The following is a 72,089-nucleotide window of genomic DNA, read 5'->3' as shown; positions in this document are numbered from 1 at the left end:
TCGCCCACCCACGTTTCTGCAGCAAATGTTTGCACGGGTATGGATGGATGGGAATGGGATAAGTCGATTGTTTTGATTTGCTTTCTTTGATTTTATTTTATTTTTTCGGCGATGGAACATGTCGAGTTCTGTTTCTGCGCTTTCGCTCGATTTGATTTGATTGATATGGTGAAGGTGGGAAAAGAAAACTTGCCTACCCGCCGGGGGCAATCAATGATCCGTGCACGTTGTGTTCAAATCAGGAACGATTCGTGATTGGCTCGAAAAGTTCGGACCAGATGGTGTTGGAAATAGAGTTGATGGAGTTTATAAAGCTTGGACCGATAATAGTGCCAAAGGTAATTGCGAAAAAAATGCTTTGAAGAGTAACTTTTCTGACAAAATTTTGGAACATTATTGATTGGTTTTTCTTTTTCGCTTTCCTTCGGTCGGTCTTTCACAGAAATTTTGCTTGGATGTTGGAGAGAAAAGGGTATAGCACATTTTTGTACACAGTAAATGTATTTATTATGCTAAAATGAATAATTAATCCACCAAAAATAGTAAAATATAAGCATTTCTCTCCTGTTGCATACCTTCCGGCGTTTAACATGACGAGGCAAGGAAACAAGGTAAAATATAGTAACTACTCTCATCATGTATACCTTTAGGCGTTTAACGTGGCTAGGCACAAAGGCAAGAAACCTCTTCAGCTCTGTTGCAATGCAATACCTTTAATAGCCATCTAAACAAATCGAAACAGATATATCTACACCGTTAGCACAAATTGAATTATTTCCGCTATTACGTTTGGCAATTTTCCATAATGCGTTACGATTAAAGTGATCACTAAACAAGCTATAAAAGTGATTCAACAATCCCGTACGGTTCATAACATTTATGTTTGAGCGTCTCACTTCTGTCGCGTTGCCGAGGGTTAAGCGAAATCGGAAAACAACAGTGGAACAAACCATACGATATCGCTTTTTTATCATTTTGTACCATTGAAAATGGCACCATTTCGTGAATGTGTACCGTTCGCTTCGTAGGAAGCGTTCGATCAGGACGATATTTCAAATCGCCATTTTCACCACAAACCAACCAAAATTTATGAAACAAAGCCAGCCAACCCACAATGGTGTCTGAAGTGTTTGGAGTGTCCTTTGCGAGCTTCGAACTTCCGTTCACCCATTGGAGAGAAACGGGCTGTCGGGCAATGTCATGGCCCAAGTTTAGATTGAAGCTGGAATAGCCCAAGGCCATAAATTTATCTCTTTACTTCGACAGTCTGACGGTTTTGGTTTGGCGTTGGATGCTTTATCGGCAACGATCCAATCGACAGTGACTGTGCCTGTTGGAAGGTCGTGTTTCTCTTCGCCCTATCCAGTAGGTTGACCGCAAGCCACCTCTGCCGTTGTTCGCATACAGATGTTCGATTGTCAACAAATTTATTTAGAATTTATGTTTCTCCGAGGTTACACACATGCTGCCCATTGGCTCGTATTGGTTCCAGGGGATGGAATTGAATTCCACGAACGAGTTGTGAAGGGTGTAATGGGAGGAAGGATTCGTGACGTCTGTTCTGTTCGTCACACGCTTTTACATCCACGCTTAGCTTGGAAACGATGGTTGACAGCCAGTTGTACACCATCCAATTTCTATTTTTTTAACTGAACTGAATAGAAAACAGTCACAGTTGGCAACACGTTCCATCATGATATGGCAGTGAGCTATGGCTCAACGTGAGCATGGTGTAAAATCTATCGCATTGGATTTTATTGAACCAATTGAAATGAAAACACTGTTTTTAGGCGATGTCGCTGAATGCAGTTTGCTGTTGACGGATCAAACGACGATGAGTTTTTTCCATAATTCTTTAGAATAGATGTCTTTATAACAGCTCGGTGATATATGTTGATATTAGTAGTAACCTTATAGATGAAACGAGGTTTCAAAGGTTAAAAAATCTTGAACATGTGTTATTTCAGTGTTACTATTCAAATATTCAGATTTAATTTCAATGTAATGTTACATGTACAATCAAATTGAATGACATTTATTTGAGTACGCAAAAAAATATGCAAAAGCATATGCGGCTTTAAAATATATTTTAACGCCTGGTATTACACTAAATTTGTATGATTTTTTTTTATAGAAAAGGCATGGAAGTAGCAAGCTTTAATGTGTACCTGTGATGTGTGGTTTATCTATTGTAGTTGAACAAAGAATAATCGATACAAGCATTCACATTCAATTTACGTTGTGGTAGCTAGACATTTTACACTATGGTTTGCAATGAGTGGTTCTAGTTAGTGGTGCAATGATGTGATAAATTTTTAATGGAAACATTAAATCAACACGTGTTGTGTATGAGAGAATTGAATTAATCCACCCAATTATGCAACCTTTAAACTGCTTCAATTCAAGTGCGTTATGATATGTTTTTAAAATATATGTTACGATGTAGATTTATTTCGTGTGCCTATCTTCATTACTGGAAACTAGGCATGTGTAAAATGAACGAGAATCGCACCGTTCGAACAGTTCGGTAAAGTGCACGAACGAACGAGGTTCTTAACAAAAAGAATGACCAGGACTTTTGGAAGAAACTGACTACACCGAACGCGTTCGAACGTTCCGTTCAGTGTTCGACGGCACACATAAATGTGGTAATGAAACGTGCAAAATCATATTGCTTTCTCGCTCTTTCTCGCACCGTGCGAACGGGTCGTCACAGATCAAAATGTACCCTGTTGGTGTTGAAATCGTACCCATACAACTCAATTCTTCGAACGCCGTCGAATTTGTCTAGCAGTGTTCGATACGTGTGCTGTTGGTGCGGAAATCGTATCTATACGACTGAATTCATCGAACGCGTTCGAACTGGTGTTCGATCTGTGTTCTGTTGGTGTGTAAATCGTACCTACACAACTGAATTCATCGAACGCGTTCGATCTGATCCGTTAGTGTTCGATCTGTGTTCTGTTGGTATGTAAATCGTACCTACACAACTGAATTCATCGAACGCGTTCGAACTGGTGTTCGATCTGTGTTCTGTTGGTGTATAAATCGTAACTACACAACTGAATACATCGAACGCGTTCGATCGGATCCGTTAGTGTTCGATCTGTGTTCTGTTGGTGTATAAATCGTACCTACACAACTGAATACATCGAACGCGTTCGAACTGGCTCATTTGTGTTCGATCTGTGTTCTGTTGGTATGGAAATTATACCTATACAATTCAATAGATCGAGCCCGTTCAAACGGATTAGTCATTGTTCGCGAATGAACCGAACTGAATTGATTGCGCTCATCATGTTGATCCATATTTAAGTAGTTTTTTTAAAAATAGAATCCTTCAGTGTGTATAAGGCATGGTGTACAATATATGCAGGAGACATTTTTGCTAGTATAAGTTTTTTACATGCTAGTTTTTGGTCGGTTTTGCGATGGATTGTGTTGACCAGACAGCCAAGTGTTTAATGTTTTTAAATTATTGGTTTCAACCGCAGAATGAGTACTTCTTTGGCTACAGTATGCGTCTATGGTGGGTAAATGAAAAAGATAACGAGCGTTTTTTGTGAATAAAAACCCCATGAAACAAAGAACGAAAGAATCATCGTTCGCGTTCGGTTCTTTTTGGTGAGCGAACTAGTTCGTTCGCGTTCAGTGAAAAGGATCGTTTTACCCATGCCTACTGGAAACATCTGGATATCTGTAAAAGTTTAAAGCATGTTTATAGACATAGTTATTACAGTTCCAATTGAAACTTTAAGTCTCTTTGTAGCACACTCCACCAATCACATTCATTCTAGCGCCTTAAACGATACCAGATCGCATCTAAAAACTTTATTCCAACCTTTAAACTACAAGTACAAGCAACTTAAACGTGGAAAATAAAAACAAGAAAGAAAAGCATAAATTTTCAATAAAAATGTTGATGATTTATTAGCCTGTGCCAAAGTTGCGCCAGTCAAACTAAAGAGATTGGAAATATGATGAATCGGGCACGGGTGTTTGTCGGGTTTTGGGGCTGAAGTTTGGTTAGAGCTAAAAGAAATGCGCGCTACAAATTCTCTCTCAAGCTCCTGTCTACTAGCCTGAAGACGAACCATTCCCTGCAAGGTTTGCAAGAAGTTTGTATCGTTCTCGTCTAGCCCGTCCAAACCCGGGTTGGAAGATGCGCGTTTATTTGAAGCAAAAAGAAAACAGCACCATAAAACATACCGCGAATGAGGGATGATAACGGGGTTCGGGTTCGCGGACGATTGCCTCGGATGTTGGTGTCTGGCTGAGATATTCAGATTTGCACAACCAATAAGCGGGCTGCTGGTGGTGAAACGGAAGAAGCCGGAACCGATTGGAATCCACCGATCCAAAGATCGTTAGCAACTCCTCCATCACGCGAATGGGGTAAAGATATGGACAAAGAAGCGGATGTCGGAGCAAAAGCATCCTAGTTCTAACCTAACGGTCGCCCTCGCGAACACAACCCGCGATGGTAAAGCGACTGCCGACCTGGAAGTCATATCTTCCAGTCGAATAAAATTGATTGGATTCATAACTTTGTAGTTGGCTGCCAGCAATGTTCCTCTGGAATGGAAAGCAAGCTACTCGAAGAAGTGCAGAGATGCTTGTACCAGAGGCACACACTGTTATCCTTCAGTAAAAAGTTTGTTCGTTTCTTTCCTCTTACTGCTGCTGTGCATGACCTCGGCACAAAGGGAACAGCAGCTCACCTATTGCAACATTTTGCATGCGGAAACATTTTAGTGACGGGTAGAATCCGCGTTTTCTTATTTTACTCTTGCTGCAACATGTTTCCAACCGATTGCCTCAGTCATGTTGGGATGTTATTTTGTAGTGAGCCGGTAACGTCTCATCGTTGAGGTTATGGTTATGACATTTAAAACTGACACCATTCCCGATGCAGTACTTGCTGCCTGTAGATGGTATATTTAAGAATTATCTGAAATTTAGGTAATAAGCTTTACGAACATGTCCTAATATATTTTCATTAATTGCATTTCATCATAGTGAAAGAATGCTTTGTTTTGCAAATGCGAGTAAAATGCTCTCATCAACACTATACGCCTAAATGTATGTAAACCTAGACTTATTGCAAAATGACGTAGCTACAGTTGTACGCCTAAATGTATACAATATGTTCAGTATCTTTAATCTAAGTGAGAATGCCTCTGTAACAACACTTAATCTTACTTATCTTTATTCGTTTTATCGTTTCAAGTTGGTGTGTTGTTAACTTGTAACATGTCATAATCTTATCTATAATAGTTTGTATGATTTAAGAGTTAAACGATACGATAGCATGTTAAGCCTCGATTAGATTGATCAGTGCTAGCTTATTCAGATAAGATATGTTGATTGATGAAAAAATTAGATTAACTTACATATTTATCTTAAAAGATATGTGAGATAAATTATTGTATGAAGATGACCTTGACGTTACTGGGTTTAAATTAATTAAAAACGTTTAGTTATCGCAACATTGAATTTAACCTTGCACATGCTTACCATTAAACTAATATTGAAGTTAATATTGAAAAATCCACCCAAAATTTATCCTTTAAAATTTAAATCATTCCTATTCATGCACTGCCGTACACTGGCTCTTCACGTTCCATCCATGTCCAGCCCATGTGCGTCCTGTGCACATTCAAGTCATCCGGACGGATGAATGGTGTAACGTCCTGCTGTCAAAGTGTGTCCCGCCAGAACGGAAGGATGCATGTCCTATCCTCTACCCATAAAGGGCAAGCGTTTGAGACCGATTAGAGATAGAAGCCAAAAAAACGCCCGACGCTTCCATCACAATACAGGCTGCTTGCATGCCTAAATGGAACGAATATTTTAAAACGGTTTGCTCGGAACGATGCGTAATAATGGCGAAGGGGACACACGTGACACGAATGTTTTGGCAAAATGCCAGCCAAAAGGGAAGATTACTGCAAAGCGCACGGCACATAAGCTCCGTAGGCTTTGTTCTGCTGACCAGAATCTTTCGCTGCGCCCGTAGGTCAGTTTGATCCATCATCACTCATCAGGGTGCCGTGTAGCCGTAGCCTCGTCGTTCAACGGTTCTGTCCAAAGCGATGCTGGAAACGTTTTCCAACGAACGGTGCCTCATACAATGGGGCGCCATCACGATCGTATGGGTGATCCGTGATGGAACTGTCCCGCATCACATAGCTCGTACACCGCTGGGGAACGAACAAAACGTCGCTGTTGGTAGTCATCCCGGTTCGCAGGACAATGCTGGACACCCGGCATTTGACGTTACTGTGCGATGCAGTTTCACGCGAGCTTTTAGCATTTCCAAAAGAATGGGCTCCTGAGTAAGGCCATAATGCACATTTGTGCTGAGTTTATGTTATTAATTTACGATACGACGTCTCGGTGACAGCGTGGTTGCGGACTTGAATGCATTGGTGACAGCCTCGAATGGGTAAGCGCTATAACAGAAACTGGCGCAATTGTTTTTGAGAATTATGTCTCATGCAACCCTGATGAATGAGAAAGGGCCGAAATCCATTTTGGTATTAATTTCTCTAGCTTATCTCTTTTGACTTCCTTCTGTGTACTGGAGATATTTCACAGAAAGATAAACACGAGCAAACACGCAAAGGACAATTTTTCTTATATAAAGTCGATACATTACTATCTTGCATAGGTTTTTTTGGATGGCTGCCAAGAAAAGAAGGTTTTTTATTTGAATACTAAAATGATCGGCTCTTTGATGACCAACTTTACTATTTTTTCTATCATCTAACTCTAACCATCATCAAACTAGAAGTAATTAAAAAAAAATATTTTCCAATAAACAATTGAACAGTCTTTTGATTAATCTTCTTCTTCTTCTTCTTTGGCTCAATTTTGATTAATAAAAATCAAATATTAGCTAGTTATATTTAGTAACTGTATGACTTTTTAACTATAGATTTGATAAACCTAAATGTTAAACAATTTTACTTAAATAACCATGTATTACAAAATAAACTTACTTTATGTGAAATACTTGTTTTATTATGGAAATTTCCTATGGAATGTTGATAAAAAAGATAAAAAACAGAGGAAAAACAAGTTCAACAATCTAAACAATCAATAATCTAAAAAATCTGCAATCGAAATACAAACAATTTTTAATCGAAATAAATTATAGTTTTAATGCGTAAACTCTCATGCATCCACGTCACTCCCCAAACATGTTTGAATCAATTTATCGCATTCCATACCTACACCCATTTAATCTCCCAAACCAGAAACAAAGCGTAAATCGGCATCTCAGTCTTAAAACTCACCTACCATAATCTCGAGGCAAGAGACACATTACCGCACCCAAATGCTTCAGCTCGTCCCAAAACCACGTGGGAATTATAATTGACACCTCCGCACACGCAAATGTCACGCAAATAGTGTGTGCCGACGTAACAGTGCATCGTGCTTCACCGCGAACGCATATGCGGTTATGCGTCATTTAAAATTCAATTGATTTCAATTAACATCAAAAACTAAACCACCAACACATGGAGGGAGGGGGGAAGGGAAAAGGGGGAAGGGAAAGGGGGAAAGGGAAAGGGAGGAAGACCAAGATCCCGTCATTAGGGCAGCTTGCGTGAATAGTCTTTGATGGATAGTTTGGCTTCGAGCGACAAAAGTTGGTTTCCGCACCAGCTACAAACGTGCGGGAAGGTACGGCCGTCGTTAGTTGAGACTATGAGGCCATTAATTAATACAGCCAGCCAGGGATGGGATCGGTGTGGCACAGTTTAGACAACCAGAACGGTGAAAAAGCCCTGCTCCCCTCCTCCCTTCACTCAAGATCTGTTTTATTAGATGAGACAGGGAAAGGTTAAACTCGCCTGCATACATCAATCTCTTATTGGCTGCAGTGTGATGCAACACACTTGCGGCACACATGCATCCCCTTTATTGCATTACCAACAAAACGTTGCAAATTTGAGAAGCGCAATAGTTCGCCGCACATTCAAACTCACAACCGATTTATAATTCAAACCAGCCGGGGCCGTTTATGCTTTACATCATCAGGCATCCAGCATCCGATTGCTTTCATCACCACCGTCAGCAAAAACTGTGTCACTCGTGCACGGCACAGTTCATTATCATACCGCTGCATTTGCGCAAAATGTGATCAAACGTGTACGTTTGGCGCTGCATCCGGCGCCGGCATCAATGAAAGACTTCGCTCGTGACAGTAGAAGCGCCACAGTTGAATATGGATGTAGCGCTGGGAGCAATTTCGCGCGACTCACAAACTAAATTCATTTGAAACCGTCTGCCCGACACCTTGAGACTGGGATTTTGGGGGACAAAACAGGGCCTTGGCGTACGAGGTGAATTGTTCGTTCGTCGATTGAATTTGTTAGCGCCTGAAAGGTAGGCAACGTGACAAAACTCTTGCCCGCATGGGGCCCGTAATGCTACTTTCCCGCGTTTTGAGGTTCGGGATTGAAATAAATTGCTTTTCACAAGGGGTCAATAGGTTTGAAGCGTACTGTGGGTACTGGCGGCGGCATGTGCATAACTTATCTGGACGCCCATTAAACTCGCCCGTGCCGCAGCATTCAGCAGTGTCGGTGCGAATGAATTAAAAGTAAAGTTAATTAAAGCATATTAAAAATCATGACCACCGAAAAGTTCGACCCAACACCATCAGCGGGCAATACATGACGGGTGGCGATGATGATGATGCGGCGTGTGGGAAACTCGGAAATAAATTTAATGCATATGAATAAGCAACGAAATAAAATTTATTAAAATTGTATAACGAAGTTTCAGCGCGTTCGGCGGTGTTGCCACTTGCCGATGCTATTTCCACACCGTACCCGTTTTATTCTTCCACCGCGGTACCGTCGATTGGATCGCAATCTCCTGCAACACTTCTGCTGCACCAGGTGTTGCACCACTTTCTTCGCCCAAAGCAGGTGCGCACTTGTGTCGGTGGAAATTGTACACATGAAAGGAGCTCTCCACTCACACTCGATTCTGTTGGGTTTGTGTATGGTTGTGTATGGTTTTGGCTCAGTCGTGTTCATCATAATCGAAACATCAAGTGCTGGCGTTATCTACGCTGTTTTGTACGCTTTCTGTGCGCTTTCGGTGCAAAGGGGACGAAACGGCATTAAAGGGTGAAATGCTCATTCTTGAAATCCTCATTTTGCCATCAACAGACAAGTAAAGTATTTTGCTCGACAAGTGAAGGAGACAAAATTGTGCGAATCAAAATTTTTGGTTTTAGATTTCCGGGGGCTTTTTTGTAAAGAATTTATCTCAAATTTAAAATTAATTAATACAACTCTCTTAGCATGACCATGCAACCCCATTCTCCTCCACGGTTGTTAAGTTGTTTCTTCTGGCAACTGGAAAAAGGCGGATGTAGGCTCCGCGTTTGTGTCGGTGGTGAGTTTATTTTAATGCAATTGTACAATGCATCCTGTTTCGTTGTTAGAGAACCATGGAAGGAGCTGCTACGAGCAGCTAGCAAGTTTGTTGCAGTAAAAAATATAGGCACAAAGTAGGCTACGGCTTCTGCTACAGCGCAACCGCTGAATATGATGAGCTTAGCAGCGGAAGAAAGCTGTCGAGCGTGGGAAGCAGCGCTTGTACTGGGGCGTATTTGAAACCAACACGATTAATGATCATGCTGCTTGTCATTAGCTTTCACGTGAGCTCTTCTTGTTATGAGCAAATCTTTTTTTCTGAGCTTCCGCAACGCCTGCAGCTTATACTTGGGAATTTAATTTCAGGCGTTTTCAGAAACTTTCATTTCAGTTAATTATTTTAATAAGATTTATTATTAATAATACAATTATAACCTCAATCAGTTCCAAATTATTCACAGCTTTTTCAACTACCAGCAACAGAAAATGAATCCCCGTTTCATTATAACCAGTGCCAGGGGCTTCTACTTCGGCTGCAAACCCTCCACAAAGAATCGTACAGTTCTGTTGAATGAGCCACCAATTGAAAGACCATAAATTAATTAAGCGGTCATGCTTTACTTTGCCCCTCCAGCAAACGAAAATGTTGCTCCCTTACGATGTTAAACGACTTTTTGGGGGCTTTCGCTGATTTTGAATCACTGGATCTAACTCAATTTACAGCACCAACTGGGAGGAAACAAACACAAAATGATTGGGCCGACCTTCTCACCTTGCGCTGGTTATAAACACTGCCTGCTCGCTAGTTGACCGGAAGAGAGAAGCCACAGCTCATAGCTGCCCTGGAATAAGCCGGATTAGCGACGAAATGGTAAATCCCTTCCCGTTGCGCTTCAAAATATCTTACGCCTGGCCATGGATCAGTGACAACTTTGCTGACACCGGGGGAAAAAAAGCACAAGCAAAGTAAATTTATCCCAATACAACAACAAAATTGCACCTCGAGGCCGACGTGACGTCAAATTAAAACTTCCACAGGGGAAAGCAACAATTGTGTTTGGTGCGTGCGGCTAAGCTTAACGCCAGGTTTGCATCCACCGCGACTAAACGAATCGGCGCCCGGTCGGCGATTAAAACGGTCGGACGCTGTTAATCAATTTTAATCAAAATCCAACGATTAACAATCTAACGCTCACTAATCTGGGCGCTCGGCGGAGCCGCCAATGAGCCGTCAGAAGTGCCGCCGCTACCGGAACGGTTTCTGTTGCGCGGGATCGAGCGTTGTTTTTTGTTTTGCCTTTGTTTTGACAGTACGATTCGTTTGGCGCTTCTTCCTTAACTGATAGCAAAACTTATCAAAATTGAAGTGTAAATAAATAGAACTGTGGGTAATGTTTGTTCGAACTGGAGCGTAGAACATGGAAAATATTTGCAGCGCAAAAGGTTCTATTGTAAAAACAAACAAGTTTTGCATTAGTATGATGTAATCAGAAGCTTTTGAAAGTTATTCAAACGTGGCAAGCGTTTGTGGCATTGAATTTAGATGAGATGAATTAATTAATTTCGTTAATTTAGTTATTACAGTTTTTTATTTTGTGTACTTAATTATTTGTTAATTAATTTGTTTTACTTATGTGGGTTAGTCCTAATGTATCTGCAAATACTTTTAACTATAGAGATGGCAACCAAATTTACACACGTTAAGTTGGTAACCAGGATACTTGTGTATTCCATACTGATTTATTGGTCAGTTCCCTGTATAACATAAAAAAGAATATTTCAACCAATTGTCTACATTTTCGCTATGTTCAGCATAATTATTGTTTGTATATTTTTATTTAATATGCATAAAAAATAATACTGTCTTACAGTTAATTATACGCTTTTAATTAATTTTCCTTTTTCTTGGAAACCCAAAGTAGAACTTTTTCTTTAAAGTATCAACCTAAAGTAGAACGTCGATTAACCGGTGGCGTATTAACCGGTGGGCGGCTTATTCGTGCGAATGAGTTTGAAAACTGTTCAACCGTGAATTGTTATTTATAAATTGAAAAAAATATATCGGAGTATCCGGTTACTTGCTTAAAGGTTAAATAAATAGTTTATGCTGCGTAATATCAGGTGTTATGAATTGAAAATACAATGTAAATACAATGTTGTATATACTTGAACTGTATAGCTTTTAATAGAGTATTTTTATGTTCATGTTGGCTGGACGATTCATGTTTACTGCCTGCTAAACTGCTCGACAGAAGAGGAAAAATTCATGAAACACAACTCTACTTAAAAAAAATAAAAAACAAACACATAAAACAAACACAACAGTTTGAGAGCTCCTGCCTACAAATAGTTTAACTACTTATACATTTTCTATTATTCCTTTTGTAATACAAATTGTCCACCTTTTACTTAAAAATACTAGTCACGCATTTTTGCAGCCCAGGAACGAGTTCTGCCTCTATGAAACATCCGAAACCCGTTTGACTCCGGAAACTATCACACCTACCAAGACAACTCGAATACGGATAATTAAAGCCCTAGCCCTATCCACACACCCACCGCACAAATCACACGATGAGCGAAATTTCACTATGAGATGCGTCGTTTTTGTTCCAACATATTCGCTGCCACCTCCGCTCTGCAAAAGCGTGACAATTTTAGACAGCCATCAAGGGGACGCTTACCGCACGCTTACCACACACTTTTCCGTGCTAAGAACAAAAACAAAACATGTTCCATGAGCTTGGCATCCAGTTTCACTGTGAAGGGGAAGCACCATTTCCACGAGTATGGCACGAAGAGTAAGGATGCTGGCACGGATGCGGACGACGACACGCAGCACGAGGGCGAAATGCGCGGTCATGTTGAAATAGGTTCGGCACGACACGAGCGTGCCACCATAACAATCCATCCGAACCGGTTCCCGAGACTACGCAGCGTTGCACGCGCTTACCACTGATACCGAAGGGCTTGCTCCGAAGCATTGTCGTTCGGTTCCGGCGAGCATTGAACGGCGTGCAGGGTTCAGTCGTTTTCAGAGCTCTCGTGCGAGCGGCCGTTGAGCTGGAAAACCATCCCAGAGTGGTCGTTTTGTGTTATCGCGTTCGCCACCGTTGTCCAAAACGTAGAGAAAACGTTCTCGATCCTTGTTGGCGGGAAAGTGTTCCACGTGCGCCACGTGTACGTTGTGTGGGCGAGGAGTTTGAACGGTTGCAATCGTTTGGAAGTAAAAAGGTATAGTGTTTCTTTGAATAGTGTCGGAGATTCGGAAGTCAAGTTTATACTTTCCAACGAAACGAAATTCAAAGCCTCGCACAAAAAAATCATCGCAGCGATCGTGAAGGAAAGGTAATATCATATGAGCGTCGTTTAAGGTGCTTCTGGTAGTGCTAATTTATCCACGGTTCAAGTGCGCCTAGTTCAAAGTAAGCAAGTCAGTAGAAAGCAGAGCAATATCCTTAATTGGTCGTTTCCACCATTAGCCCGCAATAAATCCCTGCAACAACCAGTGCCGAACGTAATTAGGTGAACGCTTTCGGGCAAGTGCTTGTGCTTGCAAAAGTCCCGAGGCAAGCAGGAAACATCCAATTCAGTGTAGATTCCCGTTTCGCATGTGAGGACATTATCCGCCAGCCCCGACTACGATTAGTATCCATAACGAACTGACGACCCCCCTATCGATGGTGCAAGATATCGTTCTCTCTCCCACGACACAAAAGGAATTGTTCACCCGCTAGTGCGCAGAAAGACCGGTAGGAAGTGATTATCATTTGCAACCAGTGTGGTTGTTGAATGAGTTTCTTGTTGGGTCCACATGTACTCGACTGTGACGCTACTTAAGGTTCACCTTGGGGAGCAATTCTTTGACGCGTCGGTAGACCGGTACTTCGTGGAAAGAAATTAGTCCAGTGGCTCTCCGTTTAGTTCGATCGATCACTGTGCAACCTTGATCGCTCGGCTGGCAAAGGGACCGGTTCGCCCGTTACAGGTACGTAAACGCGTGTGCATCGAGTAATGCCACACCGTTCCCTCGATGGCCTTGTACGAGGGTGACAGCGATCACTGACACTTGGTAGAATGCAGCTGCCCAAGTTGTTGCTTTTGTGGTCTTTCTTTCACTCGTGCACGTATGATCGAGTATGGTTCGATTGCAGAAGCAATAACGCAAATAGCTGCTTGATTGGTTTAACGCGGGCAAAGCGTCATGTTCGAGGTGCATCGAACTATTTATGGAACTGCAACATCTTTTTACTCGTTGCACTTGTGTCTTGCGAACGGTTAGCTTTGGATATGTGTGCCAGCAAATAGAACTTCATTGGATTGGATGTAGGTTGAATTACAATTTAAAGCTATCTGGCGATCATTGATCAATGTGATCATGATAGGTTGTAAGATGAATTTTTAATATTTTTACAGTATAATGTTTTTAATCAATAAATATTTATTAGAATCAAACAAAGAATCTATTTTAGCTTTATATTTTTATACCAGAAATACATAATTGTATTTAATTTTGAAGAAGATTTCATTTCTTTTATCTTTTTGAAGAAGATATCTTTTTTTTCGTTTAAAGATCTTACAAATACATTGATCATTGATCATTGATTTCTTTTTTTGAGGATCTTCTATATAAAATAATATTGATATAAACGTTTCAACCAGTATCGAAGATAATATTACAAATAAAATGTTGCAATTTATTGATTTTGTTTTGCTCTGTCGGTCAAAATATTTTAAATGCTCACGATTTTCTTGAATGGCAATTTGCGATACTCTTTAATTAATCGCCTTAATTTGGTTAATTACTAAAATAATCTCATGTGCCATCCCACATCAGCTCTTTCTACCTGGCGACACACTTTAAATAATGACCAAAAGTGTAGCTGGCAATCATACTCGCTCGTGCTCGTGAGAACGCTTCGAGCATTTTAGACTTTTTAGAAGAGAAGCGTGGCATCAATCGGAAAATTGATGCCGCTTTGCTTGGAGCCCTCCAACCGGTAACAAAGAGTTGAAAAGTGTACTTGCTAAAGTTTGGTGACTTTGCCTGGTTCAAGTGGAACATGACGATGCAACCAAGGGAGAAGAGGTGGCCTGGTGTTGATCAATTAACTAGAGATTTTGGTGCCACTCGGTGTTTGAAAACTTCCAATGATAACTTACGTACCGTATTGAGTCGATTTAGTTCTTGCTGCAGACGTGCCTTCATCGAAACACTCCGGATCGTTTGCTCTCAGCGCAGACAAATCACACCGTTCCGTTTGCCTTTAATTAAACCACCACCGTTCAGTGGCCAAAATGGCCAACGGAGCCCCGGAAAATACGATTTGCATTCGCGAAAGACCATCGTGTGCTGGTGGCGTGTTTTTTCGCCTACACTTTTGGTCCGATTGTTTACCTTCCAATTGCGATATAACGGAACCCCGGCTTTTGGCGCTCTATTGACACACAAACAGCTGCCCGAAGCATTGAGAAGTTCGCGTATTCACTGCCGGATGTCAGCCCAAGAGAGGATGAGATTTAATTGAATCAGTCATTCTGCCCATGGCGATGTTCATCTTTTTCTCCGATCCGTGAGCTGAGAGATGCACAGTTCCTCACTGTGCCATCTATTATGGAGTTGATAAAACCATCGCGCTCACACTACACCAGACACACTGATGCTATAAAAGCAAAATGAATTATCTAAAAAACGCTGACCTAGGTGATTTGCACTTCCTAGAGAGCGATGCAACCGGATGCATCGCCTGTCAACTCTCTGAGCACCGAAGGGACAAGATATGACACCATCAAGCTGGACGGGGTAAGGGACTAGCCAGCATTTTCAATGGCGTTTGCTTAGCCGAAGTAGTGAAACAAATAAAAAGAAAAAGGAAGTCAAAATCCGGGTACAAAAAAGAATGAGAGCATGAGAGACTGTGAGCATGCTTTTTCAATCTCCATATGCAATCAAGCTAGTGCATAACACAAACTGTTGTGCCTCGGTCTCCTTCACCATTTCTTTTTTGGTGAATCCGTGTGAAACGCTCTTTCCTCTATTTTTTTTGCAATTTAGTCTGCATTACATTCAACTTTATGGCTCACAGCGTCAATTGCAATGTAAAAAGATGGTAAACCTTGAGAAGCGTTCGAAAAGCTGGTTGGTATTTGTAACGGTTTTACACACTCCGATCGAGAATGATAGGATCAGGGTTGAAGATTACCGAACCAAGCAGCCACACTTATGCTTGGCAGAAGGCAGGCTTCTCATATCAAGAAGCGCATCAGTTGCACATCAGTGAAAAGTGCAACGGAAACACACACGTCCAACACGTTCGTTGAATTTGGATTTGGAGCGATATTTTACAGCTGGCCACTTGTGTTCCAGTTGCTTTCAATGGACTGGTCGGTTGGCTTTGGATTCGCTCAACCGAAAACCAGCCGGTAGTTGGTAAGGACAAGACAAGCAGAAGAGAGAAAAAGAGCAAAATCATATCGAGAAAATCCGATTCAATTGGGCGAGAGATCAGCGCAACCGTATTTGGTAGAACATCGTTGTGCATAGCTTATTGTAAGCTCCGCAACATGGCGCTTCCACAAGTAGTGTAACCATGTCGATGCAACCTATACCATGCATATTGTTTCAGTGCTGTAAAGAGTATATCATAGCGTTCGCTTGCGTTTTCTATTTTGAATATTCTCCTTATGTCTAAACCTGGGACTTAAAATTTTCATAAAAATATAACAATGATTGATCTTAAAAAAGTCTCGAGAATTGTCGGTACAATCAATGTAATATCGATATGATATTATCACTGCTTTGTTTGTTACAACGAATTGTCATTTTAAGCAGCATGTAATTATTCGAAAATAGTTAATTCTAATTCAAATCAGGGATTATAATGACACGTAAGGGGCTTTATGTAAAGCACCATGAAATACAGTCAATTTAACAAGAAACTTATACACACGCTATGATAACACGGTTCAATCAATTGTTGCTCGAACCAATAGAAAAGAGCCTACAGCCTACCCTACATGATAATTTGTTTCACCATCGCCATCCTTGTACCAATCGCACCAGTTCTCGGAAATGATGCTTTCCCATCCACATAACATTACTCCACGCTAATAATAATTACTGTCTGTGTGTTGTTGTTGCTGCGGCTGATGTTGCTACTGATGTTGTTCGTATGTTTGTCTGCTTATGGAAAGCTTCGAAAAGAGCAGGAAAAGTACAATGCATCAAAATCCCCGCTTCCGTCTGCTTGATAAGATACACAATTACAAAACGAACAGCGTAGGTGCCTCGTTTACGAATTCATTTATCAGAATGAATATTAATTGCTTCATTCGCCGACGCACCTTCGCTCCAAACCAAATCCTTCCCATCGAGCAGTGAAACCCCCTTTTTCATGGGCAATTTGTGAAGCCAAGCACAATAAGGGAAAGATATGTTGTTGCATCATGTTGTTTCACTGTTTTTTCGACAGAAGATAAATACAGTTTAAACATTCGGTTTTGGTTGGTCAGCAGGTCAGAAAGTCGTGATAGAATGGGACGAATGAAAAATGGCAATGAAAAACATGGACACTTTTCCGGTGGCAGAGGTCATTTTACAACATTTTTAACCTTGGGCTGTTGTGTGACTGTCCCAATTACTGTTCACAGGATCAGCCAATTGATACCGGTGGTAGAGGCAGCGTCGGTGGATCGATGCAAAATGTTTGATTAAACAGTTTTCCATTTATCGTGGCTGATTCCTCCATTACACACAAATGAGTGATACGAATTTCCATCTGATTTCAATGTTCCATCTGTTGCTGATTGAAATTAAAATAAGGAACAACCATGTTTTTTTTATAAAATAAACTCATAACCTCATAACATAACCGAGCGAGACGATTTTTACTCAGAATGATTTGATCAATACCATGGAATTGCTACATGTTTTTAATTTCATAGTATATTTAAGCAAATTCATGAGCAGTTTTATGACAGGCGTTTTCTTATGATAAATGGCTTCGCATTACTGCTTAATTTCTGTACTGCCTTGTAAGTGAAATAAGTATTGTAATACTTTTGTTATAATTAGTTTCACTGGCAACTTCGCGCTTCTCAGCAAGCAAAACTCAAGCATAATTTCAGGATGGAAAGAAAAGTGTCAAGCTTACACAAACTTCGAAAGTTCTGCTCTTAGCAACGGTTCAGCAGTCCTTTGCGTCACGTTTCTATCCTTCTTATCGTTTTTAATCTCAATATGGCGCTTTATTCTTGTGCATCTGGTAGTCCCTTCTCCTTTTTCTTGGTGCTGACTCACGTGGCGAACGCAGCTGTTTCTCTTCACTGTGTCTAGTGCGAAAATTGAAAATTAAAACCAACGTTCAACTAATATCATTAAATTATAATCATACTCCTGTGATTGGTCAAGAAGGCACAAGAACTATGGGATAGAAAATTCAAACCAAACTAATAGAAAAGATCGCCAAAAACAGAACTGTAAAATGAATAAACTTTCTTGTGTTGTATCACACGACTTTTTGATAATATTTTGCATTCATTTACATTTTACATTTACAATTTTACAATATCTGTGATTTCTTCACGAGTAAAAGATTTTTTATATTTCACACCCATTCCACTTCACACCAATTGTCGACCACTCGTCCGATGTGGAATAGTCCATTGGCAATCCCGTAATGGATGGTTAGAAGAGTAATCACAAGAATGCTGCCCTATTCGCAACCACAACTGTGATGATACGCAGAATAAACGAGGTGGACTTTCCCGTCCAGTTTGCGGGAATTAAATTATAACTTTATTTGTCTTTCTCTTCCCATTATCTCATAAAACTCATCTGAGTTTTTTTGTGCTCGTGTTACTGCTCGTTGTACGACTACCAATTTGAATCTAACCAATTGCCATCTGTTAAATGGTGGAAAGTATCTTTTACTCGACTTAACGACGAAGGAATGACAAATAATTTTTACATCGAGAAAAATGAAACCGCACGAAGTTGGGTTAACATTCGTATCTTTTCCACTCACCCTGAAGCTGGGATGGAGCAAAATGAGCAAAATTGGAAGTGTAATTTAATACAAAAAATTGAAATAGCGACAGAGAAAAAAAGGTTTTTGTTAAGTGAATCACACAAATTCGGGTCTCTACCATCTGTGTTACTGAAGAATTGAAATTAGTAAATGAGTTTCAACCTTTTCCTTTGTGATTGTGGTTATAGTAGAGCAGAGAGGTTCGTCAAATTATGAAAGGTGTAAGGAATACATAAAAAGAGCAAGATATAGAACGTAGTTACTAGGGGAAAGGATGATCCGCTGATTCATTAAAGATCAAGTATCAACTAAATGCAGTTGTTAATTCATTCAACATTCCTTGATTCCAAACTACGTTCTAATAACTGTTAAACTTGAAACTTCTCTAGAAAGTCCACGTGACATCTCTTAATATATGAACTAAAAAAAAATGTTTCCTTTTCTCAAAGTACCGATGAGTTTCTTTTATTGTTCAAGCACTCCATAATTCTATACCTCCTGTTTCGTTGCCACCCTAGGTGAAGTATTTTCCCATACACTTTCGTAAGTTACTTCCCTTTTCTCGTAAGCGTGCTAACCATAACATTCGGTGCCAAAATAACCACAAACTTCACCGACAAACTACCACGAAACATTGAAACTTTACGATCAGCAAAGGCACCACCGAGCGATGTTGAGACGTTCGTGTAGTTTCTCAGGGAATTAGCGCCAAGACACGGTAGTGTTAATACTACAACTACTTCTATTTATGCTTCCCATGCCAGACGCAAACAGAACGCTTGGGGTAGCAAAGACAATGAACCTGAACCTGTAAAACCCTCAGCCATCCGAACACTTCCACACGATCCGCGAGCTTTGAACTTGGGAAGATGCAGTGACTGCAGAAAACTTTCTCGTGCGAAACTGTTGTACCCAAGCACTCCAGAAAAAGCAAGTGTTTCTCACTCATGGCAAAAGAAGGATAAGATTTAATTGGTTTACTTTACACCGGCCCTAGTGAGCTTCAATCTTGTGTTATTGAAAACACGATATGGTAGCTTCGCTGAATCTTCTAGGCTGGTTGGCTATTTTCCCGTCCGTGTGTGGTGTATTGTGAAAGATGTGATTGGTCTGTGGTTTACAAAAATTGATTGTGGTGAGATAAATAAAAATATCAAGTTGAATATCCATTGATTTATACACCATTATTGTTGAGAATTGCAAACAAAAATAAGACCAACCGAAAAAACAACAAGACAGTAAAAAGAAAGGATCAAAGACCCTTTTCAAACGTACAAGACATTTCAGTACCTTTAAGTTCAATAGTTTTACATGATTTTTCTTGGTTTGTTCAAAACAGATCAATAATTGACATCGTAGCATGTATTCTGACAGGCTCAAAGATTTCATTAAACAAGTTTTTTCTTTCAATACATTTTTGAGACATTTTATTGACAAAGACATCGCAAAGCCCCAGAAGATAGCACAGCTTAACTTCCTGACAGTTCATTAAAGCACAAGTATCAGTTTCTAAAGAACGCAACCTTACAATCATGCAACTTTTGCTTCTCCCTACCCAAAAAAGGGAACTTCATTTTAAGCCACCTCGGCATTTCAGCGCTTTCCCATGGATGAAGTTTCAATTTATTATGAATAAAATTAAATCAGTACACTGTGTATCGACAACTTCTTCCCCGTTCGCTTGATTTGTACAGCCCGATTCGATAGCTTGTCAAAAAGAATTCCCCCAGTCTGCTCTGAACGCTGAGAGAGCTGTGGGTATTGTTTTACCAAACTTCTTCCACAGCTAAACGACGTTATCAGAAAGTCTTTTTTTCAATAGTTACCAATAGTTTGCAGTGAGAAGAAGATATCTAGCAAAGTTGCTCATACCTAGACCCGCTATCGGTGTCTTCCGATGCGCAAGAGAATAGCTTTATTGACAAAACGGATGTATTAAGCCGAGCTGAGAAGGCTTAATGAAGGTGCACCGTTTGCGTTGTGCATTCTAGCGTCCCTTCCTTCCGTGGTATATCCTCATCGGTCGACCGCCATACAGCCGATACAACTTCGCGACGTTACAAAAATGAATGGTAGTTAGAATGGATGGCGGGAAAGAGCAAACTTCTTCGATCCCCTTCATTAACTGGGAAAGTTTGCCGAACGAGCTGTCTTTAAATTTCCCAACTACGGAGCAGAACAGCACGCCGGAAACAATGGCCTGTGAACAACAGGAGCCCAGCACACGGAACGTCCGTCCCCTTGAGTTCGCTTGAACTTTATAATGAAGGGCTAAAGTTTGGTCAAATGTTTGTCATTTAAGCATAATAGTTTAGTTTTATTTTTGACAACCACTCATTAGCCAGGCGTAGGCAACCCCAACTCGTAGCGATCCGGCATGCCTTTATCACCATCATTGGTTATAGAGCACGACCCGTTGCCGGGAATCACAAAACCACATGCTAAACGCCACCATCATTGCGTGGCATGAGCGACCAAAGTTCAAATGAACGTTTCGGTGGTATTCGATTTGAAAGGGTCGGGAACGTTCCAAGATGAAGACAACCAAACAAACAAAAAACATATGCTGTTGGTTTCCATTATCAGGTGACTTCTTTGGCACCGGGAACGACTCATCTCGCCGTGGATTGAATCGGGCCAATTTGCTGCCGTACTGGTTTGAACCGAACGGTTGTTACCGTCCGCTGATAGAATGGCCGGAATGGCGCGCCCACAATCATGCTGACCCGGGCCGGCTGGCCACATCTGAGGTGATTAATTATGATGCTTCATCAAGTGGGCAGCGCCTGATAGTCGAAACAAAGAGGCAAAAGTCTTGCTACGTTCCGGATTGGCCGAATCCGGAACGGCATGGTCAGCTGAGTGGAGTTGTTCTAGAAAATAAATCATGGCAACAAAAGCACCACTGCACGAAATTGATATTAGGCTACGCAAAGTGAATTAAATTAAATGTGGTCCAATGGTTTTGCTCTAGAATGCTCGGCGTCTGCTTATCAATTGGTGATGTTTCAATCGCACGCGTTTCGCGGAAAAACGCGTTTGCATCTGCGAGCGTTGCGATTAGACTTGCTGTATTTAAAATAAAAAACATACATTCACACATGTTTGTGGAGTGAAATTACGTATTAGTGTAAAATAAATCTGGGCCATTGTACCAAGAGTTGGTCTAAGATTTGATGTTGTGTTTTGAGCACTCATGAATCGCGATTTGCGTCATAAGTGTTTCGGGAAAGAAAGTTCAATTCTTAAGCCCCACAATATTGTGATTTTTCAATATTGAAATGAAGAAAATGTAATTTGTAGCTAAATTATGTGATAAAACTCCATTGTGCTCGTGCTGAACTCACTAACTGGAATGAGAAAGCTTATAAGTTTGAGCACACTATTTTACCCATTTTTATACAATAAATAACATTGAAAGTACGGACACTTACTGAAATTTAATACATTTTATTTTTTGGTGTTTAACTTCCTTAAAAAGTAACAATATACTCACTCGTTCTCCAACTGTCTTGATGATTTATGTTATTTCATTCGTGAAATTTATAAGAAAACTTTCCTACCGCAACCGGTACGGAAAGCAAAGAAAACGAAGGCCACGTAAACGGTTCCCAGGGTCAAAGTTGTTTTGCGGGTTATGAAGTGTCACACACAGACACACATACTCACTCTACTTGCAAGAGAAAAAAAATGCCCTCGGGCAAGCAATATGCATTAGATTGGGCAAGGCGAATATGGGATACAGAAAGTTACGCCGAGAGGGCGTAAATTGAAGATGTTTGAAGTTTCCGATGGTTATAATGAACACCAACAAGAAGGGGAAGCAAAAAAAAAATAAATGTTTCCACCATTTCTTCAGAATTTTAGAGCAAAAGAGCCTCGGGCAAAAGTTTTCTTGTCACGGAAAGGAATAGAGAAAAAATGTTAAAAATGAATGCCTAAATGTTTATGGGGCCGTTTATTACAAGTGTCATCGTTTTGTTCGGTCTTTTTGCGTTCACTGCTGACTGCCAGACGAAAGTGCGTGTCGTTGTAAAGGTCGGTTCATCAAAGCGCTTTCTAACTTTGTCATTTCAATTATCTGTGCCCATCTTTGTACCAGCTTGGGGCAACAAATACTAAATACGAAACGAACGAGTTGTCACAGCTTGGCTTGGAACTTTGCAAGCCGGATGGATGTACCTTTGTGTCACTAAAAGCTTATCAAAATAGCCAACAGAAACTTTTCCATTGCGCGGGAAGAAGACAGCGACAGCGACACAAAAGTCACCTAAAATAATAGCAATAAAAAATCATAAAGCAAATAAACCATTTTCTCTTGTAAACCACCCGCAAGACGCATTCGTATCGTATAATTCAAACATGATTTTTACCTTGACCATTTTTTTCATCCTGCCTTTCTCACCCTCGGCTCAACAGGTTACAACAAGGCGTCAACAAACAATAAACATCCTGCGGCACTGCTTGGATTGTTGACTTTCTCTCACGTTCGTACATGCTCACGGGAAACGAGCATCAAAAGCAAACGACCTGTCCCACCAACCTGTCGGGGTGAAATACATTACGGCTAGGTGGCGGAGACGACCAAGCAGGGGAAAAAATAAGCCTCTCTTCTAACCAATCCAACCCCAAAGGCTACCGAAAAACTCCCAAAAGAAAGGAAAGGGAAGAGAAAAGAACGACTCGGAGCACGAGACTTCCCACAGTGACAATATGCTCCTGGCGGTGACGAGTACGACCGAAAAACCTCAACGCAAGTAGACGCTACGAAAAGTTTTCGCCCTTCCTCCCAGCGACGCTAGGGAAAGGAGAAGGCCAAACGCGTGGGAACGAAAGTACGAAGGCGTTCGTGCATAAGGTCGAGCTGTGGACGGACTCAGCAGCGAGCAGAGAAAAATAACGTTCTTTTGCTGCACATATGCACACATACACGCGGCGAAACGGGGTCAAAGGGCAAGTGAAAGCGTAGCGTAACCTTTTCCACCAAAGATTGACCGAGAAGTTAAACGAAGCAGAACAAAGCGGGAATTAAATTTGAACAGCTTTTTCTTCAACGCAAGCAAGCAAAACAAAAAGACACATACAGTGAAGTAATACACATACACGGCTGAAGTTAAAAATCCTCCGTACAGGACACACACAGGGAGACGACAGATTCATCACACAGAATGAGGATTAGGCGGAGCGTGAATATTAGCAACGGCAGTGTCTTTCATCTGGCCCTCGTCACCATGGCAGGTAAGTACTGCTCAGGGATGGGAGCTTACGAGAAGGTGTTATTTTTTAGCTGGCTGTACCATGGTTTTACTTTTGTATATAGAGCCATGAATGTTCACGGTTTCGAAAGAAATCCTTTCTTTTATAGAGGTGAGAAAAGGGAATTGGTTTATACAGTGCACATGATCGCACAGATCAACATTGTCTCGTTACACAGTGTTGTATTACTGCCTGTCTTTAAGAATGCATTGAACTGATTTTAACACCATATCAAGTTGGTGTAACACAAAGCAAATATGTGGTTTTGATTAAAAAATCAACAAGACAGTGTCAAATCATGAGGCAAAAGGTTCGACTAAGCGCCTCAAGGTATGCAATTTGAAGAATATCCGTTCCTCCATGGATTTAACAAGGTATTTTTTGTTACATTATGTTACAAATGTTATATTTTTGTTACAAATTATGTTGATGTTTTAAAAACAATTAAAATTTATGTTATGAAAAATTCTACCAGAAAAACTATTAGTGGAATGACATGTTTTGGTCATTAATACCTAATTCCAATCCACAAAAGAAATCGCGAATGAGGTCAATAGTATCTATACAAACAAATAAAAACGCAATAAAGCAGAGGTCTGCAAAGGCCGGCCAACAGACATTCACCGAGTTTTTTCATGAGGAATCAGTTATCAATTTGTCTGACATAGCTTGTTCGTTATGCACTTTGATCATTACCAAATGTACTTTTTCATAATTTATTGCCCGTTAAGGCTTTTGTTCCTCACAAAAATGTTCGCATTCTCTTGACCCGCGGCTCTCCGTGATTTACAAATTTGGCCTTTACCTGAAAAGTTTGCCGACCGCTGCACTGAAGAAAAACACATTAAATTGCCTACATTTAGGCGCGAAATCAAGTAGGAAGCCGAGAAAATAAATAGGAAAAATATTGTTTGCTCTTGCTTAAAATGCTATTACCTATGCACAGTTGATTGATAAACATGATAAAGCAGTGTAATGATGATTGTGAAGATGATACAAAACATTAGTATTAGTGTAGTCAACTTCCCTTGAAATTGAATAGATGTTCGGAATTGTAAAAAATCATAAATATTTCCAAGCATTTTTACAAGTCTTGCAATTCTGGTTTGATTTTTTTAACAAAATTCACTTTAATTTGTCATAAACCCAGTAACATTTAAAACAATAATACACGCATATAAATATTGTAATCCTTTAAAATTAAATTAATTTTGGGTTCACAATACCCCAAGGATAAATCATTCAAACTGCAACTAACCTTGTTCTCAGTATGATTTGTTTTGCTGTTTTCTCCGATCAGCTAAATCGCATAACCTCAAGTGGAAAATACACTTTAAGAGAATGCATTAGTAACGCCACCCAAAAAAAAATTCCAAAAAAGTAAGCACAGTGAAACCCAAATATAAGTATCCCCACTCACAATAGCACACATTCCTGTCGGTGCTTCGTGCTTTGTGTGTGAAATATTCTGCCACACAGAAACGCAAACACCAGCAACGGTGAAAGTGCTGCTATTTTCTACTGCTGCTATCGCCGCAGCTCTCCACCGCATCACAGAACGGTGCACCATTATCCGTTCATTGAACACGGGGCGGTTTCGGTTGGCTAGTGCATCGTGGTGCCCCGGAGCATACTTCCGGTGTTCGTAACCCTGCTTATCTCACCTCCCCGGGGGGCGATTTCGGCAACATTACATTTATTTACATGTCCTGGGAGTTTCGGCGTGGAGAGTGTAAGGTTTCGGCGGGTTGTAAAAACCTTAAAGCTGGCAATACGCGGAAGGGCATCCCACCCTACCCTAGGTCAGTTTCGCCAGTGTTTGGTTAGGGTCAGTAGCATATTGCCAAAATGCAAGTGCATGTCGAATTGGAGAGTGGAGGAAGGATCTGCTAACGAAAAACCAACATTCGATTGCAGCAGCAAAACAGACCACATCGCTGAAGAGGGCAAGCACAGTGTGCGGGTGATGCTTAACGAATTTCTCTTCCCGCTTCAACCAAGCTGTGCCCGAAAGCTTCACATACGTGTGTGTGTGTGTGTGTGTATGAGAGAGAGAGAGAGAAAGAGTGAGTTTGTGCTTTCGATTTACAGGCAACGAACTGCTAATCGGATGATCGAGAACGTGTATAAAAGGGGTATACCAATACAAATTCCAGCATCCCAATTTAGGCCCTGTGGCCACAAACTCATCAAACGATCGTGGGACACTACCGCGGATTCACACACATACACATATAAAGCGTCTACGGAGTGGTTGGTAACAAAATCAATTAAAACGAAGCCGCGTACTGTGCCGATGGCTGCGAGGTCGAAATTGTGTGGCGCTTTTCGTGTGTCCACTGGAACGTGCCATAAAGCAATCATACTTACAGGGAATTGCAATTGCCACAATGTTCGCCGTATTTCAATTTCGAGAGTGCGTGTCGGGAGAAAATAGATAACTCGATAACGGAATAATTTGGGACCATTTTGCTGATTTCATTTGTTACAGTAATTTGTTAAATTTAATATTATGTTTGGTGGTGTTTTGCTTCTAGGAATTCCACTTGGATTGATACTATATTGATTCACATTTTACAAATAATGTTTCTATTATCCACAGTGTACTAACAGTTACACCATGACTTTGCAAAGCATGAAAATTGATTTTCCTCAAACAAATTTGCCTGATATGTCTATACATACCATCATGGAGCATTTCACCAATAATAATTGCCAATTATTTGAGGTAGTGTTGTATACATGTACATTTTAAGTTTTATTAATTTAGAGTATGAAAAACATGGTTCGAGACATCTTTATTGACGGTGTGGAAATAAAAACTCTCGCTGTGTGATAGTGAGCAACCAGGTTAATTTGCTTTTATAAATTTCTCTTTAATTTGTTAGCGGAAATTTTCAACAAAGTAGGATAAAACCTGCGAAACAACATTTTCATTGTGTTTTAAGCTTATCGAGAATGATTATTGACCCAAATGCCTCTTGCTTGCCTTACCATATTCTGTCTCAAAAATTTTAATCATTTTCCCATCCAATCTGAATGGTTAAAACCAATCAAGCATAGCATGTTAACCAGCAGCACAAAACTGATACCTATGCTGTGAATGGTTGGAACATTGGTGCGAGCACATATCACGGCACCATAAACATGACCCTTAATACTCGAACTTGAACAGGTTGACCATGACACCCGCGTCATTCCCTTTTTCTCCCCCCCCCCCCTGTTGTTTTCCAATCGGACCGTTTCATCATTATGAAGACCCGTGTGCATGTTCTTTTCGGTCCTGCAGCTCGTTATTCATTAATGATTTCATCTGTTGTTAAATAATCAAATAAAATTTAAAACAAAAGACTCTCTGCACTATACGTTTCCCTTTGGGAAACACGCGATGAAGTGGAAAGGTAGAGTACAAGGAAGAAGGGAATAGTTGGGGACAATTATGGCTGACGGGAAGGCCGAGGCCCTCATTTGTTATTGCAGTGTCGAGGGAATCGGGGGAAGATAAAATGCCGAATACAACCCACCGAACCAATCACCCACAAACTACGTGACCGACCACTGCAAAAAGCGCACCTATATAGTGCAATTGTGATTCCAATATTTTCCACCCAGCTTACCGACCACTTCCTCTCTATTCCTTCAGTGCACCCGAGGAAGCGGTGGAGCGTTAAAACTGCGTACACCGTATCGAATATGACTATAAACAGCACCAGCAGCACAATAGCAACCCGCGTATACATGAGAGGCATGCGGACAGTCGATGCGAACAGTAAAAAGAACTCTCTGCTGCACATTTAATTAAAATTCACCGGAGCTCGGGCTCCACTCCGAATCTGAACCAAGAGAAGAAAACAAAAAAATTTACTGCTGAAAAAACTAGAGAGAGGAAGTTGCAGTGAATCGATCATACCGTTTCCCGGGACTGCTCGGCGCACTCACTAGCTTCATTTAACTACAAGCCAACCACAGTCAAACTAATAAACATGGAAAGATATGAAACAAAGGATAAAACTCAAAGAGATTGGGTGATAGTTTTTGACCACATGTACGATGAGACTGACGATGAGGGTGATGTGAAGAGAGCGTACAAAGAGGGAACAACGCTGAGAGTGATCGACATAGAAAAAAAATAAACAAAATTATGAAAAAACAAAGTTAGTCCATAGTCATTAGTTTTTTTTTTTTTTACTTTGTGAATCTAGTTCATTAGAGGGATTTTAATTAAAGCAGTGAACATTTATTTGATTATACTTTGTTGTGAATATTTTACTATATTTTTTCGTGTTCAACTGTTTTTTTATGATTCTTAATGAAGTGGATTTTCGTTGATCAAATTTGTCGTTAAATTGTATATTTAGTCACTTCAGGTCTGGATGCATATGCATATTTATCTTAAAATTAAAAAGTATCTGTGTGCATAGCTCGAAAAATATATTTTGTTTAAAAGCCTGTTTTCAAAAGGAATTCCTTGAACTATAGGATTACAATACACCCAAGTTACAACACACCCAAGTCAAGTTTGTACAATTTAATAATCACTCAGGACTAAACGCATTCTATTGCATATGCCTTGTTTTGTTGTTTGTGTGTAAAATATATCTTATGTTCGTGAAAATTCAACTTATTCATAAAAATTAACGTATTCGTTGGTAGGAGATTGACGTTCATTTTAGTTCTCGATTATCCTCTTCAACTACACCACTCTACATTGAAACATCTCTTGTCATATATTTTGCTAATGTTTTGTATCTCTCTTACTCAGTCGATAGTATCTACTTATATGAGTGGTAACAATAGCACAAGTGCATCCGTTCAGTCCCAAAAACCCATGCACACGAACAATTTATGTGCGTTACAAGCAGTTTTGTGCTTTGTACGGTTCTGGGAATAAAGTCCCATGTGAGTGTGTGCGCGGGGAGTAGGAGTAGTTGTAATTAAAATCGTTGTGAACGGTATGGTTCCGGAAAATCCACCTTATGAACAAATGACTGAACCTATCTACCTGTTTCCGTTCGATATATCATGCAAAAAGCGTGAACTCATGCTCATCAAGCAACCGAACGCTGCACGATGCAGTAGTACGGTGCATGGCTGACACACGGATTGCAGTTCATAATCTTCCGGTAATTAGTCGCACCGTGACAACAATGTTCGGCTTACCGACACGGACGCACTCCCGGAAGCGTACACTCGGTTGAACGTACCACCGTAGCCCTTGCCTAAGCCTAAGCCTCGATCGGAACTGGAACGAGTGCGTTGGTTGCACGAAAAATCAATAGATAATTAAATAAATTAATTTATTTTCCATCAACGGGGTAGGCTCCAAAATCGCGTTGTCTATCTAGAGTGACCTGGATGGCTCCCTAAGGTATACGCGTACGTTCCATTGAAACGGAAGAGCGCTGATTCGAGAGGCACTTGAAAATGTTGGCATAGAAACGTGATGTACGTAAAAAGGTTCATGAGATTGTGTGTAGCTTTTGGCGATGAATAATGAGACACTAGTTGAATGCAGTTGGTACAAATAATAATGGTTATGTTACGGTTAACGAGCTGAAAAAGACACGGTGAACTTTTGCACGATCGGTAATCCGACAATCCAGTTCCTACGAGTTAGGTTGTGTATCAAATCTCGTTCATACCGCACCAGAGTATAATAACTACAGAGCTACGTGGTAAAATATGTTTACTCCTATCGCAAAGATCTAAATTTTTATATCACAACTTACATTTCCTATTGACAATGATAAAAACATCCAACTATCTTCGGTATGCATGTTACTATCTGTAGGTCATTCGCTGTGGCAATAAACCAGAAAAAGCTTATCTCCTCTCGTGCGGTTAGCGAGCTAATTTTCTCGCGCAACAATCTAAAATCGATCGAAATTGTGTTTCCGTTGCAAAATCTCATTTCAATGCCATTCCTGCAAATACCCTTTTAACACTTCCTCTCAAAATCACATCGACCATGCTTAATAAGCACTTATCAATTGCGTATGTGAGTTGTGGAAATGTATGTGTTCGTGAGTACAAAAACCATTTCATTCTAAGCTCAAGCGTATTAAATTTTAGTTTGAAATCAATTACCCTATCCCACGGGAATTTGACTTCGTGGAATGCATGGTGCAAAGTAGGGATTTTGGGACGATAATTATTATAAGCCATAAGCGTTGAGCTTGGGGTTTTAAGAAAAAGGCAACATGAGGGTAGAATCCTGGATAGCCTCAGGGAGGAATTATATTATAGCTATTAGATAGTTGTACGAGATAACGCAGAAAACTATCTTCTCGTTTCTAGACATCGTTCCCTTTCTCTGAGCGCAAACGTGTTTGAGATGGACTTAATTGAGATGTTCTTCTGTGTATACCTTTCTCGTCCCTTTCCCAGATTTGCTCAGTGCTTGGGATAGATTGATTGAAATGGCGTTACTAAAATATAGAAGAGATTAGTCGATGTAGAGTGCCGTAGTAAATTTGCAGCTCACATGCATCGCAAGCAGAGGACCAGACTCCAAACTAATAGGATCTGACGTCATGCTCGTTGACCTGTAATCAATCTAAAAATGAGATAGTAATTTCATGAGGAAAGTTATTGAACTTAGTAGAAACTGGTTTTATTGTGAAATAAGGATATTGTGAAAAATAATGCCTGAGTCAAAATACCAGACATACGCATAGCTTTAGGCTCTACTATGAACGGCGACGGAGTTAGACAAATGAGGCCAAAGTATTTGAAGCCTTTGCAAAATAATAAATAACTTCGTAAAGTCTTCACAAAGATATATTCAGCAACACGATTCAAAATCCCGCCCGATGTAGCTACGCTTAACAAATGGCAGATTTTAGTCGATGAGATTAATTTCACACTAAAAAGCTCCTGCTCCATAATGCTCCAGTTTGGCCGAAACCAAACATGCACCGTAAAGGATGCACCGAAAGAGTGAACCAAATTCGCTTACTAAGCCACTGGACGATTAACCTATCAATGTTAACGGTTGATCGGAATCGCCATCGGAGACTCTTTTAGCTTGGAATGTCACACGGTCTCACGAGCGTGACTGCAGAAAACTGACCGTGCGAGCATGAAAGTGCTGAGAGTTTGGGGCCTTAGCTTTTTGGTCATCAGTTTTGCTGCAGCTTCATTGATTGCGTGACTTGGGCAACGTTGTGGCACACAGGACCCTATCATGATTGAAATTGTCCTAATCGCCCTTACACGTACCACTGAACGAGACTCCCTGCTTGTACCAACCATGCCTTGATGCATCCATGCACGTTCTTCAGCTCCACTCTAACCGTTCTCTTTTTTCTTCAAATTATTTCATGTCCCTGTAGCGCTCGTGCGACAAGTTATCACGGAGGACTGTGGACAGGAGGAGCTGGTACAGTGCACAAGACCGCTGCAGGTCCTATCGGCCACATCGGAGCTGTCCTTCGTTACCAAGAAGGAGGAGCTGGATAAACTTTGCCCGTGAGTATTACCCGCTTGTACCATTCAACCAACCAACCAACCAACCAACCAACCAACCAACCAACCAAACCATCGTCCTTCTGTTCTGTGTGGTGTACCCGACATCATCACCATGCCTGGCATCATCTTCCGCAATATATTCATTGAATCTAGCAGCTCGTTTTGGCTTACCCATTCCGAGGTCGGTGTCGTCGGTCAATTTTAGCCGCTGAGCGTAATCACGTCCCCTTTCTCACGTACAGCCGAGATTTTTCGCTACCATTTGGTATTGATTTCATGCCTGAACGTTCGGTGAGAGGTTGGTAAAGGTGGACGCTCACATGACCCCTTGTAACATCATCGGCTGATGGACAATCGGTGCACCGAAGTTTTCGGTTTCTCTCTTATTAACCTCGGACACCCTGATCCTTGATCGGGAAGGAATTTAATGCTAAAGAGAGGGATTAGTATCTACTGATGCAATGTAATCACTTTTACGCTCTGTTGCTAAACGAAATGGGATAGATAAGTTGACTTTATCAAGAAGATTACGGTGTGATTTTATTGATATGGAGCTTAAATGGAGCAGATACTGTATCCAAGGTAAACTCCTGGCTATTCATTTGCTACGAAAACGAACTCTTTGAAGCTGGTCGGGACATGATGCAACAGTACACGCTTAATACGCGTGTCGAAGGTATGAGTAAAACTTCCTTGTTCAGCGCCTAAAGGCAAACAATATGGTTTAGAACAAGTCCACTTGATTTGTTCAACATATTATGTTTCGATTTTTGTCTCTAGAAAGTAAAAATACATCTCATCAGAATCACCAAATTATTGTAATGATTGTTAGTATTGTGCTTTGCATTTGAGAAGCAGTTTTTGAAGGTTTTTTTTTATTTGCTAGTTATTAACAAGATAAATGAAAACATGAAGCGAGCCATATGTTCCGCTAATAGGAGATCGTAGCTCACCGTATAGTCCAGCGCTGTCCCATTCCCATAGCAAAACCACACAACGATCCGGTCGGATGCAGTTGAAGTTCTGAGGAAACCACATGTGCTATACATGTTGGTGTCTGTTGCCATCCAGCCACTTCACTTCATTTTGCATTCGCCACTCTATTTCCACCGGAAACAGCTGTGTGAAAGTTTGCCGGAAAAGTCCGTCCTACCGGTCGTCGGGAAACCCCAATCCAACCGCCACCGGAACAACAAAACGGTTGGGCCGATGTACGAAACCAACAACCCAATCCGCCGTTAGGGGTTGACCGGATGGGGCAAACAACACCGGATCGAGTCGCAGAAAGTTAACTCTACGAGGTAAAGGGGTCGAACGGGAAAGCGTCAAACTATTTTCGGGGTTGTCGTCGAGTTCATTCCCATTCTCACGTGCTCTTTACTATCCCACACTTCGGCACAGTGTCGTGAGATTATTCCAGACTCGAACTAGGCGAATAATTAGAAGTGAGAAACTTTTCTAATTTAACGTTTTAACACATTTCCGTTAGACAACGTGAGGTTCGCTCAAGGAGGCGGCAGTTCCCAACGTTAGCTGACTGCATATTCGACTGCGCTCTCGGAGCTAAGGTTTAGATTGCAAAAGGTTGACAAGTGTGCATCGTCGTATGAAGGGCCACCTTCGGATATCCACCTCAAGCGACCGGATTGTATGTCACCATCGTCTCTTACTGAAAATTCTCTCAAACTATTCAAAACAACGACAGAGACGACGACTGTCAAATCTCACCAGGTCTTGCTGTTGACACGAGAATTAGTCCCATTGGCTGAGAAATGAGCTATGCGATGAGAAAAGTTTGAGGTAACACTGGCGAGTTTGACTTCAAATTTACCCTTTCATTGTGAATGCCAAAAGCTGTCAAAAGAAATCCAATTTCGTCGATGCGTCTGGCATTGGTCTGGCTGATGCTGGTGGCTATAAAGACTACGAATAGTGTCTGAGATTTACTATTAATGTTTTCTGCGGAGCGATCATGTATCTTAACTGTTCCTGCGTATCAAATTTCTCACAATAATAGCAAAATAAAAGTTAACAATATCTTTTGTACACATTGCGAATTGTGTCGCTTTTTAATTACAGATTGAGCTCTTCGGTTGAAGTCAAATTGCTTTCCGTGTTTGTATTTCTAACAATTGATAACTATTTCATTATTGGAAATAACTCTCCCACTCAATACACTCACATCAAACATACGTGTTCGTTGCCACAGTTGACTGGTTTTCTCCTGCTGAGCTCTTGATGAGTGATATTAATAATAGGTTTCATTGTGCATCGACACCCTCCGATCTCTGCTTTAACCTTATCATACGGATCCAATATCGAATGCACCAGTGAATAAAGAATTCAATATAAGCTCAGTATGACTTTCAAACCAATACGATTCGAATGTTGCATTCTCCAACAGCCAACAAAGTCCTTTAGGATACGCACAATATCGAACCGTATGTTCACCCAGTAATGAACAAGTTTCAAGAATATTGTTCATTCCGAAGCATCCAATTTCAACAGAAATGATATCCTCACAAGGCACAGAAAAATTCAATAAGAAAATACATATCCGCTGGACTGTGCTCTGCCCACTTAGGCCAAGATATTGCAAATAATTCAAACCTAGCTTCAGCAGCAGCACGCCGAGTAGAATTCGTTCTGGGTAGTCCATAGAAAAGAGAATTCAATACTATCGCTTTAAATCTTACCCTCTTATCAGCCTTCTTTTCGAGGTTTGGCAATTTCCTTTCGAATGCCTTTACTAAAAACTCTGTGTGGGGGGTTGAAGATAGCAAAACATTTCTTTGCTCAATTTGACCTCTCGGTGTAGCCTCGGTTTACCAACGGTGGACGATTTCCAAGAAGGAACATTCCTCAAAGGATGACGACGTTCGCGGTGCATCGCAGTCGCTGTTACAACGAAACTATTACTATTTGCACTGTACAAATAAAACATGTGCTTCAAACATAAATAAACATTACAGAACCATTTGTACACGACCGTTTACTCCGAGGGACAGTCCCAGAGCTATGAACGATTGTGGAAATCAACTCGAGACCACAGTTTCGTCAGAAGATGGGTTCGAAGACCCCGACACAAGATTGCATCTGTCCGTTTTTGCAATAGGTAAGCCCGTACATCCATTTGGACAGTGGGATACACTTTTCCGCACGCACGGCCCAACTTAGTCATCTGCCAAAAAGTTCACATATCAAATCAGATGAAATATAAATGAACTAGCAAACCACCTTCCATTGAATGGTACGTTCAAAGGGAAGGAAGAGTTTGAGCCGTGTTGACCCGTGGAAACACCCTCTCGGACAAAATGTGTCCCAGTTTCTGTGTTTACGTGTGCACTGAAGCAACGAATGTAAATACAGACCACATGGACTCGAAGGCCTGCCGTGACGGTCAAAGTCCCCAATGGAAATGTGGCGTAAAGTTCGCTTCAAATCCACCCCAAACAGAGTGGCAACCAAACAGATGTACTTAGTAAATACCAAAAAGCTGAACTGGCTTCATGCTGTGTCACCGGACCTTCAATCGTTACCTTCGTGCAGAGCTTAACCTTCAGGCCTTCGTGGCGATTATGCAGAGCAGAGGGAGAGCAAATCGACTTAAGCAAATACACTGACCATTCCTTATGCTTTTCACTTCCACGGTGCACCGTTGCGTCTGGGAAAGGATACAGTTGTTATCGTAACAAAGTGACCGGAAATGGAGAAAACGGGAGTGAGATAAAGCTGGATGCAAGAGCCCCATTCATTGGGGATAGTAACGAGGAAGTGTATATATTGTAAAGTTCTAGCAAAGAACATCCTACTCTCTCAAAGCCTCAAACCGTCCCTTGCCCAGTGATGTCATCGTTCAACCAATGTCAGCAAGGCAAATGTGACAGAACCTATGTCCTGTGTGGGGCATCGTTGGAGACGTCCGTTTATCGGATTCATTCATGTCACACGTCGTGTCTCAAAAGAGGATGGCCCATTGGCAAAGGTAGAAGTATGGTATGGTCAGTATAAAGGATTGCAAAGAAAAACGAAGGATTAATCTTTCACAACGCTTTTGTGGGAAGTTTTTGGGCAAGACAGAGAACATGGTCCATGTAATGGCTGGATCTTCGAACCGGTTGGAAAGGTTCAACTTGAGGTGGAAACTCCGATAGCTTTTACTCCGAAAGAAGCAAGTAACGTGAGGTGTGAAATTGAACACGGTTCCACAAACAAACACACTCAATTACACACCCGAATAGTTGCCACTCTATTGGCACGGTGGACGGAGAGGACTTTGAATTTAGATGAGCGGAGGAGCTTAGTTGCTTAGTGAAAGAGATTGAAGATAGAAAGCATGTTGGTTCTGTCGGTTATGTTAGATCGCGATGTATTCAATGGAATTGTATTGATAATGTATGCCGGTTATTTCTCTATCGGACGGATGGCATTGCAAGAGAATTGATTTTTATGAATGTTCCATGCTTCGAAAGAGTATTGTGGAAATAGTTGTTAATGTTCCGCATGGTTCCAGCAATTGAATTCCAGCTTACGTTTATTCATAACTCTAATAAACGATATTCTTCGTAAATGTTGGCTTCGAAAAAGTTCACATTGGAAATAAAAGCTCAAAAATATTGTGCTTTTCATTCGTCGGAAGCAAAACAATCGTTCTTTTTTCTCTTTTTAAAACATTTTTGCTAGTAGGAAATTTCTGAAATACACGCATCTAGTTATGACATTCTTTCGATGTTAAAATTAATCCCTTGCAATGAATGCAGAATGTTTTTAAGTTTTTTTTAAAGAATAATTGGTAACAGCTATTTGTGAAATCCAATTTTATTTATTAAAATAAGATTATCATTTCAACAAGATATTGTATGATTGCTGATTTTCCTTTTGTGCCTTCCTTTAAAGCCTTTGTTATGCATGAAGCAACTGGTAAATTAAATTATACACGTGAAGCCCTTATTTCTACTAAGTTCAAACTAAACAAAAAGAAGGCAAAAGCTCTCAGCCACCCAAAAGCACATGTGGAACGTAATTAAAATTTATGACAAAAGCTGCTCGTTTTTATTTCGACTTCGACGCAAAGTGAGCCCGAGGTGGAAGCCATCCCTTGCCCCTTGCTCCTCTTTTTGAGAGCCACATAATCAGCAAACCAGTGTTCTCGCGACAAACAAGCAGCACGAAACGGATTCTGTTGTTCGCTAAAATTATCTCTCACGAACTCTCCGTAAATGCAACATGCCGTCAGTTATTTGGTCAGTGTGTCTTTTCAGCAAACGCATCGAGACGAGCATCTGACTGACGAAAGCATCGCAGCGGACGGTTTAGAGCGCATCACGCAGCTCGCTTTTGTTGCGGAGAGAGCTGGGCTGGAAGGTCGTACGTGCCGCATACGTGCAGCTCTGAAATCGTATTCTCTACGGAGGCGTTTATCTTCCGAACGGTGTTGACGACATAATTTTGACTCACCGGCACACCAGACGAAGTGAAAGAGTAAGAAAAAGCCCATTCAAAAGTATGACGGTGGCCGCAGCTTGGTTGACATTCCCTCTGCGGACACACACACATGTGCGTCGTGTGGAATGAATAATGATAGCCGGGAAAATGCCGCCTGCCGCTCGTTGCTGTGTTTTTGTGTGTTTTCTTTCCCGGCTAAAAGGACTCTAGCACACGTACACACTGACAAGGTAGAAGTTTAATGGAAAGTTGATACGGAAATGCAAGCAAAAAACACAAAACTCCACCAAAACAACCGGCAGCACGTGTCGGGAGTTTCTAAGCCTAACTTTCATACACAGATACAACGCGTTTGTCGTTCGGATGCGAAAGAAGGGCAGCCTCGACAACTCTAATCTCATACTGGCTGGCGGGAAAACACATTCGGCTGTGGTTGTGTATCAAAATAAATTAAAGCCCGTGGGCAGCGGCAGACAGGGAGGGGTGTGATTTAATTTATGAAATTTTCCTAATGAAATTAACTCAATTTAAAGGGAGTAATTTAGCGCATTTCCTTTCAGCCGTTTCATCCCCCAAGGACTGTGTGGTAAACGTCCGAACAGGAACCGGAAATGGGTTGGCAATTAAAACGAGTAAGCTTGACTGTATCGCTGCATGTCCAGTTGCCCACAGTAATAAGCGGAAACGGGTACGACCAGTGTGGAGGCTGCGTATCACAAAGCTAACACGTTCCCTCAGTACACACCCAAAAAGAAGGGTGGCTTGCCTGCATTAAAATGCCAAATGTACGAAATGTGTGTACACACATCATACGGAAATGTCAGACAGGAGATATGTTGAGACAAATTACACCATCATTTTCAGTACCCGGCACACCCCAACCATAAACTCCCATTCGTCGTTTATTACCCTTTACAACCGTAACATTTCATTCACCTTTTGACCCTCCTCTCACTCTCCCAAAGTTCCCAAGTTTTCCAAAGAGATGCTAGGAGGTGATGTTTTAACGCGGAGGGAGTATGGGCCATTTCCCAATTCGACTACCAAACTCACCTAATGAATAATAACTGAATAAGCACGTCATTGCTGGCGGATAGCCAAACGGAGCGAATGTGAGGCTTGGGGAGTGTAGATGAGAGTGATGAGGCTCATTTTTATGGCTCGTTATCAGATCATGAGCTGTAAAATTGTGTTACAACCCATGTGGGGAGGCGGGAGAACGGATGTGCGATGTAATTAGCGTGCGTGTTAATCAATAATTGTTTACGCAAAACACTCGATCTCGCTTTCTCGCTCACTGTTTGGTCATAAGCGTTGGTGAAAGTGTAATTATGCAACTGAAAATGATAGGCTTGCTGTGGGTGGGTGGTTTTTAAGCTCATGCCGACAGCTCCTTTCACTAAATGAATGATTGTTCCTCTCTTCTGGAATTTTTTTTTCAAGCTGGGATTAACCATTTTGTACATGTTCTCTGTGATCAGTATGAATGATGTGTTCTTTCGGAAAGTTTTAAATTCTTTCGGAAAGTATTAAAAAAATGTAGAAAAAGTATTAAAAATCAGGAACACTGCTCAAGCTGTTTTGGTTTAAAAGTAGTAACATTTCAAATAGATAAATAAAGCTCAATGTTATAATATACTATCATCGGTCCTGGAAAATCTGAGTTGCTTTTTATCAAAACAGTATACATAACTTTGTACATTAAGTATGTAGTGCTAAGACACTCTTCATGAACCTCTTTGTGATTTAGTAGCTTTATAAAAAGTGTATTAAATAGTAAATATTAAAGCAACAAAAACAAAGCATTCACAAAGAATTAGGAAAATTTGTTTTGCGCTTGTCAACCGTTTTTAGTTTAACAATAAATCATGTTCATGAATGATAAACACACTTGTATTATAATTATTATTTATTACAAACAATAAATCAATAAAATTTACATCAAAATAATTTAGAACAATAAGATTGACTCAAAATATCTTAATTGAAAATGCTTTTAAATTTTAAACCCAAAAAGCGACATCCCATCCTAATAAACCTTTATACTTAACCTTTGACTTATGTGTACTAAGCCTTATGAGACGCTTTAATCTTTGCATCACTACCATTTTATGTGGCCACCGTTCTTACGCTCTCACTGTTTTCGTCTATCGACATCATTTCCTGAAGTCTCTCCTAACCAGCTCCAAGTGTAGAAATGTGTTTTTGCTTTTATCTCCAAGCCTACTATTTTTCCACCACCACACAGTCTGGCGCCACTTCTCGTTTGATGGCGACACCATGGCTAGCCAACGTTCATTATACAGTAAATCAATTCATTCCAGCGTCGACTCGCTGTCTGCTCTACAGCATCCACCGTTTCAGCTAGTCTTCGCAGTGCCTAACGCATCGTACAACTGGCACCAACTGCCAACCATGGCGACGACGCCGTTGACCGAGTTGTTCCAGTTTGTTTGCCACGACAAGGACGCTGAAACGAGGACACGCACGCAGCATTTTTCCGTGCTTTTAACCTCTCTTTACACATTGAGAGAGAGACAGGAGGAGATATAATAGCAAAAAGTGTTTAGATGCCAGTTTTGACCTACTCTCTCCGGGGTGGCTGATGTTGCCAAAAATTCTGTGCTTCATTAGGGCAAGACAAAGGAAAAAGGCTTTGAGGTTTAGTAAAGTGTTTACTGAAGAGACACATACAAGTTTGTTGTTTTATATTTTCGTGAGTGTTGGTGTTGAAGAAAGATAAAAATGTTTTATTATAATAATGAAGCAATATTGTGACCTCTTCCTGTTTGATCAACTAATGATGTTTGATAACAAACCACGAACAAATATTTTCGTAAAATCTTCCCACGAGTTCCCAATCCTCATATATCATCTTAATCATACCAATAAGCAATGAGCACATCGATGCATTACCCACTCTCAACTATTTTCCTTCCTCTTCATTCACAGCGATCTGCACAAAGGACTGCACTGCATACGAAGCTACACCCGGCGCTGCATGAATATTCATCAACGAGACCACTTCAACAAACTCTACCACGGCACTAATGAAGTGATACACGAGCTCTGCGAGGAAGGCCCATATCAGGAAGGCACGTACGTATTGTAATAATTATATCAATGTGTTTCATCTCTGTTCCGTTGACATTTCTTTTGTTCCTCTGTCCATTGCCATCCATTTTGTGTTGAGCTGTATTGTTGTGTTGTAAAGGGAGAAGCTGTCCTGCGGTTAGCCTGTATCATCACGTGTATACGAAGGTGCCAATGTTGTCAAGGTGTCGTTTCGTTGTGCGCAATACGTTTCATGGTGCCATTTGCTTGATAATTAATTTGTTTTAAAATGATCGTCACAGTTGAACGTAGTTAAAGGTAAAAGGTTTACAATTGCAGTTATATAACAATAATTGCACCCTTTTAGTTGTGCCTATTAGTTGTCTTTTCAAAACCTGCTTGTTTATAAGAATATTTGTTACAAAAACCCTGCAATGATATTGGCTATTTGGTTGATAGCAGTTTCGTTTGAGCCAATGTAAGGGAAAACATCCACAAAATCCCCATCCTCCAATTACTGGCAATCAGTGCCCATCGAGAAGGTTAGGTGCTCATTAACAGCCTCTTATCATCGTCTAACTCTCCAGAACCTGTGTTGATAATCACGCTGATTATCATCCGGATACAACTTTCGCATCGTTTGCCGTTTTTGTTGTTCGAATCGCTTTCATACTGGAAGGGAAATGCCAAGGGCAAAACTTTCCCATTCTCCTGTCCTGGTTTCTCAGTTTTCATCGTCGTGAAAATCAAATTAGCCTTCAGGATTACACCTCAACAGTGGGCGCTCAATCCATGAAGAAAGAATTTTCCCACCACAAACACCTTTTTGTTCAACGATTGTGTTGTTGGTAAGCTGTTGTTTGTGTGTGTTAATTAGCTGTAATTGAGCTGTTTTCATATTCAAGTGGCTTAAACGCCACTACCTGACCACCGTAATCATCACCATCGTTCTCGAACTGATCGTGTACAGAGCAGTTGGTCCAGCGAGATGAAAACTGCCTTTTCAATCGCTTGTTTTCGAGAATCCTTCTTAAAACCACACGGAGCTGTTCTCTACCTTAACATCATCCCTTTTAGCACTCTCACTGCTCTGTGGGCAGTATCTGTGCAAGGTGCATTGAATGCAGCTCTCAGTAAAACGGTTGGCTTTGGCTTAACGAGAAAAGTTTTACTTCCCATCAACAAATTGTGCCGGCGAGAAAGTGTGCCTGCAGCGTGTAGGCGGCTGAGTGGTAGGTTTGGGTGATGGAAACGATCATCACTATCATCGCCCAAAACTCACCGTTTAGCTAACCGTTTAGTAACACTCACTGCAGGAAGGATAGCACCGAGTGGCGATAGTAAAGTTAGTTACACTTTCGGGAACAGAGTTATCTATACTTTTAATAGATAGGAAAATAGATTTAAATAATTTGCAAATAATAAGAATTTGGAGGATTGCTCTTTGTTTATGGATAAAATTATTGATAATGTGGACTAAAAGATAATAATAAAAAAGATCTTGGAAAAGTTCATAATTTTCCTGTTATTAGTGATATATCTTAAAGACATCAAGCGTGTTTGGTGAAATACATATTTGTTTTTAATTATTTATCTCATCCATTCCTCTTCATATATGTAATAATAAAAAAACGGAACAAAATAATACTTGTTTTTAAGAATTTAATTCTCGATATCAAAATACATGGAGGCGCATGGTGTTTCATAATAAAAATCTAATATCAAGCATAGTTTATCACATTCCGCATTCAATTCTACGTGATCGAAAATTCATACAAAATTTTAAAAAAAAATTATTAATAAGATAAACACTTCTCAAAGGAATTCCTATACTAGTGCTATCCTGGTGTTGTTACGCAAAATAAGCTTGCATTCTTATTCTATCACAGATTTCTGAAGTAGTTGTAACTTCAAACGGATGCAATGCCCTTCCGATAAGTCGTCGTGCTGAGCTTTCTTGCTGTACCATCTCACATATTCGTAACAATTCCTCTTCTCACTGACTCGAAGCTTCAAAACGTCGAAGGGACGTCCTCTTCGCCTTCGAATCCGCCAGTCCAGTGATACTGGATGTCACTGGGACCATGCTGGGACTAGGGCACAATGGTTAGCTAAAAGCACAATAATCATGCGTTTGAAAGCATGCCCGTTTGCTTTGACGTTGATCAGCGGGAGAGAGTGTACCTTCAAAAGGGAAAGGTTCTGTGAACGTGCCGAGTAGCAAGTGGCAAAAGTGGTGTACATGCAAGCGATGCACTGGTCGGTTCTGGGAAGTGAGATGGACTCCAGTGAGATGGACAACAAAAGCGCCTGTCGCTGTGCGAAGGAAATCTTATCAATTTTCCCCTGACTGATGATATCCTCCATTTGGAGCAGTGTCACGTACCCAATATCACACGTCCGCTCATGCATCAAAACGACGATGACTTCAAAATGAATGCGGCCGTATGTGTGTGTAGGAGGATGAAATAGAAAAAAAGGATGCATCTCTAACGATGACCGATGTTGTCCCAAGTTGGAAGATATGGCAGCAGCACAGAATAAATGCGGAAGGATGTGAAGGAGATAAAAACTACACCAGGGAAAGCTTTTCCCTATTCCACTTTCTTCCCTCTACTCTTCACTGGGCTAAATAGCATACACACAGACTCTCTCTCTCTCTCTCTCTCTCTCTCTCTCTCTCTCTCTCTCTCTCTCTCTCGTCGTGGCTATGCAATCCGATTTACGTCGGCACCTTTTAACTGGATTTATATGCATCGAACCAATAATATGATACCAATCTTTCAAACTGTCAGCTTTTGCACCACACATCGACGAGGTGGATCGAATCTATGTCGAACTCTGGAGCGTATTCCGTGATGTCCAGGGCAGTGCCGAGTACGTGCGTCACATATTCTATTTCCGTTTCACCGTTGCATCCAGCCCACGATGGCTACGAGGGCACAATGAGTAGTTGGCCGCAATGTGATGGAATTCCACTGTATTCGTCAGCCAAGATTTGGACGTTTTTCGCGTATCGGAGGACGTTCGTGCAATGATGGATTTGACGTGGGCCACGAGTATCATGCATCCCAACGAACGTTTGGTTGTTTTGTTCGCCATTATGCGGTGAGGAGATCTGCTTTGAAAGGATTTCAGGCCCGTTGCGAGATTCGGTAACGTCTACCAGAATCACGATAAAGACCCACAAATGTTCCGTAATGTGTTGATCTCTTCTGTACGTTGTGCAATCATGGATTGAGAGCATATTTGAACGATCTGATCAAGCCTTGGTGAAATCGTGTCACATTCTTTTATGAGCATCACAAAATGGCATCTCAAAATGTTTATCAAATGCAAAAATCTTGCAATCTCAAATATTGAAATGTTGCAAAAAGTATTGCTTAGTCAATTTGAGTCGGTAAAATTTTTCTCAGCACTGCTTCATTCCGGAACACGCAATACAAAATACACAAAAGAATCATAAAATCAAAGTATCTCTTGCAAATCACGCTGCAGGTGATGATTATCGTAGAATGAATTTTAAAACCATCATACTTTGTTTACGAAAAATATCGCGTTCACGCCCGTAACGGCACAAAGTTTTGTTACAAGAAATTTGGCAGTATTTTACTTTTCCCCAAACGCCATGTAAAGCTCAACTTTGTGGCTTAACACTCATCGGACTTTTTGAATTGCCAACAAGGGGAGGTAAAGTTGTTCATTTCCATCTAATTTGCTCCGTGATTGGGCACGTCAGTGATGAGGAAAAACTTTTGTCCACCTTCACGCACAAACTCACATGCCACTCGAATGGATAAGCGTAAAGGTGGTTCAGGGGAATCGACAATTAGCAGTCAAGCTGAACGAGTGAAAGTTGAAAAAACAAGCGAAACAGTGTGCACAGTGTGTAGCTAATTTCGGAATACCCAAAACTACCTTACGAAACACCAACGAGTCACTGACGACTTGAAAGCTAATGATCCGATGTGAAGAGAGCAATCACAGCAACAACCAGAGAAGAAAGAAAAAACAACTCAAATCAGTAATGAAAATGGTGAAAATGAAAATGTAACAAAAAAAAACGACCTCTCATCAACAATATCAGCAAAAAAGTGTACATAATGCTGTAGTTCTTATTACGCATTGCGGAAGTCAGTTAGAATTTCAGGATTTCCGCTCAGTCCGGAGTCATGTTGGACAAAATAGCACATGCATTGTGGGGGGAATGCATATCCGGATTTAGTATGCCCTTCCTCGTGAAGGTGGAAAGTAAGGCGATTAATTCCATTTAATTATATGCCACCTTGTTTCGCATGATATTTGTTTAGAAGAACTTTAGCATGGAGGAAAGACTGGTAAAAGATGTTCCTCTTGTGGGTAATTCATTATGCGTCTGAGAGAAAGCGAAAAGCAGTGCCTTGTTCGCCGCTAATTAGTAGCGATTGCTGTGCTGTGCTTAGTTTGAAGTTAATCACCTGATTCTCTATACACTGGCTGATTATCGTGCATTTGAGAGCAGAATACGATGATTCAGACATTGCACGACATGAGATTCACTTCAGCCATGGTTTGTTGGGTTCGTTGTGTTGTAATACTTAACGGATAATGGTTTGGTTTCGCTACAGCTTCCACAAAAGGATGTGGTTTTGGAATGGAATGATATTTAATCTTGAGTACATTGTTTACGTTGCTACTTCGTCGAGTGTTTTGTTGCTGAACACCGCAGAGAAAATTGTTATTATGAGAGAATTGCTTCATCGAGATATTCTTTTAGTAATAAAATATCACGCGTTATACGTATAGCATTTTGTTAAAATGAAGAATTGAAACAGATATCTTTGTTTAAGTCTTGTTAATATTGGTTGCTCAAGTAAAATGTTTCGCGGTATGCATTTTTTTGTGAATTTTCCGTGAGCTACCATGCGCCTCCATTGTGATATTGGTCTTCATAATAAAGCAAATTTTGTGAATTATTAACTAGTCAAATAAACTATTAGATAATATTGATTTTTATCCCTAAAACAAAGTTCTTAAGGACCAGCCAATTTTAACGGCCTATTAAATCTCAAGTTCAATGTCCAGTCCTCATCCTACATCATAAAATGCATGGCAGCACATATGTGCCAAAGGTCAAATCATGCCAAATTTGGCACGCTTCATCAATTCACTCCTAGACTCCTCGACTGAAATCCACTCCATCCCTAGGCAATCAATTTCAAAGGCAAGTGTCAATAATACAATCGTTTCCTCTCTTGATTGGATAATGTTCTTCACCTCATCCCCAAAGTCAACCAGAAACCACAGAACCAAACCATTGCGGTTGGAAGAGGCCACATTATGATGTCTAATGGTCGTGTTGGTTGAATGTGTGGGCACAAGTTTTCGTTTGTGTGGTTGTGGGATGCCTTAATGTAAATTGTCTTATCAGATTAAACAACATCAATGTTCTACACACAATATATAAACTCTTTTGATCACTTTTATGAACTGCTCTCTTTTGTGTCTTAATCGTACTTTTCTAAACTCATTTTAATGTAATCATCATATATGTTTACCATTTTTTTGTTGCATTTCAACCCACAGTCAAAGGATGCTCGAAGTTGTACCACTTTTTGTTGCTCCTCTTTTTTGCCAATTTCATAATGTCTTTACCAATAGAATCTTGGATCGTATTCGTACGTTTCGAATGTCAACGACAGGACAAAAGCACCCACCCGTACGTCCAAGATTCTAAACAGTGTGGTCCAAAAAGGAAACCCCAAAATTGAATTGACATTCACCGTATCCGTAATAACAAACCAAAACCAGGTGGGAAAAAACTTACCGTATGTGTTTGCATCTGTTCTCTCCCTTTCTACAGACTTTCTTAGACATGCACCGTGCATGCGGCATGTGAAAAAAGACTACGAGGTGTGTGCGATCCACTACCAGAGCACCATGGCGAAGATAGGCCAGTCGGTGGCAACGACAACCACCACGACGGTAGCGTCGTCCATCTACCCAACAATGGCCACACATCCGGCGGCCGTCATGAGCAATGGTGGTGGGCAGTACCACAGCGGTGACATGAGTCAGCATCAGCATCACCATCACAGACAGCAGCAGCAGCACGAACATTTGGGCCGAAGCCATCCAAACAGCACCAAGTCGGTCGAGGATGCGGAGGAGGAACGGCTTAAAACGGTTTGCTGGTAAGTTTTTAAAGAGACGTCGAGATGGTCTGATGCATGGGTAAAGGTTTAGAAATGGGTTTGGGCTAGATAGTTGTGATCATTGCGTCCAACATCTGCTTCTAGACGAAACACTGGTATTTTTCGTTTTTATACACTTTAAACATCTTTTAAGGATCTTTTCACCGAAACACTTGAATGCCATCACTTGGACCTTACTTGACATGTTGGCGTTACATATAGTCAAAGCTAACATCCTAAAATGTTCGTAGGTTTGTCATAATACAGGCAACCACAACCTTTGGTTTGATTAATCTGTCGACTTTTAACAAGCTCGCTTCTTTTCAATCCAACAAACTAGAACGCAAACCGGGGAAGAATATAAAGATCTTACTAACACACACCAAGCAAATCCATTCTGATTGTATCCTAAAGGATCGTCCTAATAGATGATTGTAACAACTGGCATGCAATACGACCCAACGAACGTTTCCTAAACAGTAACTAACTACCATTAGACCAAAGCATCATCGGCTGTTCTCGTCCACCATCCAAGGCCAATCAAATTTATTGTTTCACACGAAGCTGACAGCTCACACTGACCGGTAAAGTGACCGCTGTGACTCTGACAGTGCACTATTTCCCATGTAACGGGTATCTTCGCTTGGGCTTACGCCATCGCACCATCTTGTGGTTTTGGGCCTCCCTTTTCCCCGAATTGTTCTTGTCGGTATTTTGTTGCCTTTTTGCCGGATGATATTGAGCCTTAGTTTGTGAAATTGAACCCCTCCCTGAAGCTGAGACAGCAAATGTCAGCCTGCCAAATGACCATTCAATTTTTGGACCATCACCACCACAGCGAGCGAAGCAAACGAGTCTGGGTTTATTGTATTGTTTCTTCGCTCGAAAGGCAACCCGGAGGCAACAAAAGATGACGTCCAGTCAGTTAGCAGCGAGCAGTAAACGACCATCAAATTAGGTTTTTTTGTTGATCTTACGTGTAAGTGTCGTGGGTAATAAAACGGACGATTCATTTACGCTCTCGGTAAAGGCCGATGACCGGTTCAGCTTTGGCCAGTTTCAGTTTGTCGTCCCTTCTTTCCATTTAGAGGTTATTGTCTTGCGCTGGAATTGGATGGAATTGGAAACTCATCAATTGGCCGTCAGATCGATAATGTGAATGTTTATGGCTAGGTTTGTTAGTGTGTGTATGTGTAAAGTGAAAAGCTGTGCAAACTATTCTTACAAACTTATATAATTCGAGAAATACATCGGAAAATGGTAAAACGGAGAGTTTGACATGTAAATTGCATACTTTTGGGCGTTTAACATTGCAAATTTCTCATTGTTACAGTATGAAAACATTGTTAACTTATGAGATTTAAGATATACATACATATCATCTTATTTGCATGAATGCAACTTCTGCTCATACCTTATTAAACCATCTTCTTAACATATAAGCTCTATCGACTCTTTAATGATACTCCCCATCAACAACTGACATCACACGCTTGAGTCAATCCGTTCTGTGTAGTCAGCTTTCCCTTCAAATGTATCGAAGTGCATTTCCCGTCAATTTCACACCGATTACACGCACCACTTGCGGCACAAAGTCGGTTCTGGATGGGAGGGTGTGAACTGTATTTATCTCCTTTCCCGAGGCCTAAGACGCTACGGTGCGCTAAGACGTTCAAATACCCTTGCGTTGTACGAGTCCCACTCATCTTCCGAGCACTAAACGTTCTTCTTATCTTCTCTTCCTCTCTCTCTCTCTCTCCCCCTCCCTGTTTGTCTCTATTACAGTGCCTTCCAGAAGTACATGCAGTGCTCGGAGTTTACGGTGCGGCATGCCTGCGGCGACGAGACGGCGCTGTTCACGCGCAAATTCCTCGACAAGATGTCCAACACGTTGATGCGGGTAAGTCTGGCGTGTGTTGAACCGGAAAAGTCGGTACGATGCAGAACATTTCGCTACAACTGGCCGTGCTTTTGGTGTTGACTTTGAATGGAGTTGTGACTCTAACCAGCGCTCTGTGAAGGTTTCCTCTTTCTGCTCGCCGTTCGGTTGTTTATTTATTGATGTGTCTGGTTGGTGCCTGTACGTGTGTGTGTGTTGGAGAGCAAACATCAATCGCTTGGATGCTGCTCCTCTTCGATCCCTTTTCCTTCGGTCGATCTCGTTGCTCGGACACGGCCGTAACGGGGTGACAAAGTGAGAGCTAATTAGGGACTGATAATTGTTCTATTAACAACACCATTGTAACGATGTTAAACGCAATCAGGCATGCTTTGGCCGTTTGTTCAAATGAAGATAGATTTGAATGGATCCTTCGAAATCTGGGAACATCATTCAATGCAAGCTTTTCACGACATTTGACTTGGAATGCTAAATTGATGTGTAGGTTTAATAGTTAATCCTTTAAAATTAAGAATTTTTTAGGAAAAGGAAAACTTTGATTATCCAAAAATGTTGACAAATATAAGTGCTGGTAAGGAAACTTATTGAAAAAACAGTCTCTTTAATAAATCAGATTCAATAGCAATCTTTGAGCTGTTCAAAATTACTTTCTTAGAAGTGGCATCATAAAAATCGTTCGTATTTTAAATCATTCAATCATGTGTTCCCGGTATCAATACATAGAATATTGTCCAATGTCCAATAAAGCTAACATTAATTTAATATTGCTTTTCCATGGATTGAATCACTTTTGATTTGTTCAATGGTTATTGTGCTTAGTCATAATGTGTCCACTTCTCGTATTAATATTAGAAAGTGTAAACTAATCCGATGAACCTCATGTGCTATTCTTGAAATTGAGGATTAATACCAATTACATTACAAAATGTTTTTCAAGTTCCACGAATTTACCAATTCGGTTACATGTACCAAAAACTTGACGGACAATCCTCGCATTACCTCGTTACCTTTTGTAACGCCTACACAAATACATTAATCCCCATTGCTATCATAATTTCCTCTCCAAATAGGAATGTGTTATTCTAATTCACACGATACAATTACCAATTCACACAACAACAAAAACAAGCAGCAATATCGCGTCCTTTTGCTACCGTTTCCCCAATACATCCATCGTGGCAAAACAATTAAGCCAATTTGTATCCAGAATCACCTCTAACCTTCCACCACAAAGAGGTTCCAAGCGAATCATTTAAGCCAACCGAACGCGATTCCCACCTCGTCGCTTTTTTGTTTGCAAATGCAACAACGTTGTACAACCAGTTTTTACACCCTCTCGTCTACTATACTCATCAGAATGTCTCTACGTCACAACACTACACACGGGAGGACGAGTCGGATCGATGAATAAAACATGGCACACCCGTTAAACCGCCACTGGACGGTGTGGTGCCGTATTTTACTGCATTTAGTTGTGCGTGAAAATAACACACTACATTCAAACGTTTAGCCCACTCCCGAACAATCATGATGTAGGGAAATGGTACAAAACTTACAATGGAGTTTACAGTGGGGTGGTATTTTAAATGCCTGGGTCACGGTGTACGTTTTTCAGTTGCATCCACATTTACCCGTTCACAACATAAATAGAGCTTCTGTTGCCCACTTCATGCATATTGTATTAGAAGAAGTGTGGCTCTCTCCCATCCGCTCTCTCTCTCTCTTTCTCTCTCTCTCTCTCTCTCTCTCTCTATCCCTTTCATGGCAACGAGTAGGCCATGATTTATGCTGCACTCGTTAACTGGGTGACAATGAAAACTGTGCAACGGTTTTGTCGAAATGCACAAGTACAAGGTGGTTGCAACTAGAACCCCAACATGTTTGGAACCCCAACATGTTTAGACTGTTTTCATCCAGAATAGAAATGCAGTTCGGAAGGGTGGACAACCAAACTTTTAAGCAACACACATGCTTTCGTTTCGACTGTCCTCCCAATAGAATTCTACCATGAAAGACCCATTCTATGACATTATTGATTTTTTTATCCATTTTCTCCCACCTCTCTCTCTCTCTCTCTCTCTCTCTCTCTTTTGCCACGCTTGCGGTCACAACCTCCAACTCATCGCTGGACCTGGCAAAACAGATGCACTGCGTCGATTACACGCCGGAAAGTGGCAAATGCCGGGATTACTTCAGCTCAAGCGCAACCCCGACGGGTCTAACGCGATGGAGTTCATCAAACATGGTCACACTCGCCATTGTCACGGTGCTTGCGGTTGTGCACACACTGCCAGTACAGCTGCACCATCGGCTGGGAACGTTTATTTAATCGCCACCCACAAGGGAAGCCGATCGGTGCACGATCGCACCCGGTACGATCTCGATGACAGCGACGGGGAAGCAGCGAAAGCAAGGATGCATCTCCATTGGCTGCAGGTAAATGACCATAGAAGCGCTGTAAATTGAGTGGAAAGCGATGTTTAATGGGTGATTGAAAAGCATAAAAAAGGTGCAAAAATCACACACATACAAGCTGGAAACAGTGAATAGCTAAAGCATTGTTACTCGCGGAAGAAAGGCAAACACTCAAATGCAAAAAAGAAAAAAAGAAACAACAAAAAATAGATAATAAAGCACATACCAACACAAGGCTACACGCTGGAGTTAAAGTAAAACGAAAAAGAAGTAGACTGGATTCGTGCGAAGGGAAAGTATAGGGAAAGCAACACGGTATCTTCTTGTTTCTCTTTATCTGAGGGTAAATACAGCTGGCGCCGTGACCAGGATGTAAACTCGTCTATTTTTCCGTAATTACCGATGATAGGCAGTACGGATTGATTATTTCATTCTTCAGTTTTTAAACTGTTGCACAACGTGTAGAAAAAGATGAAAAACGATTAATGAAAGAAAGGAAGCAAAACCGACGGTCCTATGAACTATTGTTACTATTGATTATTCCTTGTAATATTGCCTTCACAACAATTACTAGATGAAAAGGGAAGAAAAGATCATAAGCAACACAAGCGAAAGAAAAACTCTTACGGGCAAAGCTCAAATGTTTAGTAAAATAACTAACTTCTATATAAAAAAAGAGAAAAAACACACAGAGGTAAAGCAGATCAAATAAAACAACACAAAATGGTTACGATGCTCTTCTTAAGTTCCATCACATGCTCCAAAACATTCGTTATTGCTTTTGATTTTATCGCACAAATGCTCCATCTAAACACTTTACTATTACGTAGCAAAGGGGAGAGACTAAACAAAAAGTAGCTAAGCTGATGAACATAGGACTGCTCACTGCGCTAAATCCAAACTCGCCCATCGCATTGGTATCGCTTTAACCGTTTAATCTTTAAACCTAAGCTCCCTTACTCTCTCCACCCTTTTCTCCTTCGCCGAAAGCTTAGCGATCGTTTTCCTCGTTGGCAAACAATCTGTTACTTCTTATTCCTACTGTAAAGGTATAGTATTGAAGACCCGCGATGGGTTGGGTTGAGGTGACGTCGAATGTGGCAAGAATAGAAAAGGGAAAAAGTTATAGAGAATTGTATAGGAAAGGTAAAAGATCATGAAAAGCGAGTTGAAAGTGTTTATAAAGCAGCATTATGACATAATGAGAAAAGGGAATGGAAAATCAAACGAAAAAAGAGCTAAAAAATGATTAACAAGCGAACAAGCGATACGAAAAGCCCAAAAAGCAGCAAAAACAAACAGAAATGAATAAAAGTATCAAAACTGTAAACTATAAAAAATAGAAAAAATGGGTCGTTTGTGTTTTATTTACAATTATTCGATGCATTAATAAGCCTATGAATGGAAAAGCACTCATTTTCAACCATTGCCCAGCTCCATTACATACCGCACTGCGTTTGCTTTAATTGGATGTGCAAATGAGATTAGATGTGCGGTGCAATGAAATGCCCTTTAACTGCTCCCAACCGTGCAATATCATGATAATAATGCATGCAATAAATCAAAAATACATCAAACGATCGCAGTCCGAAAGAAATCAGCAGCAAAAACTAGCTCAATGGTAATGAAATTGACACGTGAGTTGGTGGGTTGTTATTTCCCAACGCCCTTTTTTCTTTACACCATTTGTTTCACAGCAGCACATTGAATCAGCATTTTTCCACAGAGTAAACGCTCCATCGACCAATTCATTGCAGCCTCGTGGAGGAGGACGTATTCATGCACGCACTCGCATGTGTCCTCCAATTATGGCGTAATTATATCAACAAGACCTATCCCCGTAAATCAATTTAAAATAATGACAAACATGAAAGCGAACCAGCGCTCACTGCATAGTGGTGCAGTTGCACTTTCTCCCCCGAAATGCGGAACCAATCGCAAACAGTTTCGCACCGTGACGAGGCACGGGAGGCAAAAGGGGTGAGTGGAACGGTAAGAAATAGGAAAAATAATACAAAACCGACAAAAAAGCAAAAACAAACCAATCTACAAGCGGCATACTGGCCCAAGCCCAGTATAGTTTGCTCATAACGCATGGATTATTTCCAATTTTAGCTTGCGCCCGAATGAATACAATTTACACAGCGTCAGCAAACGGTGGCACCGCGTTGGAAGCTGTTTTTGTTTTGTTTTCAATTTTTCTTTTTCCCGCAACGCATGCATATGTATGTAAAAATGATTAATAACAGCACCCACGAGGTAATAGTCTGAGGTAATAAAATATTCCCGCAACAATTCGTGGGTTCAAACGAGTATGAAGCAAAACAAACCAGGAAAGTTTGTTGCTGCTGGACGAGGTTTTGGGAAAGCTTCATATATTCATCCTGAATTGAGCTTTTTATGTTTGTTTATTTTTAAGCTCTCTTTATTTATGAGTCATTTCAATTAAAAACTGCATGGCTTGTTGTTACATCTTAATTAATACCAACCCACTTCATGGTTAGTACTGGATAATTGAAATCCAAAGCTTTGACAACTTTAATTAAAGCCCTAAAATCATTTGCTCTTGGAAAAGTTTCTCTAATTGATTGGGATATGTTCAGCACACTACAGCAAACTCTTGATTTGATTTACTAAAATGTAATGATTGCTCGGAAATCCAATGAAAAAACTGATAGGTAAACATTTGTTTGGGATGCTGTATTAAAATGTATTACTTTTTGTTTTTTTAGTAACGCTTCAGTTGAATTAAATGTTACAATGCCTGGGGGAGTGAACGGACACAGTAGCGTGTAGAGGAGAGGGCAATTTATTATACAAACAAACTAGCACAACCAGTCTGTAATGAAACTGAAATGTAACAATATTGAAGCCACAAAAAGGCTCTTCTGGCGTCGAAACAACATGTTGAATTATTCTTTTTTTATGAATCAGTAACGCAGAATGATCAAAACAAAGCACAATGATGCAAAATAAATTGCCCACAGTTTTACTGGAGTGTTCATTCTGCCCAGCGATAGAATGGAAACAATACAAACACCCACAGCGTATGTGCTCAACAATTCTAAAACAAACCAACCACAATAAACAAACAAACAAACAAATCGAACAAACGAAACCAACTGACATACAGAAACACCCATAAATCCATCCCACCGTATCGTGCTGGCTGTGGCTGCGATTGCAACATAATGCAACTCGTTTGAACACACTCTTTTCCACCGACCGGGCGGACGAGTGCGGTTTTTGAAACTTTTGCATTCAATCATCACCTTTCCTCGTGGGAAGTGAAGGATGGGGCGCCTCCATTAGTCGGTGGTTTTTCTCGTTCTCGTTCTCTCAAACTTTCACCTTCGGACACACAGCTGTTGATTCATGCAAATCGGAGAGATAAAAGCATGTAGTTTGTCCAGGAAATGGATCAAAGTGATTTAATTCGAAAAGAGTCGGTCACACGCTAACCGGAAGGGATAAGGACGGTTTGCCGGAAAAGTAAACTAATCCATAAACAAGCGAACATCTTCTTTTGTAGAGCAGTGAGACGGAGGGTCAATGCTAAGTAAACAATGTCCTCTTGATTGTTTTGGGATACTTTGTGTCATCATCCTTAAAATCGGCTTGGTTGATGAGGTAAGGTAAGTGACTGTAGGACGTAAGCTGAGAACCTTGAATAGCCGGTGAGAAACGGAGCAACGAAGAGTGTCCGGCAGGATCGGGCGTCAAAACTTTGCTCAACAGGAAAGGCAAACAATCCCCAACTTACTGTATTTGTTTAGCGAAGGGTACATCATTTAACGCCTGCTATTTCGAGGGAATCACTTTTCACCAGCAAACTGAAGACGGTGATCGACTTTGGGCACACATTTTCACTACCATTTAAGCTCTCCGTGTTGTACAAATAGAACCATTCGGGAGCTACGGTGTTGCGACAGTGAGTCTGGAAAGTGTAAACCAAACAATTTCACTTGCCAAAACGAAACATTGAAAGACATCCGAGCTTAGAGCAGACAAACTTGAAGCGAGCTTGAACCTTCCCGCTGACAGTACACCTCTGGTAAGCTGATGTGATTTTTAACGAGAGTGGCAAAAGCAACACACCGAAAAGCACGCGTCCACGCTATGGCAAGCCACGATCAGGTGTTCGAGCAAATACTGTTTGTTTGTCTTGTTTATTTGTCGCACAGTTTTACTACATTGTGTGTTTTAATTTGCTGTTTTTTTCAGCTCCAGCTACACCAGGCTGCCGAATATGTTCTTTTCAAATTATTTAACCAAGCTGTACGGTTTGGTGAGGTGGAAAATGTGCTCTGACTTTCGGTGTCTCAGGACAACTTTTCCCAACACGAGCTGGGTATTTGATCTACGTGCAAAGACTGTTGAGCGAGCTCGCCGTAACGAGTTACCGAAAGTGCATTAACGCGTGTGTTATGTGACACGATTGCCAAATGTTACACGACAGCCTGAAGGTTTTTTTTTTCAATTTTGTCTCTAGTAAATTCACTTCACCAATAAATGAAATAGCTCACTGGTAAATTGTATGAAAATGCCGCAAATATTGTTGAAATATGTAATAAACATGAATTTTTGCAGTGGTTTACAATTTGTAGGTGTTTACAAATGCGCATCTCTTATGTAGGATATGTGTTGCCGCCTAAAAGTATGCAATTCGATGCTGTGTTTGTAACAGATCCGACAACCCTTTTTAGGATTTTCCAATCACAAAATAAAACTTATTCTTTTTATGCTTTATGCAATATATTGGCACAGTTCGTAGTATATATTTATATTTAAATTAAACTATATACATCACTTAAATTTTTTTTTTATCATTTTATACCTCATATTACTAATTGACCGCCATGTATCAGATTGAATGCCACTGGTGGATTCAGGATTTACCATCGAGAGCCTTTTAGTCAAAAATCATATAGGACGGCTGAATAGTTACATCGGACAAGTACATAAACTTTGTTGAGCCACAAAATATCCAGCACACATTGGCAAAATTACTTAGTAAACCCTATAACGCATTTAAGTATACATTGCATACATTTAGGCGGTTAGAAAGAGGGTTGATATTCAGTAGTGCCTCTGTCGGCATTGTATTTTTGAAATAATTTTGAAAATTCGTCCGAAAATTAAACTATTTCTATGCCTCCTCAAGCTAGTTCCCGTTCGATGTGCAACAACTCTTCACTGTTGCACGTTCATCATAAAGTAAAGCCGCCTGCAATCCACACCGCATCGATTGCTGCGAAAATAAAGCTCCGCTCAAGTAGCATACCGCCCATTCAACGCTCAATGACTGCCGAAATTGGCTCACGCCCGATCCGATACTACCCCGCCAGCGAAGTCCATTTGAATCACGAACCCACTCAAATCCCGGTCTAGGTTTGATTCAATAAAGAGGAAGAGGAAAACCTCGTTCCATGTCGTGCCGGTACGTGGCCCACGCTGATTGAGTGTCTGTATGTGTGTGAAAGAGAGAAAGAGAACGCTGTCTCAACAACAACAAAAATACATCCTGCCGTACAGCACGCCGCAAAAAGATGTAGCAAACGGGCAGCGTAACGAGAGGGACGCACGTTCGGGCACGTCCGGTGAACATACCGACGGAAAAAAATAATCTGCAAATAAACAACGAACGCAAGCTCGTCCACAAACGATATCGACCAGGTGATGATGAAAGAGCGTTCCACACCGCCTGCAAATGTATTTCTTCTTGAATCGCACAGAGGGAGAGAGAGAAAGAACGAACCAAAAAAAGAACGTTGATGCACCGCGATAAAAATAAAATGCATATAAATTGAAAAGGCAAGCCCGGATATTGAGCGGCGGTATAGTGCGGGGCGATCCAAACAGGAATTCCGGGTGACTACCCGGGAAACCTTTAGTTAGAGCCGGGGATTTTTTTTTTACGAAGTTATTCTACAGCCAGCAGAAAATGGCTACATTTTTGCGTTGTCCGGGATGCTGAAAGAATGTTCCAAATGAAACCACCACTACACGTGGGAAAAACATTTGCACCCGTGCACCAAGCAACTCGTTTGGCGGCTAGGAAGCTTTCTTTGATGGTATGCATCTGCATCTGAAAATGAGGTTTTGCAGGTGCTGCTTTTTCCGAAACAAAATACTATATTAATTTGGTTATATTGATTAAAAGAAAACAATTTGTTAAAGCAGCATACTGCATGCTTTTGCGTACTTTTAGACTAAGGTATTGCATACTTTTAGACTAAGCTATTGCATACTTTTAGGCGTTTTAAGCAAAAGAGTCGAATTATCTACTTAAAAGTAACTGCGATTAAATTCAACACGTTCTTTAATACCTTATGTTTCATGCTCAAAGATATACAATATCTTATGCACACTAAAAAAATAAAAATTGCTGCAATAAAGTAACGCTGGCCAGTATCACTTCAAAGTAATTCATCGCTCGGTTAGTCCTTATTAGCTGAGGGGTTGAATTTTTCCGTGTTATTATACACCCATCTAAACAGATTCATAGATATAATTATCCCTTTTTCTTGGTAAAGCAAAACACTGAGCTGATTCGGTTCGCACCTTTACAGCGGGCGAACGGATGAGTTAAAAATCCCAGCATGAATATACCACCCTTAAACCCTGGCGCGCATTGTTTGACACGGCAATTAAAAGTGTAAACGGTATCCCTTTTAGCGCCTGGTTTTTATTTTCCTTCCTGCTTTTTTGTGTTTATTGTTTTTTTGTGTTTTGTAAAAAAGCTTCACCAGGTGATCGGATGAGTTTTGGTTAGCAAGAATGTGCCTTCGTGCTAAAGTAGGCGATGAAAAATTGCACCTCAAAATAATAAGCGCTCCTACACGACATGCTGCGTTGAGATACAGTGATTGACATAAAAATATACACGTGCATGTATAGCTTGATTTAAATAGATATTTTATTTTTTTAAATATCTATTGGCTCTTCTAACAACAATGTGTCAATATCCTCGCATCGAATACCACTAGGCTTACATAATTTGATAGTTCTATTGTCCAGGTTTGAATTTTACATGTGTTATTAAAGCTGGAAAATAATGAGGTTTAAGATTGAAAGCGATGGTGTACATCAATTAACTAAGTTCGATACCACAAAAATTATACTGTTTTCCAGTAAAAAAGATTGTTGACTAAATGTGTCTTAAACCATAAATAAATTATAGTGTTTTACCAACTCATGTCATATCTCTCAATTCCTTATAACAATTTAAAAAAAATCCTTTTCCAATGTCTTCAGGGACCCGTGGGGAACTTGATAGTATGACATTATTATGTATCCTGAAACAGTCATTGATGTATGTTTGTTAGTTTTTGTATAATCATCTCTTGGTCTCATGGTGTCTCACTTCTACCAAACATCAAATAGATTTATTGTGTACATTTCAGTGTACAAAAAATAGTATTATCGCCGATAAATGGTAATCCAATACGAAAATTTTAGTATATCACTAGCCTGAGCCAAAAAATACGCAACTCCCTCTAAACCAATCTCGTGTGACAATTGTTAATTATACCTTTAGTAAAGTTCACATTTTTTGCTTGACAAAAGACCCTTTCCCTTGTGATCTTTTTGCTGTGATTTATCCAAAGCGCTGAGCTAAAATAAACCATACCGATCGAAACTTTACATGCTAAATAGCTCGCCCAAAACTCTTTTCTCAAGCTCATGCCGCTCATCAGTTCAACAGTTTGCTGGGTCCCATGCAACATTCCTCCCAGCGATCCGTCGGTAGAGAAGTGTTGGTTTTTATATGGTCATTCCTTCGCAAACAAAAAAAAACACGAACATCATCAAACTTCCCTCAGCTCAACCCTCCCCTGTTTGTCGGATCGTTTTGTTTGATGGTTTTGGCAGGAAAGTGCTCCCACTGGAGCAGAAAAATGAGCGAATTAAATTGTTCACTTTTTGTGCAGTTCAATGGGCGGTCGGGAAGGTTGCAGGGGTGTTCAGAAACATCCGGTTTTCGTTGGTGTGCAAACGAAAGGGAGCAACATCAACAAAAAAAAAGAAGGGAATGGACCCACAACGGGGTTGGATGAATTGCTCGGTTATAAATTAATTATTATGTTGTTTTCCCCCACCTTTTTTTGTTGCGATGTTCTTTTAGTTTGTTTTCCGGGAAGCGAAACCTGTGCCCCTTTTACGCTTCGACACCTTCCGGCTTGGGGATCACCTGGGGACGTCCTGGACGTTCTCGTTTCCTCGCTACGGTACGGATTAATTGCGAGTGAAAGGGCTTACAAGGTGCTAGCGAAATTTTAAAAAACCCTTTTCAACACTGCCAGCGGGTCCACTGGCATTCCCTCGCCGTCGTGCGCATAAGAAACGCTGCCGTTGCGTCGAGAACATGTGTGCTGATGTGGATCATCTCCTTTCCCAGACACAGACACGGGGAAATTAAAATTAACCAGACGGTCCATCATTTATGCACGGCCATTTTCGAACCACTTTTCAAGCCACCAGTACGCCGGCTGGGGTGGTCATCAGGGCGTTAATGGTGTGTGTGTGCGTGTGGGTACTGTTTGCTGGATGGATAATATTCAATTTAAGCGCATGTACACCCGCACCGGAACTGGCCGGCCGTACGTGTATCGTGTATGCGTTCAGTCGACGCATTATGAGATCGCAATTATTTGTAATCCTGACTACAACAGCCCCGTCATTACAGGGCAAAAAAACACGCACATCTCGAGGCTATCAATCAGCACAGCAGCAGCCGGGCCCAAAACTAACGCCGCGGGCACCTTCAATAATCGAGAAAGTATGCAAACAGTGCACCGGACAGGATGTTTGAACTGGTATGTAACCTGATACAGCTCGGTGCATGTGTTTGTGCCGAGCGTTTTGAGTAATGGTGAGATTTATTTGAGTGTTATTGAAGGTACTTGCGAAGATTGCACTCGAGCAAACACAACATGCTCGGTGGTACCGTTTTACTGCCGGTGGACATTCGGTGGAGTTCGAGTGGTTCGCTTGCCCCGTGCGATGATGCTCTGAGCTGCTGTACTGCAGCAAGTTACTCGGAAGAGGTTTGTGCTTTATTAACCCTTCAGGGGGTTTCCTGGTACCGGTATTATACCAACTTACAGGGAGCCAAACGTTTTGCTAGCATCGTGAGAAGCTTCTGCTACGCGTTTCCATGCACGTTGGGAAATACGCAGGGAAGAGCTTAGACAAAATTCTTACGAATTCATAGAAAAACATATTAAAATTATAAAAAATATTGCACAAGGTTCGTTGAGTGTTAAGTTATGATTTTGATCGGATGTATAACAATCGGATATTATGCTTTTCAGGTAAAATATCACTTAAATTCGGCTTGTTTGTCTGAATATTGTGGGTTTTGCTTACTACATTAACATTGATATCATGTTATGTAGAGTATTACATCCGATTTAATTGTTCAAGTATGTTAAAATGTATATAAAATACACAATTGTACAATAACAATTTGCCACATCAGGACAATTCTCTTCAAAAAGTTTCAAATTTGTCAATCTACGTATCTTCAAGTCACTTCCTTGGCGATAGCTGCACGCTAAAGCATACCGTAAAACTCTCCTCCAATGGCTACAGCAGCGCAAAACTCCTTAGAACAGTAAATGTGTCACACCCAATGAAATCAGGTTTGATCAGTTGTTCTTCCAATCCGTTGGCTCTGTATTCATTGGCATTGGCATAATACTCTACTTCTTCGGACTAATCCGTGCTGGATTTCTGCATAACATTGGTTGATTTTTGCCCTGTTATTCATAATATTCATCATTAATGAATCCTCAAAAATCTTTAGCAAAGCGTTAAGATGAATGTAAAAAAAAGTTTTATCCTTTGAGGATCTTACTTACTTACTTATCCGGCGCTACAACCGCTTTGCGGTCTTGGCCTGCCTCAGGAGTGTCCGAAACCGCTCACGGTCTCGCGCCTTCGTCTGCCAGTCCGTTATCCCGGCCTTAATGGCGGACGCCTCCACGCCATCTTGCCACCTCAATTTGGGCCTACCACGCCTCCTCTGCCCTTGTGGACGGCCTAAAAAGACTTTACGGGCTGGGTCGTCCGTTTCCATGCGTACAACAGTGCCAGCCCACCGGAGCCTGGCGAGCTTGATACGCTGCACGACAGTGAGGTCGCCGTACATCTCGTATAGCTCGTCATTATAGCGGCTCCTCCATTGTCCTTCCACACATACGGGGCCAAGTATCCTTCTGAGCATCTTCCTCTCGAACGCGGCTAAGAGGGTTTCGTCAGATTTGGACAGTGTCCATGGCTCAGAGGCGTATGTGAATACCGGAACTATATAGGTACTATATTGTCCCAGCTTCGTCCGTCGCGACAGGTTCTTTGAGATGAACTGCTTTTTCCTTTGAGGATCACATTAGGGAAAACACTTGTTTTACTGAGTCATTCAAAAAATTAGTCACAGATGAGAGCTGTATGGAGCTCAGTTCGCAAGAATAATGGTTCACGCACGCATTATCATTTTGTGATTGTATTATTAAATAACTAATAATTTCACGTTACATTACACTCGGTCTCCTTTTTGGAACACTTTTACCTCTTAGTTACCAATTCTGTTCGCATTATGTTCTGTTCGTGTATTTGTTTCCTTTAAGTTTATCTTCCTAGCAATGATCATATTTTTCTATTCTACTATTTATATTACTATAAGCTTGTGTTTTCATTTATATCTTTAATTGAATTTCCATCAATTGTTATATTCTGGATTTAAACTAAACTTTAGTGAAACACTATTTTACGTTTTGGTGTCATATTTCACTTCATTTAAATGAATTGAAAAAATCATGAGTTCTTATTTAATAATTTATTTTAATGAACTCTCTAGTCCTAACTGACTCGGGCCTAAGCCTACCGCACGGATGCTCCTTCAGTTGTTAACACCGATGTTATCTTCGGGTAGATGCAGGTGATCGCTGACTCATGGGGTATGACACATTTTATGCAAACTCAGCATAAAATGTATTCTGCGACGTTTTGCTGTGCAGAACCATGGGAGACGACAATCTTGTGGTGTGGTTCTTACAACAGGAAGTAGACGTCTGCTTTGCTTCCGTTTTGTCTCGAACTACACCATATGTGTTGTGGGCAGCCGTGCCGACCCCTGGACTTGCCGTGGCAGTTGCGCTGCCACCGGTCAACGTCCAGGGGGACGACAGTGTGTCACGCACACTGTCGCACACACTAAGCAGCGCAAGGCTTAGTGTGTGCCGAGCGCACAGTTAGAGTGTGTTTGCGAGCCGATCGAGCAGGAGCTCTCGGCAGGGGCGCTCGGTGCGGCTGGTGCGCGGCCACCGTACAGTATACGTTTTATTGTGATTGTTTCATTTATGTTTTATTTATTATGTACGTTGTATAAGTTTCTAAATAAATACAAGTGTTAGAACACAACAATATGTGTGTAACATCACTGGATACATAAAACCTTCTAAAACCTGTAAACATGAAGCACACGGTTTTTGAAAAAAAACACACAATTTATAAAAAAAAACACACTACAAAGTACAAAACGTTTCGAAAACCTCCGCTGCACTTGCTATTGCCTTGCTATTGGTTCTGTTTCGCTTTCGCACCATCGTTCTGCTCCATCTGGCCCGGTATCTTTAGCCACTGTTCGCACTTCTTCTTGGACGTTTCAATCTGCTCCCACGGTATCTCGTCCCGCGTCATCCAATCGAACCGCCGATCGTAGTACAGATCGTAGTGGGGACCGGACGTCGGGAAGAGCTCGCGCTCATTCTCCGACATTGCGTCCAGCATACGCCACATCCCCGACATCGAGTCCGTCTCCAGCCCGCAGAACGATTCCTCCGACACGATCGCCCGCACGCGCCCCTTCTTACGCTGCTGCAGCGCCTGCTGCTGTTCGCGCCGTTTCTTCTCCTCCTGGTGGTGCTGCAGGTCACACTTGCGCAGCATCTCGTCGATAAACGACCGGAACTTGGGGCTGAAATCGGTGGCCGTTTGCAGATCCACCGGACAGGCGGCACAGCCGGAACCGCTCGACGTGCCCGCCGGTTCGGGTGCCGTTTCCTTCGCCTGCTTCCGGTGCCGGTTCTCGCCCGTCGCCATCAGCTCATCGTAAGCGCACCGGAACTCGGGTGTAAATTGATTCATTAGCAGCAGCTCATCCGTCTCATCCACGCCGGGTTTCTACGCAAAACAAACACATGTAACCGGGGGGGAAAATACGCTGTACCTAGCTGTCCAATGCATACCTTCTTGCGCTGATCCAACAGTATGTACGATTCATCCAGATCGGAGAACGGATCGGACAGGGCACTACACTCGGACGAATCGCCATCGGTCGGCCGGTTGCCACGTGGCATCTCGAGCGCAGACAGTGGGCGCAATATTTGGAAGATGTTTTCCGCAAACTGTTGGCGCACATCCGGATCTTCGCTCGTGATCGGAAACGCGTCCATTGCACTGCACGGTCAGCGTACGTTTGGTGCCGCCTGCGGTGCCGGTCCGGGAATGCTGGCCTACCGTGACCGCCGCTGTTTAAATTGTTGGATCGATAAGCATCCGACCTGGCGTTTGTTTAGCACTGCTGTGCTGTGTTCCGAATTTTTTTGGCGGGGTAGCACCATCGCGAAATGATAAACTTGACATTCCCCTTGCACTACTTTTCAGCACCTTTTTTTTTGCAACGTGCCCGATTGCCCGTTCGGTGCGGTACGTGGGTCTCTGGCCTTTTTTATTGCAGGCAGTAGAAAGCGCATCGAACTAAAAGGGGGAGTCTCAGACTGGGACAAAGAACGAGTCGTGTTGAATTCCCCCTCCTAAGTTAGGTGATGAGTAGATAGTTGTAGTAGTTCCCCCCTGTGAGTTTCCATGTTGCATGGTTCGGTAGGAAACAAGGAGCGAATGACAACCTACGACAACACGATATCCCATCCCACGTGTACGCTTTGCTAAACGGGAAATGGGGTAGCCTTTGTTGTACTGTGCACTATCAATCCTTTGGTTCAATTATGAAGTTGTCGAAAGGCAGCAGGAATGCGATGAACCTGACTCCCCATGTCACATATCTTTTAGTGAGGAATTGTAGGAATGTTACTTATTTTATTATATTTGAAAATTCTATTCCTTCGTGTTTGAACGTAAGTGTTACGGAATTGAGTTGTAAAATTGAAGATTTTTTACATCTCTTTTGACTGGTCGTAACATAATTCTGGTTGAGGAATTATCGTTGGAAAACATTATAATTTTACTATGTTCACTTAACATTATTACGACGAGTTACATATTTATATAATTTCATATTTTATTAGAGCTATCGAAATTAGTTTAATATATTAACAGCTTTTAACGTTCTTGTATTGAGGAACTGAATAATGCAGTCCACCACGCAACAGAACATAACACCTAGATCGTGTTATTGAATCTCACACACATCACCTGAAAACCACAACAAAACAGTGCAGTTTAAAGGCGCTTGCAAGGATTTCATTTGTCAGTTACCAACTCAAATTCAAAATTCAAAACGAAATCATTTATTAAAATATATCAAAGACAATTAATTACTGCTACTATCCTTCTGGCGATTAAGTAGCGGTTAGAATGCATTTAATGTTATTTTGCTGATAGTGATCAATTTGTATAGAAACAGTTTCAAAAAAAAGAAAAAAAAAATTCTCATAAAATCAGGATTTGAACACACGCTTTCTGTGTTCGAAAGTAAAAAAGTTGTCACAAAACTCTTTGAAAGTTACAACTGCGAATAATCAAAGTCGTTATATACACAAATTAGAATGGTGGAATGCTATTTGTTCTGATTCAATTCAAAATACGAAATATTTCAAAGAGAATTCGTTACAGCCGTGAAAGTTTCAGTTAAAATATTTGTTTGCCTAATCAAACTACTATCCAACCGCCACAGATTAAGCATAAACGACTGGAAAATCAAATATCCATTGAAAACAAAGAAATCAGCTTAGTTTCACTGTCCAATCACCACAGATTAAGCTAAACCGACTAGAAAATCAAAAATCCACAGAAAAAAAACGAAAAATCCATACCTTCACTAGTTCGCTCGATAGATAGCGTTTTGCAACTCATCACTATGTTGCTGTTCTTTTCTTGCAATGTGTTTCGCCTATTTTTATGTAATCATGGCCTATATTCCCTTCTATCTTTTCGAGCAAAAATCTATAAGAATGGTCGTGGTCGAATGGTCATATACAAAGGTATCAACACCAACGACCATTACTCAAATCTTATTTCCTTCATTTATGATGGTTATGATGAGGCTATCCCAGCAACAGATGTTGCCACCAGTTATTTTGATATTTTTTAATTGAATCAGTCATTTACCGTCTGCTAAACGAAGTCTTTAAAGATTCCTTTTAGTGGATTTGTGGCACTTGTGATTTTTAAAGTATCGTGATTTAGGAAGGTGAATTAACGCAATAAAAAAAACATGACATAAAATTTGAACAAAACTCTCAATATAAGAAACTTAAACTGTTTAAAAACTTGGTTGTTGGTTAATTATTGGCTAATTGGTAAATCACTTTGTTCTTGAATCCCTTAATAGCAGCTCGTTGCTTATCTGCGCATGCTTTTGTCCCCTGGGTATTTAGGAGCAATACATTGCTCCTTGGGATTGTTGCTTGGGAACCCACGGATGACATTCCGCAAGCAGACGCGAATTACCACCAGTGTGGCCAGATTATTTTGGCAGTTTTCAGTAGGCGCATCAAATTTTTATCGCTAGTTTTCGGTAGTTTAAAACTCGAAACTTAACTCCAGTTTAAAAAAGAAGTGAAAGCGAAAGAAGTGTTAAGCGGGATGGGGGGGGGGGGAGGGGGCACTAATGCGCAACATGAAAGTTCCATTTCAAGAGAATATGCATCCTTTACCTAGGATATGGATCAAATCTAATCAGCGGTTACACAAATGAAGATCTTTCTAAAATGTTGATCTGATAATTGTACTTGGAATCCTTAGCCAAAGAAGGACTAAGATGCACATTTTCTTCTCAATGGTGGCAAGTTCTTTTTCTCGGGCCTCCACGCGACCTTAGAGCCGCTGCAGGGCTCCATCGGATACGAATTTATCGTACGTGCTGATTAAGCTTAAACGACTGAAAAATCAAATATCTGTGATTTTCGGTAGGATAAATGGAAAATCGGTATTTTTAGAGCGGTCATCTGTGAATCGATAGGCATATAAAAAATCGATAGGAATACAGATAAATCGGTATTTCTGGTAACTCTGATTACCACAATGTTTACGTCCGCAGTTGACAATCAGCGTCGGTCTCGGTTTGCCCGCGAGTTTTTCAAAATCAGTCCCCTTCTACATTCAACAGGCGGTAACATTGCTGCTCTATTTTCCTATTCTGTGCCATTACGATCGCACCGTTCAGATGCACGATGGCGAGCTCGAGTGAATTTGATGATCCACAACCATCGACCAGCACACGCAAAGCGGTCTGTCCGATCTGCGACAAGTGGTTCCCGATCGCCAACATCGAGCAGCATGTAGATGAGTGTCTGACGATGACTCACGGAAACGATGGCAGTCCGGGCGAACAGCAGCAACAGCAGCCAGCTTCCAATACACCAACATCCTCGCAAGGGCCAAAGCGTAACTTTAGCATCTTCGAGCGCAGCCCAAAACCGGCAAAGCGCGGTCGAAATGAAACCGCCCCGGCGGCACCTACCGTAACGTCCAGCGCCAAAGCGGAGCAACCGATCGAAATCACCAGCCTCGACACGGACGATGAGGAGGAGCCGGCAGCAAGCGACAGCCAAAACAAAAAGCCCAAAATGATGGATCCAGCGCCAGCCGCTCGACCGGCACCGTCGTGCCCAAATGCGACCCCAGAATCGAACGTACCGCTGGCCGAACGGGTCCGTCCCTCGACCATCGAAGAGTACGTCGGGCAGGAGCAGATCATCGGGCAGAACACGATACTGCGCAAACTGTTCGAGCACGATACGATCCCGAGCATGATCCTGTGGGGACCGCCCGGCTGTGGCAAAACGACACTCGCCAACATAATTGCCAACCGGTGCAAGCGGAACGTGGGCACGCTGCGGTTCGCCAAGCTGTCCGCCACGATGGCGGGCGTGGCGGAGGTGAAGGAGGTGGTAAAGGTGGCGAAGAACGAGTCGAAGTTTAATCGCCGCACGATCCTGTTCATGGACGAGATCCATCGGTTCAACAAGCAGCAGCAGGACATCTTTCTGCCGCACGTGGAATCCGGCACGATCACGCTGATCGGTGCGACGACGGAGAATCCCTCGTTCAGCCTGAACTCGGCCCTGCTCAGCCGGTGCCGGGTGATCGTGCTGGAGAAACATACGGTGGACAGCATGATGCGCATCATTGAACGGGCGCTGCCCGAGTACAAAACGGTCATGGTGCCGGCAAGCCTGAACAACAACGTGCCGGACCTGAGCAAGACGTCGTACGTACCAAGGTTAGTTGAAATTTCTTGAAGAACGATTGTTAAGTGCTTAAAGTTACCTTCGAATGATGTATCTAAAAAGGAATAGCTGAAACAAGGTATTATTAGAAGAAATAACAAGGGATGTGATTAAGGAAAGACTTTAACGAATACATTACGAATACGAACTATTTCCCGCGAAGCATTGAACAATACGGAAGTTGAACATGCAATTCCATGGCTTGCTTAAATGATCTCAATTGATCGTTACGTCAAAAGAAAAAGAAAAGGACAATTGTGTTTAAAGTGAGTTTTTAAGACGTTTGTATTTTGTCCCCCCCAATAATGCCTGCTTGTAATAACGTTTTTTTCCAAATTCTTCATACTACCCTCCTTCCCTTGTAGGATGCTTGTACACGAGGAAACTATCCGATGGCTGGCGGAAACCTGCGACGGTGACGCACGGATCGGGCTGAACAGTCTGCAGCTTGCCTTATCGAGTGCTGCCGCGCCGCCGCCCGCAACCAACGGCCGCTCGTTCACCGATTCGCTCATCACCGTCACGCTGGAGGATGTGCGCGAGGGTCTGAAGAAATCGCACCTGCTGTACGATCGGAAGGGCGACCAGCACTACGACATCATATCCGCGCTGCACAAATCGATCCGCGCCTCGGACGACAACGCCGCCCTGTACTGGGCGACGCGCATGGTTGCGTCCGGCGAGGATCCACGCTACATCTGCCGGCGTATGGTGCGGATGGCGAGCGAAGATATTGGGCTGGCGGACGCGAACGCACTGCAGGTAGCGACCGCAACGCTGAACGCCGTCCAGTCCGTCGGGCTGCCGGAAGCGGACTGCATCATCGCGCAGTGTGCGGTGTATCTGGCCCGCGCCCCGAAAAGCCGCGAGGTGTACGAAGCGTACAAGCGGTGCCGGGCAGCGATCGACGGGTGGAAGGGCCCGATGCCGGGCGTGCCGCTGCATTTGCGCAACGCGCCGACCAAGCTGATGAAAGACCTCCGGTACGGCGCCGGGTACAATCTGCTGCACAAGGACGAGTCGGGCCTAACGTACATGCCGGAGGGGCTGGAAGATGAGAACTATTTTTCGGAATAGTTCACGCCGTTGGAAAAGGGGCGTGTTAGACACCCCCACACGCTTGTTGTTCTTCTTCTGCCGGTATCTCATTTTCGCTGTAAAGTATTATTTCCTCCTTGTGAAGGGGGGACACGACCGATACCCGTATCAACCAACTGCGTATTGGCGCTCCATTTACAAAATACAAAAAAGTAAAACACGTTTTCATTGTTTATAAAACGTAGCTTCTTTTATTTCTGCAATGAGAGCTATCACAATATAAAAGATCACCGAAGCATATCACACGCTGGCCGTCGATCGAGAGCGTTGATGACGTCCCCACTAATATCTCAATGATGTCAGAACGCTTGATGGAAAAGAAAATACAAAAAAAAGTTGTTTGCTTAGTTTTACAGAAATGTCATGCGCAAGGTAAAATATGGAAAAATGGTAGATGTTTCAGGGTTCAATTTTTCATAGACGGCAAGGAGAAAGAAACCGACTATGAAATCCGTCATTTAAGCTCAGGATCAATAAGAGCACAATTCATCAACGACTTTTTTTCAATACTGTTATCATAGAACAGCTGTCCTAGTACAGTGAACGGCAACCGATACGGTTCAAAGAGTGAAAACACTACTACACAAGTAACTGAGAAGATCCACAAGAATCGTACCATAAATTATGACAAAAGTAAATGTTCATCCTTTATTTTTCTATCTTTCATCTATTGATGAAAAACAGTGGAATGTATTTCGCTTTTGTAAATACTGAACTACGGTAGACCACTCTCTTGATCTTTTCTGTTGTATGAAAATTTAACAGAAGCCTGCTGATCAAGGAGTTTGTGATAATTTACCTCTTTTGCACAATATAAACCTCGTCAGATTCGACATTTAAACAAATATCGTTAACTGTTTCAATGTTTTTAATACATTGGCAGTGTATTTATTTTCAAATGGAAAACTGAACTTCTTAAAAAGGACGATGGAAAAAAACCGCAAGGTTGCCGACCGCTCGCACTAGGGTTTCTATGCTTCTAGGATAAATAATACGATTTTTTAGATACCTTTTATAAACGGTCGCAATATTGAGAGCTGATGATTTTCTTCCATAAAAAGTTAGCGTCCTCTCAGTCGCAGAAGGGCAGAATATCCGCGATTAATGATGGTAGGAAGACGATGATCACGGGACGACCTCCTGCGAAAGGAAAAAGAAAAAAATCTCTTATTGTTTCGATTCACTTTTAGTTTTGAGGGGAGTTTTAAAAAGCAAAAGCTTCAGATAAGCATTCCTAATCAAGAAAATTCATCTAATAAGAGGAGGAAGATAAGGATATTGTTCATCATTTACAGTATAACACGCTCGTAAAGTCGTCTTAAAATCATTTTTATTTCTTACCATTATTTTAATACAGCTGTTCAGTGAAGGATCGTCGACACTGTGCCAAACCACGCCACGCTGTGAAATGTGAGAAGAGAGAAAAACGAACATTAAAATTTGCGGACGAGAGGACAAAATTATAGCTGCTTGTTTTTCATCGAACTTTCAGTATGGTGCATGGTACAAGTAGAATCATAAAATAATTCATTCCATGATATAGGGTAAACCAATCATCATGAAAAATCACAGTGAAATGCGCAAAAAACTTTCCGGAGATTTGAATTTACAACAAATTATAGAAAATTAAGTATGTTTCTTACCAGTGGAAATAAGCTGTCCCCTCCTTTATCGAACTATTAAAAAGGCTGTTGCAACGAAAAACTTCAGGGCATCGCGTTGTGATTTCTGTAGAAAAGAATAAAAATTTAAACGTTAATTTTGCTGAGCGTAAGGTACCCGACGAGCGAGTACTGCTGCTATGCGCGCAGCATAATTTAACTCAGTGTGGTGCATATTGAATCACTTATTCATTCCATGTTTAAGGGTATTGTGCTGTTTTATCCTCATAATATTTTATCATGCTTGCACAATGATGGATACTTCTAGACATTTTAATAGTTTTACTCAATTTTGCTTACCTTTCATCATTTACGCATAGCGAATTGTTATCATCTGCTGGTGGTGCCTGACCCATCTCCATGCTCGATGTGATGTACCTGGAAATAATGAATAATGATAAAATTAATATCTTGTTCCTTGACAAAATCGCATTACAGTGAGCTGCCTGAGATAGCCTTCAGTTAGTGGTGCATGATTGAAAAAATCATCGGTTATCATGGTTTTTTAAGTCATGAGTCATCAACGCGAGGAATAAATCCTGATCGTTAAGTACATTTTGAATTGAAAATGAGTAGAGCTTACCTGGTTGACATGGAATCCGATTGGAAACACGTTAATGCCAGAAATGAAGCTATTTAGGTAGCGTCCCTCCTAGCGAGAGAAAAAGGTAAAGATAAAAAAATACATATCAGATATTTGGCAACGATAGTTATAAATGACGTATTAGAACTTTACTAGATTCAGTGTGGTGCATATTGAATCATTAATTCATTCCATAGTTAAGGGTATTGTGCTGTTTTATCCTCATATTAATCATCGCTAATCGCTTGCGATGGTTTATAGTTAAGACATTTCAAAAATTCAACTCAATTTTACTTACCTAGTATCGAACGTAAGGACGCGTGTATTAGAAAATTCGAAGGCCATTCTCTTATCCTTGGAATAATCGCCTACGGAGGCCTGTATATTTCCATGCCGATTCATGATGTACCTGCAAATCATGAATAAAGAATAAATGAATACCACGTTTCTTGGTAAAATCATTATAGATAGCGAATAGTGGCAGCTTTCAGTTAGTGGTGCATGATTGAAAAAATCATCGGTTATCATGGTTTTAAGTCATGTGTCATCAACGCGAGGAATAAATCCTATTCATAGAATTCCTTCAGTTAGTTGAACTTACCTTTTAGCAGTGCCGCTGGATTAATGCCGCAGATGACGCCTTTACCCGCCGGATATGCCTAAAATGAAAGAACAAACAGCATCGGCTATAGTACGATCACTATCAAGTATAGCAATGTAAAAAAGGACGCAATGTGGTCGAATAAATAATGCAGGCAGTATGCTTGAATTAAAGAGCGGGCAATAGCGGGACAAAGTTACGTCTTGTTTTCAATCGTGCTTCCTCAACAGCATCAGCAACTGAAAAACACGCGGAACGCACATGGAGTTAGCCAAACATAACCTAACAATGTACAACAAAGTACAAGACCATACAATGTCGGTACCAATCAAGGAGCAATTTAATTGCGGGAAAATCACAACGCGGTAATTCTGAACTAGTTCAGGGAAAGCGAAATACTACGATTAATTTAAGGATTTAACTATAAAAACATTCGAACTTACCACAAGTAGCCAGCCGGGTGTTGGGAACCACGCCACCACATGGTAGACGGAGCTTGGAGTTCATATTTTTCAGTAAAATTCCATTACAAATACACACGAAACTAGCTATCGCTTGGGTTTTAACGTTGCTCTAGCTAATTTAGTAAGATTATTGATCATTTTAATAAACTTTAATAACAACAACTTGGCAGCTTTCGTGGTGTAATATACGAAAACGTCCTTCTCAGTCGAGGGCGCAAGAGAAAAGAACATTTACGGAAAGATTTGACATGAACAATACATGAATCCGGCAGGCAGGCAGAGTGACCAGAAATACCGATTTATCTGTATTCCTACCGATTTTTTATATGCCTACCGATTCACAGATGACCGCCCTAAAACTACCGATTTTCCATTTATCCTACCGAAAATCACAGATATTTGATTTTTCAGTCGTTTAAGCTTAATCTGTGGCGCTTAGAATACTGTTTCAAGGATCGCAATCCTCATGTGTTACTTATCGCGCTGATGCACGTTTGTTTGCCTGCAACTTGAAAAATGCTACATGCGTTTGGAATTCAAAATTTTATCCGTTAAAATTTAATGTTCATAGTAAAAAATGTCAGTTGTGTGAATTCAGAGAATAGCTCGTCAAAGAAAATCATTTAAATTTGAATTTTAATCTCGCTGTCGGCGGTTAAAGCTTACCCGACAGACAAAGAGAATGAAATTTTCAGACGAGGGGTAGGTAGGAGGTTTAAAATGCACGAGGCGCTCTCACTGAAAAGAACGCTCGCTCGCGCTGTTTCATTGTATTTTCCTTATACCCCTTCCTTTCCGTTTCTTTCGGCTTGTGCTGCGCTGAACTGGTACCCCACTTGATTCCAGCGAGTTGCACTGCGCTGGACTGAAACCCCCTCCCGCTCGTTTCTTTCTTAGCGCGCTGTGCGCTTCCCTTCACACGGATTTGGTGCACCCGAATTAAAAGAAAAACTTTAACACATCAAACTTGGTTTATAAATATTTTATCACTTGTATTACAAATAAAAGCAACTTTTGATTCATAGCTTCACACAATCTTCCTTCAAACCACACACATTATTTAT

General features: G+C 41.2%; 3 protein-coding genes and 1 long non-coding RNA gene across 5 annotated transcripts; 2 read left to right on the top strand and 2 right to left on the bottom strand.

The window, feature by feature from the left end:
* The first annotated feature begins 12,418 nt into the window (after positions 1 to 12,418).
* LOC120902710 lies at positions 12,419 to 50,413 on the top strand. 2 transcript variants are annotated; one of them, XM_040311688.1, is made up of 7 exons: positions 12,419 to 12,749; positions 22,850 to 23,668; positions 31,021 to 31,156; positions 39,554 to 39,696; positions 45,498 to 45,828; positions 47,614 to 47,728; positions 49,872 to 50,413. In XM_040311688.1, the coding sequence occupies exons 2-7, from the start codon at positions 23,599 to 23,601 to the stop codon at positions 50,055 to 50,057; spliced, it is 981 nt and encodes a 326-aa protein (XP_040167622.1). In that variant the 5' UTR covers positions 12,419 to 12,749; positions 22,850 to 23,598; the 3' UTR covers positions 50,058 to 50,413. The 2 variants fall into 2 exon arrangements, with proteins under 2 accessions (XP_040167622.1, XP_040167623.1); XM_040311689.1 differs by having other exon boundaries at positions 12,419 to 13,389.
* Positions 50,414 to 61,401: 10,988 nt separating this feature from the next.
* Positions 61,402 to 62,638, bottom strand: LOC120901961. Its single transcript, XM_040310354.1, has 2 exons — positions 62,395 to 62,638; positions 61,402 to 62,329 (listed from the first exon to the last, which is right to left on the bottom strand). The coding sequence occupies exons 1-2, from the start codon at positions 62,599 to 62,601 to the stop codon at positions 61,724 to 61,726; spliced, it is 813 nt and encodes a 270-aa protein (XP_040166288.1). The 5' UTR covers positions 62,602 to 62,638; the 3' UTR covers positions 61,402 to 61,723.
* Positions 62,639 to 65,431: 2,793 nt separating this feature from the next.
* LOC120903419 (ATPase WRNIP1-like) lies at positions 65,432 to 67,886 on the top strand. The gene is made up of 2 exons (XM_040312843.1): positions 65,432 to 66,611; positions 66,984 to 67,886. The coding sequence occupies exons 1-2, from the start codon at positions 65,560 to 65,562 to the stop codon at positions 67,693 to 67,695; spliced, it is 1,764 nt and encodes a 587-aa protein (XP_040168777.1). The 5' UTR covers positions 65,432 to 65,559; the 3' UTR covers positions 67,696 to 67,886.
* On the bottom strand, positions 67,879 to 71,257 carry LOC120903420. Its single transcript, XR_005739598.1, has 9 exons — positions 71,005 to 71,257; positions 70,562 to 70,619; positions 70,259 to 70,369; positions 69,961 to 70,029; positions 69,678 to 69,755; positions 69,360 to 69,444; positions 69,058 to 69,117; positions 68,726 to 68,856; positions 67,879 to 68,023 (listed from the first exon to the last, which is right to left on the bottom strand). It is a non-coding gene; the product is annotated as an uncharacterized LOC120903420 (long non-coding RNA).
* Between the last annotated feature and the right edge of the window lie 832 nt (positions 71,258 to 72,089).

Source organism: Anopheles arabiensis, chromosome 3, assembly GCF_016920715.1.
Source record: "Anopheles arabiensis isolate DONGOLA chromosome 3, AaraD3, whole genome shotgun sequence".
NCBI lineage: Eukaryota > Metazoa > Arthropoda > Insecta > Diptera > Culicidae > Anopheles > Anopheles arabiensis.
Note: the sequence above shows the minus strand (reverse complement) of the source record. Positions and strands in the feature narration are given on the sequence as shown.

Excerpts from the sequence above, each read along its gene's own strand:
- LOC120902710 (XM_040311688.1), top strand. The coding sequence starts at position 23,599 with ATGAGGATTAGGCGGAGCGTGAATATTAGCAACGGCAGTGTCTTTCAT. Across the intron at positions 23,669-31,020 it reads GGCCCTCGTCACCATGGCAG|CGCTCGTGCGACAAGTTATC; the intron begins GTAAGTACTGCT and ends ATGTCCCTGTAG. Across the intron at positions 47,729-49,871 it reads TGTCCAACACGTTGATGCGG|ATGCACTGCGTCGATTACAC; the intron begins GTAAGTCTGGCG and ends CTGGCAAAACAG.
- LOC120901961 (XM_040310354.1), bottom strand. The coding sequence starts at position 62,601 with ATGGACGCGTTTCCGATCACGAGCGAAGATCCGGATGTGCGCCAACAG. Across the intron at positions 62,330-62,394 it reads TGTTGGATCAGCGCAAGAAG|AAACCCGGCGTGGATGAGAC; the intron begins GTATGCATTGGA and ends TGTTTTGCGTAG.
- LOC120903419 (XM_040312843.1), top strand. The coding sequence starts at position 65,560 with ATGGCGAGCTCGAGTGAATTTGATGATCCACAACCATCGACCAGCACA. Across the intron at positions 66,612-66,983 it reads AAGACGTCGTACGTACCAAG|GATGCTTGTACACGAGGAAA; the intron begins GTTAGTTGAAAT and ends CTTCCCTTGTAG.